The sequence below is a fragment of the Lethenteron reissneri genome, chromosome 14 (assembly GCF_015708825.2).
Source record: "Lethenteron reissneri isolate LAM-NWPU_2019-01 chromosome 14, ASM1570882v1, whole genome shotgun sequence".
NCBI lineage: Eukaryota > Metazoa > Chordata > Hyperoartia > Petromyzontiformes > Petromyzontidae > Lethenteron > Lethenteron reissneri.
Genome location: NC_083792.1, coordinates 1,749,939 through 1,818,532, shown reverse-complemented (window position 1 = coordinate 1,818,532; position 68,594 = coordinate 1,749,939). Strand labels below are relative to the sequence as shown.

General features: G+C 50.6%; 1 protein-coding gene across 1 annotated transcript; it reads right to left on the bottom strand.

Annotated features, from left to right (window-relative positions):
• Positions 1 to 10,024: 10,024 nt before the first annotated feature.
• LOC133342224 (serine/threonine-protein phosphatase 2A 56 kDa regulatory subunit gamma isoform-like) lies at positions 10,025 to 61,515 on the bottom strand. Its single transcript, XM_061551229.1, has 17 exons — positions 61,333 to 61,515; positions 48,763 to 48,828; positions 43,927 to 44,146; positions 41,253 to 41,452; positions 40,100 to 40,210; positions 36,606 to 36,698; positions 36,136 to 36,266; positions 34,331 to 34,390; positions 31,981 to 32,089; positions 23,928 to 23,981; positions 22,587 to 22,757; positions 19,438 to 19,565; positions 18,135 to 18,236; positions 17,314 to 17,386; positions 15,763 to 15,879; positions 14,453 to 14,592; positions 10,025 to 12,015 (listed from the first exon to the last, which is right to left on the bottom strand). Exons 1-17 carry the CDS (start codon positions 61,333 to 61,335, stop codon positions 11,988 to 11,990), a joined length of 1,806 nt encoding a protein of 601 aa, XP_061407213.1. The 5' UTR covers positions 61,336 to 61,515; the 3' UTR covers positions 10,025 to 11,987.
• Between the last annotated feature and the right edge of the window lie 7,079 nt (positions 61,516 to 68,594).

Sequence of the window (68,594 nt, the reverse complement as noted above, 5' to 3'; positions counted from 1 at the left end):
CAGGGACAATGCGACTCCACACCAGGGGACCAATGTGACTCCACACCAGGGACAATGCGACTCCACACCAGGGGACAATGTGACTCCACACCAGGGACAATGTGACTCCACACCAGGGACAATGCGACTCCACACCAGGGACAATGCGACTCCACACCAGGGACAATGTGACTCCACACCAGGGACAATGTGACTCCACACCAGGGACAATGCGACTCCACACCAGGGACAATGCGGCTCCACACCAGGGACAATGTGACTCCACACCAGGGACAATGTGACTCCACACCAGGGACAATGTGACTCCACACCAGGGACAATGCGACTCCACACCAGGGACAATGTGACTCCACACCAGGGACAATGCGACTCCACCCCAGGGACAATGTGACTCCACACCAGGGACAATGCGGCTCCACACCAGGGACAATGTGACTCCACACCAGGGACAATGCGACTCCACACCAGGGACAATGCGGCTCCACACCAGGGGCAATGCGACTCCACACCAGGGACAATGCGGCTCCACACCAGGGGCAATGCGACTCCACACCAGGGACAATGTGACTCCACACCAGGGACAATGCGACTCCACACCAGGGACAATGCGACTCCACACCAGGGACAATGCGACTCCACACCAGGGACAATGCGACTCCACACCAGGGACAATGCGGCTCCACACCAGGGACAATGCGACTCCACACCAGGGACAATGCGGCTCCACACCAGGGGCAATGCGACTCCACACCAGGGACAATGTGACTCCACACCAGGGACAATGTGACTCCACACCAGGGACAATGTGACTCCACACCAGGGACAATGCGACTCCACACCAGAGACAATGCAGCTCCACACCAGGACAATGCGACTCCACACCAGGACAATGCGGCTCCACACCAGGGACAATGCGACTCCACACCAGGACAATGCAGCTCCACACCAGGACAATGCGACTCCACACCAGGACAATGCAGCTCCACACCAGGACAATGCGACTCCACACCAGGACAATGCGGCTCCACACCAGGACAATGCGACCCCACACCAGGACAATGCGACTCCACACCAGGACAATGCAGCTCCACACCAGGACAATGCGGCTCCACACCAGGGACAATGCGGCTCCACACTAGGACAATGCGACTCCACACCAGAGACAATGCAGCTCCACACCAGGACAATGCGGCTCCACACCAGGGACAATGCGGCTCCACACCAGAGACAATGCAGCTCCACACCAGGACAATGCGACTCCACACCAGGACAATGCGGCTCCACACTAGGACAATGCGACTCCACACCAGAGACAATGCAGCTCCACACCAGGACAATGCGACTCCACACCAGGACAATGCGGCTCCACACTAGGACATTGCGACTCCACACCAGAGACAATGCAGCTCCACACCAGGACAATGCGGCTCCACACCAGGGACAATGCGGCTCCACACCAGGGACAATGCGACTCCACACCAGAGACAATGCAGCTCCACACCAGGGACAATGTGACTCCACACCAGAGACAATGCAGCTCCACACCAGGGACAATGTGACTCCACACCAGGGACAATGCGACTCCACACCAGGGACAATGTGACTCCACACCAGGGACAATGCGACTTCACACCAGGGACAATGCGGCTCCACACCAGGACAATGCGGCTCCACACCAGGGACAATGCAGCTCCACACCAGAGACAATGTGACTCCACACCAGGGACAATGCGACTCCACACCAGGGACAATGCGGCTCCACACTAGGACAATGCGACTCCACACCAGGGACAATGTGACTCCACACCAGGGACAATGCGACTCCACACTAGGACAATGCGACTCCACACCAGGGACAATGCGACTCCACACCAGGGACAATGCGACTCCACACTAGGACAATGTGACTCCACACCAGGGACAATGTGACTCCACACCAGGGACAATGCGGCTCCACACCAGGGACAATGCGACTCCACACTAGGACAATGCGACTCCACACTAGGACAATGCGACTCCACACCAGGGACAATGCGACTCCACACTAGGACAATGCGACTCCACACCAGAGACAATGCGGCTCCACACCAGGGACAATGCGGCTCCACACCAGGGACAATGCGACTCCACACCAGAGACAATGCAGCTCCACACCAGGACAATGCGGCTCCACACCAGGGACAATGCGGCTCCACACCAGGGACAATGCGACTCCACACCAGGGACAATGCGGCTCCACACCAGGGACAATGCGGCTCCACACCAGGGACAATGCGACTCCACACCAGGGACAATGTGACTCCACACCAGGGACAATGCGGCTCCACACCAGGGACAATGCGACTCCACACCAGGGACAATGTGACTCTACACCAGGGACAATGCGACTCCACACCAGGGACAATGCGGCTCCACACCAGGGACAATGTGACTCTACACCAGGGACAATGCGACTCCACACCAGGGACAATGTGACTCCACACCAGGGACAATGCGGCTCCACACCAGGGACAATGCGACTCCACACCAGGGACAATGTGACTCTACACCAGGGACAATGCGACTCCACACCAGGGACAATGTGACTCTACACCAGGGACAATGTGACTCCACACCAGGGACAATGTGACTCCACACCAGGGACAATGCAACTCCACACCAGGGACAATGTGACTCTACACCAGGGACAATGCGGCTCCACACCAGGGACAATGCGGCTCCACACCAGGGACAATGCAACTCCACACCAGGGACGATGTGACTCCACACCAGGGACAATGCGACTCCACACCAGGGACAATGTGACTCCACACCAGGGACAATGCGGCTCCACACCAGGGACGATGCGACTCCACACCAGGGACAATGCGACTCCACACCAGGGACAATGCGACTCTACACCAGTGACAATGTGACTCCACACCAGGGACAATGCGACTGCACACCAGGGACAATGCAACTCCACACCAGGGACAATGCGGCTCCACACCAGGGACAATGCAACTCCACACCAGGGACAATGTGACTCCACACCAGGGACAATGCGGCTCCACACCAGGGACAATGCAACTCCACACCAGGGACGATGTGACTCCACACCAGGGACAATGCGACTCCACACCAGGGACAATGCAACTCCACACCAGGGACAATGCGACTCCACACCAGGGACAATGTGACTCCACACCAGGGACAATGCAACTCCACACCAGGGACAATGCAACTCCACACCAGGGACAATGTGACTCCACACCAGGGACAATGCGGCTCCACACCAGGGACGATGTGACTCCACACCAGGGACAATGCAACTCCACACCAGGGACGATGTGACTCCACACCAGGGACAATGTGACTCCACACCAGGGACAATGCAACTCCACACCAGGGACAATGCGACTCCACACCAGGGACAATGTGACTCCACACCAGGGACAATGCGACTCCACACCAGGGACAATGCAACTCCACACCAGGAACAATGCGACTCCACACCAGGGACAATGCAACTCCACACCAGGGACAATGCGACTCCACACCAGGGACAATGCGACTCCACACCAGGGACAATGCGACTCCACACCAGGGACAATGCAACTCCACACCAGGGACAATGCGACTCCACACCAGGGACAATGTGACTCCACACCAGGGACAATGTGACTCCACACCAGGGACAATGTGACTCCACACCAGGGACGATGCAACTCCACACCAGGGACAATGCAACTCCACACCAGGGACAATGCGACTCCACACCAGGGACAATGCAACTCCACACCAGGGACAATGCGACTCCACACCAGGGACAATGCAACTCCACACCAGGGACAATGCGACTCCACACCAGGGACAATGCGGCTCGCCAACCCGCGGCTCTGGAGCCGCGTGCGAGAGGCTCCTGAAATTCGGAAACAAATTGTTTGCGTCTTCTTATGTTGGTTGCCGATCCCTGACTATGGGAGTCCAGTTCACCATGGGAGTCCAGTTCACCATGAGAGTCCAGTTCACCATGGGAGGGGTCCGCAACCTGCGGCTCTACGGACTGCTTCGTGTCCGTTATTTATTTATTCACCACCGCCGCAGTGCATTGTGGCTCTTGAAATATTGAGTTTTTTTTACCGAATTCGAAATAAAGACGTCTCCGCTTGTCGCTTCGGTTGCCGAGTCTCGTGGTCTCAGGGGTGGCCAGGATTCGTTTGGGTGCCGCGTGCCACCGGTAGTCAGGAACCCAGCTGGGGTGGTGCGAGCCACTCACATCGCCAATCCACACGATGCACGCTGCGCTTTGTAGCGACGTGAACTCCCAACCCGAGTCCTTCTGCCTCACCGCTCTCCGCGTGCACTCCTGCCGTCTCGTGATTGCGCACAGAAGCTTCCTTGCAGCGCCCTTCGTCGCAGGTCGCCAAACTGTCCCCGCCCCCCCCCCCCCCCGGGAGGTTGTTCCCTGGTCAAGAACTGCCCGAGCCGAGTCTGCCAGGCTCTGGGCGCCTCGTCCCTTCTCGTGGCTCTGTGCTCACTGCTGATGATGCTGCTGATGATGCTGCTGATGATGATGCTGATGATGTCCCAGGCTCGATCTGGCACAGGGGGGGCGGGGGTGAGAAAACTACAATAACAAGTGCCATTTGTGTTCGAATTGGTTACAAATGAACCCCTCAATATTCCAGTGCGTGTGAATCTGAGACGGCGATTGTCCTTGGCTAAACAACGGTCACAAAGCGCTCCTTCGAGAGGCGCAGGTCACCGACCCATGTGCTCGTGCGATATACCGAAGACCTCGTCCACCATTTGACAATTCGAGAATCACCTCGTGGCCGTCCCTCGGTTGGCTCCTTCCATCGACTCGGCTCGATTCTGACAATAATAATAATACAGTTTAAGTCGCCCCATCATGCGCCGGCGGCTTCTCTACGAATATCGTTGTAAGGCATTGTTAGTAAGGACTTGATAGTAAGGAGTTGTTATTAAGGAGTTGTTAGTAAGTGATGAGTTGTTAGTAAGGAGTTGTTAGTAAGTAAGGAGTTGTTAGTAAGTGATGACCTGTCCCTTGATTTTTATTCGACGCGTGTGCGGCGATGGCGCAGCCATCGATCGAGGGTCGAATTCGAACCGCGTTGTGTGATCGGGATCGCGCTCGCTGAAGGTGAATGCCTTCAGGGAAGTCGTGTTCTGTATACGCAACTGCGCACAATTCTGTGAGTCGCTTATAACCGCTTTGCCGTTACTTATTGCCAATTATGGACTCAGACTATTGTCCCATCATCTCATAGAGTCCCTGTCACACAATAACATGCTACACAGTAGCAGTAGGGGTCGCAAAATGCCGATTTATTACTAATAAACCCCAATGATCCGATCTAAAATAGGGATTTCGATCGGATCATTGGGGCGGGGGGCACGTGCCCCCCCACGTCCTCGAGCCCCGTGTCCACGCGCCCGGCAGCGGCCACCCAGCCGGGTCCGTGTGCCCCCCCCCCCCCCGCAATGAGACGACGGGGAGTTCAGACAACGACGACGACGATCACGAGTTTATTGCAAATATTAAAACTGGCGTCCCCCCCCCACCCTCCGTGCTAACTGCGGACAATCTGATCGCTTCCACAACAACACGTGGGCTGTATTAATTATGATTCAACTGTTATTCATATACCAGCCTTCAAACTTTCATTTTTACACACACGGAAACGTCTTTATTCATCATCATCATCACCACGACCGTTATTGTTATGCGCCAAAATAAGTTGACATCACGCGTGAAAAGGGGGTTTTTCTTTGCCGCCTAACAGCACCCTTGTATTATTAATATGATGCAGCGTGTTAGAACGGACGTGCATGAAACCCGCCATACACACACACACGCCGCTCCGTCTATAATATGATCACGTACACACACACACGTACGTACACACACACGTATGTAGTACACACACACAGAATCGTCTCAGCACCGAGGCTAAACGAGGGGCTGCCTTGGGGCAGGACTCGGGACCAGGGGGACGAGAGTCGCCGCAGCAGCGAGCATCGCGAGGACGCCTTCACCGCACACGGCTCCGTTGCGATTCGTGTGAAACGTCACCGCCAAATCGTCCCCACAATTGCGCTGCTGCTGCTGCTGCAACAGCAGCGAGGCCACGAGGCACAGCGGCATCGTGAACGGAATCCACGCCACCAGCGGAGGAGCCTCGCCACAGCCGAGAGGCACGGCCCTGGAAGACTGCGACACAGCCACTGCAGCAGCCGCTGCAGCAGTCGAAGCTAACTGTGCCAACAACCAAACGTGAACACATTCGCCGTTAAGCCCACTGTGGCCTTCGTGAAACATATACAACAGGCGACGTTTAGGGCAATGGCCCCTATTTCATACACAGAGACCAGAGTGATTATATCGATGCACGTTAAACTTCTTTAGCTGCGTACGTAGCCAACCGTGCGAAATCGGAGACCGAGTGGATAAGACGAGTTGGAGACGGCGCTTGCGCAACACAGCCCGTGTCACTTGGGCTGGCCTCTCTGACTCGACACGAGGCGGCGAGCCTGCCTGCCTGCCAGCCTGTGAGCCTGCCAGCCTGCGAGCCTGCCAGCCTGCCTGTGAGCCTGCCTGCCTGCCTGTGAGCCTGCCTGCCTGTCTGCCCTCCTCCGCTCGGAACGAACGGGTCACGGCACATCAACCCCATCGCGCGCACGCGTGCAATGGGATTCTCCGAGCAGGGACGGGCCACGGCGAGAGGTAGAACTGGGCGACGATGAGGTGACGAGGCGGAACGCGCGGCACCTGGGAACCCGCGGCACCTGGGAACCCGCGGCACCTGGGAACCCGCGGCACCTGGGAACCCGGTTGACATCACGGGCGGTGGCGCTGGCTCCCTGCTGCGCCACGGCCGTGATGGTCCGCGCAGAGCCACCCAGTCGCCAACGACCGTCACACCAATTAACACCCAGCAACAGAAACCAACAACATCGTTTTGACCATTGGAACCTCCTTTGCCAGTAACAAAATATGATAATTGTTTTTTACCCTTTTATCTGGCAACAAAACTGACACCTTTTTTTTGCCGTCATCTGGTCCAACCCCATGTGAGACGAGGCTCTAAGAAAAGCTGTCTCGGGCGTGGACCAATTTCAAGGACAGTGCATACATTATCAGAGTTGTGTTTTTTGTTTGCATTCCGACCGCAGGTATTGTGGTCAATGCAAACATGACTCCTTGTAAAAAAGGTGTCAGTTTTGTTGCCAGATAAAAGGGTAAAAATACAATTATTATTATTCCCATCGTTTTGCTCAATCTGACCGCTCGGGATCGTTCGCTCTCGAGAGCCGATTGGTTCACAGCGCCCACGGTGACAGTCCACCCCCTACGACACCTTTTCCCACACGCGCAAAGTAATCTACCCGTAACCATGGCAGAGGCGTTTGGGTGTGCGCAGCGGATTTCCATGCCCTACAATTAACCACAAATTGCGCATCTCTTGACGAGGGCAGTGATAGCAAGTGCCCCGTGTCTTGTGCAATCTGTCCCACCGTTGTAAATGTCACGGGAAATGACGATGTAAATGATGGCGATGGGATGATTGACGTGGTCACGAGATGAGCGAAACCAGTGAGAATCAGCCACCGTCAACGCCACCAAATTCGGGCACTTTTTTCCTCATTTAGTTCAGTAAAAAAAGACGTGTAACTACCTCAATAACAACTTTCACGCCGTCATTTGTATAGATCAGGGTGATTATTCACCGGGAAGATGTGGAAGTTGCACAGATTCAATCGGTTGAAATAAAATTATGCTCGTTTTGTTTTCCCCCTTCCTCACCTAAGCTTCGAACGCACGGAGGGCGAGGTTTATCCACACGGCAAGAGCCGCATACTCAGCAGCCGCCTCTCCCCTCTGAAGTAAAGATATGGGAGAGGTGGCTGGCTGAAGAGTTTGCAGCTCAAGTTCTATGGAATAGGAGCCACAACCTGATATATGGCTCGAGGAATTTTCTAAGCTTTCTAAACCAAACATTGTATTTTACCAGGTAAGGCCCACTGAGCGATGGAGCTCTTCTTCAGAAGCGACCTATCACAAATGAGAGCCCAACGAAGTGGCTTATCGGGGGAAATTTATAGCAGCCAAATACTCTAAACGCGTGTTTCTAAATGTGGAGGGGAAAACCGGAGGGACCCAGGGAAAGATCTACGCGACCACGGGCAGAAGATGCAAACTCCAAATAATACAGGCGTCAAGGGTCGGGATCGAACCCACGGCCTCCTGAACACCGGGCGAGGAAGTTAACATCGTCACTCTACATGCGAGTGAAATTTAGTAGGCATGTTGAGCAAGGGCTTGGAAATTACCAGCGCAGGAATGGGCGCTCATTTCAAAGAACATTTTAAAGTAGCCGACCAACAGAAGAATATCCCCTTGTTCAGCCTGACACGATGCCGGGGAGGCAAGTGCTGTTCAGCGAGCACCTCGTGAAGCTCACACCCCGCACGAGGAGCATGGCGAGGCCAGAATCACACACGGCCCGGCTGCCTTTGACCACCACCACCACCACCATCACCGGCGCTACTTCTTCTAGGCCGGATCCACCTCGTTGCAGACCCAGGCCAGGCTCGGTGACCACTTCCAGACGGCGCGCGCCGTAGACCTGGAATTGGACCCAGGTTGCCCAGACTGCGGCACGATGCGCTCGCTTTGTAACCACATGGCAACACCAAAATAGGCACCCTTTACCCACACAGCCTGTACAGCGAGTAGTGCTGTTAAGCGAGAACCTCTTAAGGACAGCGCACACCACACACATCGGCGGTGCGGCCAGGTCCAGTGCCATCCACCTTTCGTCTCTCCAATGCCGGGCTGTTCAAGCACCGCACCGGGAAAAAAAACTCACCAGGCCGAGTCGACCTAGGGGGGAGGCCCAAATCGCGTTCAAGATGCCATTTGCGGGCGGCGTTGCCCATCACGGTCGGGGATTGAACCCGGGCCCACCGTGGGCGATTCGCTGCCACATCGCTCCTCGTGCCGAAATGCATCGGCCAACTTCGACAATGCACACTCACACGAACACTCACGCACACACTCACTCACACGCACACTCACGCACACACTCACTCACACACTCACTCACGCGCACACTCACTCACTCACGCGCACACTCACTCACTCACACGCACACTCACGCACACACTCACTCACACGCACTCACGCACACTCACTCACGCGCACACTCACGCGCACACTCACGCGCACACTCACGCGCACACTCACGCGCACACTCACTCACACACTCACTCACTCACGCACACACTCACGCGCACACTCACGCGCACACTCACGCGCACACTCACGCGCACACTCACGCGCACTCACGCGCGCACACTCACGCGCGCACACTCACGCGCGCACACTCACGCGCGCACACTCACGCGCGCACACTCACGCGCGCACACTCACGCGCGCACACTCACGCGCGCACACTCACGCGCTCGCACTTACGCGGATGCGCACAGACACCAAGACTGAAGTCCACAGGCGGACGTGGGGCAGATTGATGCAGGGCTACAAAGCACCCCCCCCCCCCCGTGGTGCGGGGGGATAGCGGGGAGGGAATCGGATCAATGCGGCGATGGGAGTGTACCTGGCCGCCTGGCACCGGGGTTAGAATGTTCTCCGTACCGATCGGGAGTTCAAGTCCAGCGAAAAGCCGACTCGGCCCGTCGCGTCTTCAGACGTCAACAATTGGGCGAGCCCCACTCTGCGGGAAGACGCGAGTGGTCATCGTGTGGGGAGACTCGGCCTCCGCCGCGGCAATGCGGAATCCCCATCGCTGGCTCAGGTTCGCTCAGAGAGAGCACGGTCCACACCTGCGTTGCTCGTGTGGGAGCCATGGAGACGAAACACTTCCCACGCGACGTTCCGGGGGTGGGTGGGGGGGGACCGCCTCGTGGGTGGTGGAGGCAGTGTGGGGCCCAGGGAATGGCTCACCTAGGAGGGGACAGGTGTGCGGGCCGGCTCGGATGCAGTGGTTACAGTCAAGTAGAGAATTTAGTTCCACGTTTATTAAGTTATTACTATATTTGTTTCATTGTCCCACAAAACATTGTTTCATCGATTATATACCAATTGTGCTTTTGGTGTCGGAGGCACATGGCAAAACATTATTTTGTTTGTGTTTTTAATCCATTTTTAAGATTCCCATACGGACAGCGGCCGAACGTCTCGATGCAGAACAACACAGTCCACGACACGCCCTAGCCCGCAGCGTCTTCCAAGAGCCTATCTTACACGGCTAACATTGTTTATAATACATTATTGTTACCATATACCTTTCCTTTATACTTCACCTTGTCGAGTGCAACTGCGCTGTATTAACACGGGAACACGGGGGGGGGGGGGTGAGTGGGGGGTGAAGTTTACCGGATGACACACGACCTCGTCACAACCGTGGCCCGGCTGCGAAGATCAAACGTCGGAGCACTTCGACTCGCAGGCCGAGCACAATCGAATCCACCGTCACTTTTGTCGGAGACAAAACAAGAGCGGCACTTGGCGAGTGAGGCAGGGGGAGAAGGCAGGCCAACAGGCACCAGCACCGAGCCCAGATGCATCTTGAGGCTGCCTTCATCTGGCTTTGTAGGCCTCGTACGTTAGAGGAGCATCCTGCAGGCGCCTCGGACTTGCTCCACGAGTGCCGGGAATCAACACCAAGCCCGACGGTAATTAGGGAGCCAGAGACTCTGAGTTTAGCGACGTTAAAATTGAATGCAGCGTTCGCAGTCGAAGCCTCGTGTGCGCCGCCACTCTCGCCCCGTTTTGCCTCCGACAGAAATCACGGCCGGACCCCATTGGTCGATGTGAAACCGTAACCCGGAACCACAGGGAGAGCTCCGTCGGATCGCAACAGGTGACGCAGACGTGCAGAACACGTCACACAAGTGGCCCCCGCTGCACTTTTAAATCAACGTATTTATGCAGTCCCGATGCGTTTGGTTTTTTCAGTTTGCAAGCCGCATCAGTTTGCAAGCCGTAGGCTTTTCCTTGCATATGAACATTGGAAAATTCCATTCAGCACTTTGAAATATTTGCAGGGCAATGCCCCACCGCTTGGGTCGTGTGGCCAATTCGTGTCGTGGATTTCACTTTGTGTGCGTGTAGCCTGAGGAACGCCGCCCACGAGGGGAGAAAACCTCTCACTGCAGCAGCACAGACAGCCTGCTGCACGCCTACTTGCTGTACTGCCTACCACACAGGCAACGCCTTTTGCTGCCCCGCATGCAGCGTCTCATCACGATCATTGTCGCGAGGGCTCCAATCCCTGCGTGATCCACCAACCCCCCCCTCCGAGCGGCTGCTGTTGCCGGGTTAGAGTTATGCATCACCTTCATTTCCTCTCTGCTGATACGGAGATTGGAGATTTCTCCGATTTCAGAGCGAATTCGTGAGAGAGTTGCACGGTGACAGCAAGAGGCATTCATCGTGTAAAATTTCAAGTCCAGGCTTTGTCGACGATCGCACATTAAGTCACAGTCCACCAAAAACCGAGTTGATCAGAATCGCAGTGAACAAATGAAGGGGACGTTCTATATCAACCAGGGTGAGACCATGTCGAGAGATTCACCATCTCTGCACAAAGGGTGGTGGAAGGGGGGTCCGAGGCAGCGATTTCGCGACGCGACGACGACACCGCGGAGGGACGGCGCGCGCTAGAGCGCGTTCCCGCCGGCCGTCGTGGACTTCTCACGGTCGAGTCGAAGTGAATTTTTCACGGGAAAAATACCGCAGCTCGGAAGCCAGATCCCACTGTGAAAGCGGGGCGCGGAAGAGACCCGCATCGTCGCCCCTGCCGCCGCCGCCGCCGCCGCCGGTGTGTGCGGTGTCAAAAGCCGAATCACGCGAATCATTTCGGAGGAAAACTAAAAACCGGCTGCAGAAACCAAAGTAACCATTTGGGGCAGACGCAACGCACCAGCGGCCAGCTCTCATCTTGCAGGTGTGCGCGTGCCTAGGCAGTGTGTCCAAGGGCTGAGGCTCTGTCGATGACACAAGAAGAGAATTGCACGGTTAGTCGGCACTCTTTCAACAAAGCGGGATCAAGGAAGCGACGCAAGTGTTTGGTCGCCTCACCAGCCTGGCCTTCTCATTCAAGAAGCTTCACATGTGCGTCGGATGACCTCGGACGCAAAGCCGAGTTAGGTGTACGTGGAAGGGACGATACGTTTCCCTGTACGGTACTGTAAAAAACTTAGAAACTAAACTAATTTTATTCTAGCAGGTAAGGCCCACTGAGCTATGTAGCTTCTCAGAAGCGACCTGGCCACAATTGATAGTTAAATGAAGTGGATCATTGCGTGGAAATGTAGAGCAGCCAAAAACCTCTAAACGTATGATGTTGATTCTGAATGTGGAGGGAAAAACCTGAGGACCCGGAGAAAAATCCACGCGACGACGGGGAGAGAGAGAGACACGCAAACTCCAAACACACAGCAGGTGTCAGGGTCGGGATCGAAACCACGACCTCCTGTATACCAGGCGAGGTAGTCAACATCTCACCACCGTGGCATCCTGTTGCACAGAGTTTCCTTGCAAATGAGACCGTTGATATAGATCTATCAAGGAGCTGTCACCCAGAAAATATAATTAGCAATGAAATTAACTGAAATTAATGGTGGGCAAGACTCAACGCAAAGCGATTTTCTGCTGAAATGACGATGGAGGTGGTACGGATCTATTTACAGCCCTGTGGCAGTGGTGGGTATTCCACAATCTTAAGGCGGGGCCAAATCCATTTGTCAGAAAACCACGATTGACTTCCCACGAAAGTGGTACTATTTTATCAGCCCTCGTAGAGATGATGCACCGAGTCGATGCCAGACCAGGATATGAACTCGCAAACCTTCCAATTGCGAGCCATTCACTCATTGGCCGAGCCACTTGGCTCTCTACAGTGCCTGCTGACACACCTCCGATTAGCATCGTCGGATATGTACGGTGCAAAAGACTTTCAACATACCTAGCTACATCAACACACACGCAGAAAACAGCATTCTGCGCGAAACAGAAGATATCAAAAATCTCCTCGGGTCAACCAGGCAAGAACTCTGAGAGTCATGATGTCTTGTACGACAGAGAATGCCAATGGCAAACCATGCAAATTACCTCCTCCGTCATCAACATAGCCCTCTGCAGTGACAATAATAATTTAAACTTGTAAAGTGCCGCACAGTATTCGCTCACCCTCGAAGAGAGAAAACGAATCGCAGGCGCTAAGAGGAACCACAGCAGAGCACAACGACAGCAGCAGACAGGCAGTGGTGAACCCCGACGCGCGGCTGTGCCAATTTCAGTTCAATATTCTCATTTACAAAATTTCAGAATTGTGTCGGACAGCCCAGGGCGCAGGCCCTTGGTAACACGTACAGCCTTCGGTCAATGCACTGCTGGGCGAGGACCTCCACATGCTGTGTGGATCGTGGCGGATACTTGACCGTAGTCTTGCTAGTAAGCAAGGGGGGGGGGGGGGGTTACAAAACGAAGACCTACTTTGCTGCACTGCTGCCCTCTGCTGCCCGGCATGTTGCACGGCGAGCCCAGACAACCCGCTTCGTGCGTGTTGAGACTGTCCCTGCCAAGAACTATTGGCGCTCAACCTCGCATGGCTTCCGGCATCCGATGGGACTGGAAGCATGCCAAGTGGCTTGGCCACAAGCGCAGCCTTGACACGCGCACGTTCAAAACAACAGCCGCCCTGAGCCGGGCTGCATCTTCCTCTACAGACAACGGATCAAATGATCCCCACCTTGATCGCCCACGCCACACTCGTCACCGTTATTTGTACAGAATTCCCTCGTTAGTCGCAAACATGCCATCCACGATTGTGCCTATCAGCAAATCGCTTCGACTGCATTCAAAGAAAGTGATGAGAGAGAATGTGATGTGAGAAAGTAATCAGATTAAGTGATGATGGGGTAAGTTAATTAATAAATTATGATTCAATACTTCAATATTTATTTTATTTACTTCATATTTATAACAAACTTTTTTGTGTGATAATAATTTTGATCTATTTCATAGTTTATTTATTTCAGGTAACTCATTCACGAGCATCTCCAGAACGTATCCATCGCACGTAACGAGGGACTACTGTGGCCGTTAATTGCGCGCATGACTAAAACTGCCCACCCCTTGTTTTAATGCTCCCTTCCCTGCCCCCACGACACTACCGTGTTTTTGTACTGCTTGTTGTTGTCACGTTCTTACCCGCCCCTATTGGACATCTGTAAAAATAAATAGTTTTATAGCTCATCGGATTCCTCCAGGATAAATATCCTCATTCTGAATTCCTTGCATCCGAACCTACTTCCTCCCCCCCCCCCCCCCCCCCGTCGACCCCCAAACTCCCCACCCTCCCTCCGCCAACCCCTCCCCCTACTCTAGCGTACCCCCCCCCCCCCGCCGTGCCCCCCTCACATTGTCTCGGGCGAGGTGGAGAGGTACTCCTCAGCCCGCCGGTGCGCCTCCAGCGCCTTCATCGTGTACACGTCCTGGGGCAGCTCCGACTTGCGGCGCAGGAGAACCTTCTTCACCTCGGGCTTGGGCTGCTGCACGCACTGCGGTGGCGGTGGCGGTGGCGGCGAGAGAAGGGAGGAGGCACGCATGGGAGGAGCAACGTGTGAATTGCCGCGACGCTGCTCGAGGTGCTCTCAGTCGTCGGCGACGCCAGAAATAAAATCATCACCAACGTCGTCATCGCCGTGACGAGCGCGGCCGTCAGCGTTACATGCGTCGTTACGTTTCTGCGGTATTGCCAGCATCGTTGGTGTCACCATCAACCACGTCATACATAGAGTCATCAACACAATCATCATCAGCAGCAGCATGATTTTCACGTGCGTTACCTTACTACAGTATCAGCCAGCCACTGTTACCAGAAATGCCATAGCCATCGCCGCCATAAGCATCAATTTACTTTCCAACAGTGCTTCGATTGTCGGCATGCGCACGTGTGGGTTCACGTGTATAAACATCACCGCTACACATGCGTACACGTGGAGCCTTTGAGCTAATGGTCTGCAAGCACTCGGCACACGGACAGCAGATGAGGACAACTGCTTCAGCGAGTTTGTAAATCCACTTCAAAGGCTCTCATCGTGGCCAAATTCTTAACATCCACGGAGCAAGAACTCACACCGCCATCATCGTTAAGCATTTTATCTGTCGACTTGCAATCTGAACATTCAGGCTGCCCTGCCTGTGCTCAATCCTGCATTGTGTAAGCAGCTCACAGATCCTGTGGCAGGCAAGTTGCCTTGATTGTGACACATAGCCTACATGCCCGACCACCGCATGCCCAGGCAGCTTTTATTTTCCAATAACAACGCTTTCACGTGGCCTCACAGTGCACCTCGCCTGCCACAAGTGCTCCAGTGACTTTACTGTCACTCAGTGGTGAAGATTGGTGGTTGTTGTTGTGTGCATGTACAATCTTCTGGGAGGCAGTAGTGTAGTGGTTGTACCACACTGTGCTACGGACCCGACTACTTAAGATGAATGCTCACAGGCAACATCAATGATGAATATCTAAATCGGTTCTGGGCCTCCCCGAAGATGACTCGTAATCAAACGAGTACCTAGTGCAGGTTGTAAACTTCGGCACTGTGTGGTGCCAGCCACCCCATTCCCTTGTGCACCGTCCCTGGCCCCAACAGACTGAGGGCTAAATGGGGGATCTGTCGAACTTGTGCGTGCGTGCGAATTAGTGCATGCGAGTCTGTCCGCACCTGCATGGCCTCCGTCTCCATCGACTTCTTGAGCTGGATGATGTCCTCGGCGGAGGGCGTGTCCGTCTCCATGGAGACCACGGCGCCGTTCAGGTCCTGCTGCAGGCGCGTCTGGTACTGAACGAGCGGTCGCCGCGGCAACGAGAGGAATAGGGTGGGAGAGTTCGTCAGCGAGCGAAGAGAGTTTTAATCGTAGCAAGATTAGAGGTGGTCGGGCGGCTCAAGCGGCTAACGCTGCATCCGAGCAGATGCTGGGTTCCACCCGGGGAAGGCGCCCGCGGCTAAATCGTGTTCTCAGGTCCAGAGGAGTTGGTGGTCTCAGCCCGGTCACCAATTAACCACCGCATTCCACTTGGTCTTTAAAATGTTGTTTGGTTTGATCTTCTTGCAGTCGGATATCTTTGTGGGGGGCAAGCAAAAGTGAGGCACCAACCGGGGTGAATGAGAAGTCAACTGAAGTGACGTCAGTCGCAGTTCTGCGATGTCGTTTGCTGGGGGCTGTCCCCGACACGGTGTGAGGTCACGCCGCTGGCTACGAGAGTTTAACGTGGAAATGCCTTCGTCTTGCGACGCGATGCCAAGAGCACGAATGGAATGTTGGAACAAAGTTGGCGGGTTACCTTTGTAGCTGGAGTGGGACCTTTGCATCTAGCATGCCACCTGCCTAGTTAATGTGTTTCTAGTGTAAGCCTTGCTTTAATCCTCCCTCCCGTGCCTGATCTCCATATATATAAAAGGCCTGTTCAAAATGTTTAGCGTACTTCCTGATATGCAACAAACTTGAAATTTGCCATGTGGGTACTTTCCAGACTGTACACCATGCAAAAATTATTAAAATACACTTTAGTTTTTTTTGGGGGGGGTGGAGGAGCTCAATAATGCATATATTTTTTGCACGGCAAGTGAGCTGTGACGTCACATCTGTCACGTGACCCGCGCATGTGGAAGCGTAACGCATTGTAGTGTCGTGGTTAGCGCGCCGCGCTACGAACACGGCGACCCGAGTTCGATTCCCGCTCACGGCCACCACCGGTGACGATTATTTCAACCGGTCCTGGGCCTCCCCTAGGTCGACTCAGCCTCAAACGAGTAACTTTTGTGGTGTGTGAACATCGCCACTGGGGACACAAAGGCGGACGGGCGTGGTGGATCCAAGTCCCGGGCGAAGCCGGGTAGTACAGCTTGTGTCATAAACGTAGCTCGGCTAGCATGTTACACATGCCACTAACACAAATACTCATTTCAATTTGTAACAGGTCGTAGAGTATTTGCTCACTCTTAAAGACAGAACGACTCAGAGGAACGGGGAAGAACTGGACAAATGGGAAGGGCAGCCAGCCAGTGAGCTAGTACAAACAACTGCTCAAGCTCTGCAGTCCTCTAGATATTAAGATGTTTTTTCCCCGGGAATGTGCAAGGGAATCGGGGTACCCTGAAAGAATAGGCTCGTGTGTGGGGGAGACACCGTCCCAAACAGACGGAACAGCCCACATATTGCTGGACCGCCTTCAGCGCCGACCACCACTGCCCGGCGAGTGTGTTCGACCTCACCTGTGGGTTTGTCTTTGCCAGAGACTCAATCTTTGTCCACGCCTCATCGCGGTCTTTTAACTTTAGCTTTTCCCTGTGAAAAGACGACGGCTGAAACCACACATCTCACACACACACACGCGAAGCTGCACACAAACCCCACCTGGCGCCACGGACATTACTCAACCAGGTGACGGCAGCAATATGAGATTCGTCATCGCTGCGAGACACACGCACCAACGCTTAGGGATATCACAAGCTGGAGCGACAAATGCTGATCATCAGTTAACATCTCCCTGATAAAGCGAGCAATGCGGTGGCACTCATCTCTGAAGGAGGCCCCGAGGTAGGGCTGCAAATTTCACATTATCATGGTGGGGCACAGTCTCCGTGAAGGACGATCCCTGGTGATTTCCCCACTTGGTTGTGCTCGTTTCATCGATCCCGAAGCGATGTGCCGAGTGTCAGTCCCTTGACGAGGATTTGACCTCGCAACCTTCCGATTATGGAATTATTTAGATTATGCTGCTGCTGCGGTGGTAGCGGTGCACAAGCACAAATAACAAAAAAAAAAATCTGAACATTTGTCAATAACACTGTGGCCTTAAAATGAAAAAAAAAAATTTATGACAATTTGGGCAACAGTCCCACTTCATAGCACATGTTGTGCTGTGAAGGGCCACTACCCTATATAGTCACTGATTAGAAATATTTCCTTATCAGGCCACGGTGTTTTATTGGCGAATGTGTTGTGGAGTTGTTTGTTGATGCAGCATGCGTAGCACCGAGTCGTCGCGACTCGCACACACGAGTGGACGCACACACACACAGGAGTTGCTTACTGCTGCCTCTCTGCCTTGTATTGCTGTGTACAGTCGTCAAAAAGCTTCTGGTTCATCTCCATGAAGAGCTTCAGTGCGTTATAGATGAGCCCGTGAATGGTCCTGCAGCGCAGGGAGCATAGGTCACACAACAATTTGAGTGAGTGGGAGGGTAACGGTGCGTGTGCGGGTAAAGTGGGTGAGCGAGTGACTGGGTGGAAGACCGAGTGGGTGGAGGGGTAAATGGGCGAGTGTCAACGAGGTTAGTGGCCGAGTGTACGAGCGAGTGGGTGGTGGGTGTGCATGCAGTAGGTGGGCAAGCGAGTTGCAGAGTCAGCGGGAAAATGCGTGCATGGTTGGGTAAGGGAGTGAGTGAATGGGTGAGTGAATAAGTAGGTGAGTGTGTTGTTGGATGAGTGAGCAAGCGGGTTGCTGGGAGGTGGACGAGTGCTGTAATCAGTATGAGTGCACGATTCATACTGCCAATTGATTCGTTGGGAGGTAGAGACGCTAGGAGCGTGTTCCATTCACAGCATTTGTTCATTTGCATTACCTACAATTCACCGAGGATTACTTTCATCTTAAACGTGTAAGTTGTAGAAATTAAATTAATAACTTACTGAGCAAGGCATCTCATTAACACCCGTATATAAATTAGCATTTAATACCATTTATACTCCCTTAGAGTGGTCTCAACGAGACAGGGTCTCATCAGCGCAGTGCAGTCCCTTGAACCAATGCTATAGGGCAGCTTAAGCTGTTGCTGACAGCCTTGAACCATGGGGGGCCACCAAAAAGTAGCGTTTATCAGAGTAGGGGTTGTTGTTAACAAAATAATAAGCGATGAGGGCAAACAGATAAATTATCTTAAAAGTGAAATAAAGGCCAGGATGCGCTCATCTGATTTACGGTCTTAAGCCAGTGGTGGAATTTCCACGTTCCTATAACAGGTCCATATTCTTACAACAACCACTCAGGACTTTCAACAGAGGTGAGCCCATGTTATTGACCCGATGGGAACGATAGGCGAAGTCAGGGGTGGCAACCTGTGGCTCCGGAGCCGCATGCGGCCTCTCAAGCGCCGCTTCGTGACCATTACTTATTAAGAACCCAGTGTGGCTCTTGAGCTTTTTTTACCGAATTTGAAAAAAAATTGCTCTTCTTGTTATTTTGGTTGCTGATCCCCTGGGTTAAGTCAACCCCCCCCAAGCCAGATTGGAACTTGTGAATCGGGGGCTCCGAGAATACGAGCGCGTGGACACCCCCCCCTCCCCCCCCGCATGGGTGGTGACGGTGGCGGCAGCGGTGGCGGACTCTGCCTCACTTGTTCCAGTGGCTCTTGGAGTTGCGGTAAAGCGACGGGAACATGACGGGCAGGATCTTGGCGGCGTTGTCGCTCACGAGGCTCATGATGTACTCGTTGTTCCAGTAGTAGAGAGCGCGCTCCGCCACCTGCGACAGCCCAGCACCACACTCGGCGGCTCATTCAGTTTCTCCACGAAGAACACTTCCCAATATTTTAGATTAAACTATAAACTATTTTTTTTATTTTACCAGGTAAGGCCCACTGAGCTATATAGCCCTATTTCAGAAGCGACCTGGCTATCACAAATGAAAGCCCAACGAAGTGGCTTATCTTCTTGGTTCTTTCGGTAAAGTCACGTAGAAGGGAAGTAATAAAATAATAAAAATATAACATAATAAAACAATTCTCACGACGTTTCGGCCACAACGCAAGCAGCCGTCCTCAGGTGAAAACCAGGTCCGTCGAGGCGACAGAGTCTGAATGAAACAGCACACGGGCTTGGAGCATATATATAAGCTGGGCGCATTGACAAAGGAATTTGCATATCAACAGGAATTTAGCATATTTATGGGAAATGCAGGAATGTGATTAGTACTGCATATGCATGTGCATTATGCAGGATTAACAGCATCAAAGGGAGCTGCAGTTACTGCTGCTGCAGCAGTTGCTGCTGCTGCTGCAGTTTCTGCTGCTGCTGTAGTTGCTGCTGCTGCTGCAGTTGCTGCTGCACTTGCTGCTGCTGCTGCACTTGCTGCTGCTGCTGCACTTGCTGCTGCTGCTGCACTTGCTGCTGCTGCTGCAGTTGCTGCCTTATCCATTTTAATATAACACTATGTATTATTCTACCCACCCTAATGTGTATCATACTGCTATATGTTTACTGTACAATTACGACACCATACATTACTCTGCACACTGCACCATGCCAGTGAGTGGAACGCGGTCTGAAAGTCACCGTTAACGTGAACACAATCAGTTAAGATCCGAAATGGTTTATTACGTCCTTCCAATGATTGCTAAGCCAGAATCCATCTTCTCGGTTGAAATTGTCTCTGTGTTTGTATATGTGGATCGCCTCATGAACGAATCTCTCATGATAGCCAGATGGCTTGCAGAGAACCTCTGTCTTGGAGAAGTCAATGTCATGTGAGCCCACTGAATTGTAACAGTGATCACTGGCTTAGCAATCATTGGAAGGACGTAATAAACCATTTCGGATCTTAACTGATTGTGTTCACGTTAACGGTGACTTTCAGACCGCGTTCCACTCACTGGCATGGTGCAGTGTGCAGAGTAATGTATGGTGTCGTAATTGTACAGTAAACATATAGCAGTATGATACACATTAGGGTGGGTAGAATAATACATAGTGTTATATTAAAATGGATAAGGCAGCAACTGCAGCAGCAGCAGCAAGTGCAGCAGCAGCAGCAAGTGCAGCAGCAGCAGCAAGTGCAGCAGCAGCAGCAACTGCAGCAGCAACTGCAGCAGCAGCAACTACAGCAGCAGCAGAAACTGCAGCAGCAGCAGCAACTGCTGCAGCAGCAGTAACTGCAGCTCCCTTTGATGCTGTTAATCCTGCATAATGCACATGCATATGCAGTACTAATCACATTCCTGCATTTCCCATAAATATGCTAAATTCCTGTTGATATGCAAATTCCTTTGTCAATGCGCCCAGCTTATATATATGCTCCAAGCCCGTGTGCTGTTTCATTCAGACTCTGTCGCCTCGACGGACCTGGTTTTCACCTGAGGACGGCTGCTTGCGTTGTGGCCGAAACGTCGTGAGAATTGTTTTATTATGTTTTATTTGTATTATTTTATTACTTCCCTTCTACGTGACTTTACCGAAAGAACCAAGAAGATGAATCCCTGCAGTCACGAAAGCTTTAAATAGAAGTGGCTTATCACGTGGGAATGTATAGCAGCCAAATACTCTCAACATATGTTTCTAAATGTAGAGGGAAAAATCCACACCACCATGGGGAGAACACGCAAACTCCAAATATACAGGCGGCAGGGTCAGGATTGAAACTACAACCTCCTACATACCAGGCCATCATGGTGCCCCAACGAAAAATATTTCAAACCCGCATCGCCTGCACGTGTCCCTGTGCCACGCTACCAGGCACGAAGACAGAGACCTACCCACACACCCCCCGTACCGCCAACAACAGTCGCCTCACTCCACTAAACGGTGGTGACGTCACCACAGCGCCTGTGCCAAGCCGAGTATACTTTTGCGGCCATCACGTGGAGTGTAACAAGGCTCGCTGGTGGGTGACAAAACAGACCCAGGTGGAATGGGTTGACCGAGATGACTGGAAGATTCACATGCACACAAATGAAGCAAACATCCCCCACCATATACAGCTTCTTTTTTAGACTGTTGAGGCAAGTGATGTTCGTGACCTCCTATAAAAGGCTGGCACAGCACACGAGGAGGTTGGTGGCCAACACCACGTCTGGCAACCTTCGTCTCCCAAGTGAAGTTGACACACCACACCGGGTACTAGTTTAAAGGGCGAGTCGATGTTGTCCATGAACGGACATCGAATTTGGGTCGTTAGATTCGTAGAGCAGTGCGCTAACCACTGTGCCACTTACAAATACTCACACACAGACATACAGATTACACACGCGTCCACCCGCACACACCCATGCATACACAGACACTCACAAAAATCGCCATTCGCTACTAAGTGGCGGTCACATCACCATGGCGCTTGTACCAGGTCTGTGCGTACTTTAAGGCCACGTGAGGTGTCAAAGGCCCGCTGGCAGGAGGTCACGGGACAAACCGAGGCGATATGGGTTGAATGACTGAGATGACTGGCAGATGCACCACCGGTGCCCCCTACTGTGCCAACCTGCTGTGTTTTAGAAACCTGGCGCTCCGCTCGTTGTGAGCGTCGCTCTTCAGCCCTCCGCTGATGTTGGAGGGAGACTGCCTCCAACGGCCCAGTAAAGTTCTTCACGAGCCTCCTCCACAGAGGCCGATCTTAACACGGCTGGTACCAGTCATCGATCAACAAGTCCACACACCCACGCACACCCACGCTTGCACACGCACACCCACGCTTGCACACGCACACCCACGCATGCACACGCACACACGCCCATGTATGCACGCACACCCACACACACGCCCATAGGCCGCTCACCTGGAAGTGGGGGCTGGACACGCACTTGGCGAGCTGCCTGAAGAGCGGCTCCATGACCTTGACGAACTCGGCCGGCTCGATGACGTCGAGAATCTCCTCGAGCTCGTTAAGAAACATCACCTCCTTGGGGCTGTGGGTCTTGGGCCAGAACTTCATGAGCGCCATCACCACCTCGCAGACGCACGCGCGCACACGCACACGCAATCGCGCGGTCACGCACACGGCGAGCACACACGACTAGCGAGAGGACGGGAGAGAGTGACGGAGAGAGAAGGGGAGATACGGGAAAGGAGAAGGGATATTACAAATGGGTGAGTGGAGAGTTCGGAAGTCAGAGGTGGAGAGAAACAGAGAGGGTAGAATTCGGGAGAGGTAGACAAAAATGAAGAGAGGGAGAGGCAGGAGCAGAGAGACAGAAAGGGGTGGGGAGGCAGAAAAATCTGAGAGATGCAGATAGAGAATGACAGACCCAGAAAATGACAGACCCAGAGATGGGAGGACAGAGAGAAAAAAGGGGCGGAGGAGAGACTGAGAAACCTGAGATTTACGGACCATAACAACCTTACGGTGAACAGTGACCCTACCGTTGCCACGACTCTGAACGCTCTCGTCTCCCTGAAGACTTCCTCCCACCTGCCCTCCCCCCTCCACGAGCGGGACATCACTGGTTGAAGTCGAGAAGTAATGGAAGAAATCTGGTATGGAAATTAACTACCTAGTGTGGAAGGCTCAGGCTCATCAGCATGGCTTTGTGAAAATGTATATTGCTGCCCTAATTGCTGATGTTGCTGTAAACCTCAAATCTCTGTCTAGCACTGCTAAGTTCCCTCCTGTGTCCAAAGATCCCAGTAGGGCTCCCGTCAAATCCTCTCCTATCCCTACGAAAAGTGGAAACATGTAGGAATGCTGCTCATTGTTCCACCATTCACCCCCTCCACCTACCCTCGATATCTCCCAGCCAGTCGCCACGAATAACATCGCACCCACCGTCTCTCTCATCTACAATTCGTTTTCCCGTGACGCTCCGCTCGTCAAGCACATCCCTCGCAGAGCACCCACGCCTAACACGCACATCACCAGGAGTCGTCTATGTCTCCCTCGACTTCAGTAACGTTCCCCAGGCCCTCAAGCCTGCTGCCGCTGCTGCCGCTGCTGCTGCTGTCACTCCCACGTGGAGAGATGGGGAGAGAGAGGCGCATTCCTATGTCAGCACTCCATTGGTCTCCCTGAAGCAGTACGATCTGGTTTCTAGAATGGTCCCTCCACGTGATGATGATAAAAAATATGATGTTGAAAATTAAGATGTCACCTTAATTGTGATGGTGATGATGATGTACTCACTGGTTCTGTGAGGGTACTGTCTTTCTCCAGGAACTGCACGACACAGTACGCCAGCTGGAGGAACAGCACAAAGAAGCCGGGTCGTTAAGCCACGCAGCTTTAATCCGCACTCCCATTTAACGCAAACAGCTTGAGACAAACGTTCCACCTTGGCCATGCATGTTACAGCGATGTCCCAGATCGTGACTTCTCCAGCCCCTTTATTACACCCACCAAAGCAACTTCCCCTTGCCATGGTGACCTCACGCTTTCACATATGACCCCCAGTATATGCAGTGCATGTGAAGGGGTGCCACGGTGGTGAGATGTTAACTGTCTTGCCTGGGATATCGGAGGATGTGGGTTCGATCCCGACCCTGATACCTGCTGTATATTTGGAGTTTGCATGTTCTCTCCATGGTGGCATAGATTTTTCTCTGGGTCCTCCGTTTTTCCCCTCCACATCTAGAAGCATGCGCTTCGAGTATTTGGCTGCGATACATTTCCACATGATAAGCCACTTCGTTGAGCTACTGTTTGTATGGCCAGGTCGTGTCTCAACAAGAGCTACATAGCCAAGTGGGCCTTACCTAGTAAAATATAGTTTAGTCTTATAGTTTATACTAGAATAGAGTCGCTGTGTATGCCGCAGTTGCAGCTGTATTCCCATGCCTGCACGTGTCAAGGCTCGTAACTGCGTTGTTGTTGTGTGTGTTAAAACATCCGTTTGCCTCTGAAGTACCGGTGAGGACGCTTGACGCCGAGGTTGAGGCACACGTATATTTATTTCACAATACGACAGTGGGCATATACACACTCGAGGGGGTATCGGCCCCCTCACCCGTATAACTCGGGATACACCCCTAGCTAACTCTGTCCTAGCCCCGAATCCTCCACTAATGGGCTAGGGGAGGCTAACTGGCCCGACACTGGTAAGTCGGGCCCGGTACCCGGAGTTCCAGACCAGCTCTTACAAGAGCACCGGCTCTGGCTTTCGGGACCACGCCGCTGGCTCAGTCCTGTCCGGCCCTGAAAAGGACATCGAACCAGGGGAGTCCAGGGCTCTATCTAAGACGTCTTCAGTCTTGTTCCTTTAGCTTAAACATAACTGACTCGAGCCCTTTGAACATCCCCTTTTATACCCAACCCCTCCCTGAGGGGTGGGGCCCCGGGGGATCATAACGTTCGAACCAGCCCCCCCCAGGGTGTCTGGCTCGGACGTCGTAGAGGGCACCTCCTCGTGCACTTACGTAGCCCCAGCCCACTGTGTTTGTTTTCCATAGGCTGCCATGCATAACGGGCCCTCTCTTTAACACCCCTACATCACCCCCTCCCGCATAGCTTGCAGCCGTCCCGGCTGCCAACATACAGAAATGACAATAAAAGTGCATTTACACCTTGACCGTGCGTGTGCCTCACTATTTTTCAACAATAACAAGAACAGCAACAAGAACACAACAAAATGCAACAGCAAGAAGAGAAAACAACCCGACGCACCCCCCCTTGAATAAATACGAATTCCGTAAAAAAAACAACCTATATACAATTTGCAGGGAACCCAGCATACACACAACACCAGGTGAACCCAACGTATGTACATTTCAATGGGCAGGGAACACACCACCCACACAACACACGATGAACACAAGCTATGTACACATCTTCCGGCCTCATAACAGTCTGCGCATTTTTGCGCGCGTCCTTGCAGCGGGCCCCTCACACGGGGTAACCCCGGGTGGCGGACCGTCAGGTGGCAATTGTCCGTCCCGGAGTGAGTCCTCATCCGATGCCGCGCGACCGTCGGTATCCCCAGGAGGGGTGGTCGGGCGTGAGCCCGTCAGTCCTGATGCATCTGGAGGTGGCACGGCCGGCAAGGCATTAGGTGAGAACGACGGAGACGGACCCAATGAGACGGTCGACCCCCCACACGTTTGGCCACGCATGTGTGAAGTGGGTTTGTGTACCGCAACGAAGGGTTTTAACCTAGAGGGGTGCACGAACCATCGCCGCTTCCCCCATTTAATGCGCACGCACTGTGGTCGCAAAACTTCGACCACCTCCACAGGGCCCCGCCACGGCCGCGCCAGCTTAGAGGAGGTAGCCAGGGGCACTTGGGGACAGTGCAACCATGCCTTGTCCCCCGGCTTCCACTGTATCATGTGCGCCCGACCCAGCCTGAGGCGCTCATTCGCCTTTTGACGGAGGTCCGAGTTTAGCATTGCAGCATCCCGCGCCTCTGTTAATTTGGCCAGATTAAATTTGACGTGGTCAGCCAATTTAGTTTTCCCTTGCGGCTCGGGGATCTGCAGCTGGGCACGAACAGGCGGGTCGGGTTCGCGACCGTACATGAGGTAAAAGGGGGAAAATCCCGTAGCTGCATGGGGTGCCATCCGGTATGCCGCCAAGACCCCTTGAATATGCAGGTCCCAGTCGGTCTGTGAGTCCGAGACCTGCTGTGACATCATTGACGTAATGGTGCGATGCAGGCGCTCGACCATCCCGTCAGTTTGCGGGTGATACGGGGAGGTACGTATTTTCTTCGTGCCTAGGAGGTCACAGACTTGTTTGAGTAATTTACCGGGAAAATTTCTGCCCTGGTCGGTCAGCAGCCGCTCCGGAGCACCTTTGTCCAGGACGTATCCCTGAACAAAGGCCTCCACGATGGCTGCTGCCGACTGGTTGGCAAGGGGCCAGGCCATAGGCCAGCGTGTAAAATACTCGACACCAGTCAACAAATACCTATTGCCCCTGGGGGTGGCGGGAAATGGGCCCAAAATGTCCAGCGCGACAAGCTCATTTATTCTGGACACTTTGATCGATTGCAAGGGCGGGTTAGACTCCCGCGCCGGCGGTTTCCGTTGCGCACACCGAGGGCATGATCCCAATAGATCCCCAACATCCCTCGTCATGCCAGGCCAAAAAAAATCAAGTTGTAGCAGTGCAAGAGTCTTTTGGGTCCCCAGGTGTAATAGGCGCTCATGCGCGGCCCACACCACCTTGCCTCGCAACTCAGAAGGGACCACCAGCCGATGTCGCTGGGATTTGCCGTCCCAATGCATCAGCAGACCTTGCACCATTTCCCATGCATCCGAATCACCCTTCACCCGCCCAGCACCCCCGACGCGACGACGCCACCCGAGGAGGGAGGTATCCTCCATTTGGAGGCGCCCCCATTCAGTGACGGGCAACCCCAACAGGGAATCTCTTCCCTGTTGTTCGATCGAATTAGTAATTAATGTTTCGTCGTCGTCGGTGGCTGCCAAGACCGGAACCGATGCGTCCCCTGAAGGCCTGCAACGTCCCGACCCCAGGAGGCATGCACATTCGGGGGTGGTTGGCATGCGCGACAGAGCGTCCGCATTCGTATGGCGAACGCCCTTACGGTAGGTGGTTTCAAAATCAAAGTCCTGGAGAACCTCCAACCATCGAGACAACTGTCCCGATGGTTGTTGAACTCGCAGGGCATACTGTAGTGCCGCATGATCTGTGCGGACGGTGAAATGCCGACCGTACAGATATGGGCGATACTGTTGGATGAAATAGACAATTGCCAACAGTTCCCTACGGGTGACACAATATCTTTGCTCCGCAGGAGACAACACCCGACTACCGTACGCGACCACCCGTTCCACGCCATCAACCACCTGGGAAAGCACACCTCCAATACCCGTGTTGCTCGCATCGGTGTCGAGCAAAAAGGGCTTAGAAAAATCGGGGTAAACCAAGGGAGGGGCTTTTACCAGGGCGTCCCGAAGGGAGCAGAAAGCAACCTCCTCCTCTTGACCCCAGTGGAACCGAACCCCTTTAGATGTTAAAGCGTGCAGGGGTTTGGCAATTGTCGCAAAATCAGCGACGAACCGTCGGTAATACGACGCGAACCCAATGAAACTCCTGACCTCTCCCACCGAGGTGGGAGTCGGCCAGGAGCTGACACACTGCGTTTTGGCGGGATCGGTAGCAATACCTGAGCGTCCCACGATGTGCCCCAAATAACGCACCGAATCGCGCAACAAATGGCATTTTTGGGGTTTGAATTTCAAATTAGCAGCCCGCATCTTTAGGAAAACCGCCCGCAACCTCTGGAGATGTTCATCAAAAGTTTTACCAAAGACGATAACGTCATCCAAATAAATGAGGCACGACTCCCATTGCAATCCAGCCAAAACCAATTCCATCAAACGCTGGAAAGTTGCCGGCGCTGAGTGTAAGCCCATCGGCAACCGGTTGAATTGGAACAGGCCGTGCGGTGTACGGAAAGCAGTTTTAGGCTTTGAATCATCGTCCAGAGGAAGCTGCCAGAATCCCGAAAGTAAATCGAGTGTGGAAAAGAATCGCGCTCCCGCCAAGGCGTCCAGCGATTCATCCATCCGAGGGAGCGGGTATGCGTCGGCAACCGAAATTTTGTTAAGGCGCCGAAAATCAACGCAAAACCGCAACGATCCGTCCTGCTTTTTAACCAGGACAATCGGCGCTCCCCAAGGGCTGGTGGAAGGAGAAATGATGTCGGCGGCCAACATGTCATCAATAGCCGATTTGACATGGTCCTTTTCGGCGGGACTCAACCGAAACGGATTTTGGCGAATTGGCGCGCTGTCACCCGTGTCAATATGGTGACGCAGCAGGTGAGTACAACCCAAATCGTATTTATTCCGACTAAAAACGTCGGAAAATTCCCGCAGTAGTGTTTTAAGTTGTTGACGCTCTGAATCTGACAGGTCCGTCGATCCCGCACAAAGCGCCTCGAGCCACCCTTCATCGCTGTCCGAATGCGGTCGCGGCGCAGGGACAACGCTGACGTGATTTGCGACGGGTTCCTCACATGGCACCGGCGTTGCGTGAGCAAGCACGGTCCCCTGTGGGACCACCACCGTCTGCGAGCCCACATTGAGGACCGCGATGAAGGGTTCACCGTCCCCTCTTACTATGGTCTGGGCCGGAAGTAAATGAGGTCCACTAACCCCGGCCCTAGACGGCCCCAGCAGAACCCCTTGGGCCCCAATACCCTTAGCGAAGGGCCGCCGAAGTTTCAAAGGAATCAACATTTGCGCCCCCGGAGGGACGCGCACCGTTCTCTCTACGAATGCCGGCACCGTCGCGAACGCCGTCCGAGTCGTAACTGGCGATGGCAGAAACGCCATGCGTCTGCCCGACGGGAGCTCAATACATCCCTAGTCGATTAATATCCTAATCGGCATTTTGGCCAGGAAGTCCGTCCCCAGCAGGCACGGAACCGCCAGCGAGGAGGAAACAAAAATCGGCCCAGACAATTTAATTTCCCCAATACAAATTTGGGCACGAATTTGTCCGATGATGCCAAGTGAGCCCCCGTTAGCCGCATAGAATGGTACGTTAACAGGCATCAAAGGACGGCTCCGGACAGGGAGAATATTGTAAATTAACTCCGAAATAATGGTCGCCGATGCTCCCGTATCGACCAGGATGCGCACTTCAACCCCGTCGATGTGCCCCACAACGGCCGACGACCCCGACGATGCGGCTACCACACGATCGGCCAGCACGGACCACTGGCCGGGTTCGATATGAGTACCCGGAGTGGTGCGTGATGGTGCGATGGTGCGCGATATCGGCCCCCCTCTCGTTGCGGTGTTTGAGTGCGTGACGGGCGTGTGTGTGGGCCAAACGTGTGGGGTGCCGCGACTCGCCGGGTTATGATGGTGGAGCTTGTGATGAGGCCCGTCGTCCCGTTGAGGTGTCGTCCCGCGCTGACGAGGAGAGCGGCACCCCGAGGCGACGTGGCCCCGGACGCCGCAGTTAAAACACCGCGGGAGCGCCGTCGGAGGTGACGGATGGTCGGAACGGCCCGACCCGTCCCGGCCCGACCGTGCTCCCGTCGCCTGTTGCCGTCGGTGGTCGACGGCGTAGAGCTCCTCCGTCGGAAGGGTGGCTGCAGCCACCGCACGCCCCGCCGATGCCCTGCTGGCTTTTCGCCGGAGCGACAGGAGGTTGGCGTGGAGGAGCCTTGCCGCCTGGAGCGATGTCATCTCCGCGTCCTCCTGCGCGACCACAGCGATGTCAAGGTCGTCTGCCAGGAGGAGGATTTTCTCCGTGACCATAGCGTCCACGCCGTCGTCGTCCATACGAGGGAAGGCCGACTTAGCCATCGCCAGGAGGCTCGTCCGGTATGCTAGGGGCGACTCCTTCTCACCCCACTTGCGGTCGTAAAATTGCTGTCGGCATTCAGCCGATGGTCCATAGACCCCGCCCAGCAGCTGTAGTGCCATCGGTAACGTAGACCGCTTCTTTCTCGGCGCCGATGTGAGGGCGGCGAGCGCGTCGCCGTCGAGGAGCGCCGGCAGCGCGCAGAGAGCCTCCTCATCGGACCATTTCGCCATCTCCTGATGGGCGAGGAAACGTCGGCGAAAACCTGCCCAGTCTCCCTCCGCACCGATGAACTCCTTCAGCGGGGGCAGTCTCTGATGAAGCGCAGCGGTTGTTGTAGACTCCCGCAGGCTGATGTCACCACCACTCGGCTGTGCGTCGGTGCGAACGGCTGATGGGATCGCCTGTCGCGGTTGTGATGACGCACCCTCCGGCGGTGATGACGCTGCAGCTTCAGCGACGGCGATGTCGGAGCGGATGTCCAGGCTGGCCACGCCCTGAACAGCTGTAGCGTCGATGGCGGGAGTTTCAAATTCGGACTGCTCCGAAATGGCGGGAAGGCGCCCTGGTCGTTGGCTCGCCTCGCCCCGTGTTGGATCACCGGCCCCTAATCGCGTGATGGTCTCCAGCGTGGCGGCAGCAGCATACAGCAGCTCCGCCAGCCTCCCGTGAGCCAGCCGTAACGCGTCTGGCTGCGGCCCCTCTTCATTTCGATGCCCCGGTAAGGAGGCGTCAGGCCCCGGCTGCACCATGTCTTGTGGAGCCGTCTCGGGCTCGACGATCTCGGCAGTGTCTTCCTCCTGCGGTACTTTGGCCCGCGCTGTTTTCCGCGTGTCCATGTTCGAATTACTTCTGACACCAGTTGAAGTACCGGTGAGGACGCTTGACGCCGAGGTTGAGGCACACGTATATTTATTTCACAATACGACAGTGGGCATATACACACTCGAGGGGGTATCGGCCCCCTCACCCGTATAACTCGGGATACACCCCTAGCTAACTCTGTCCTAGCCCCGAATCCTCCACTAATGGGCTAGGGGAGGCTAACTGGCCCGACACTGGTAAGTCGGGCCCGGTACCCGGAGTTCCAGACCAGCTCTTACAAGAGCACCGGCTCTGGCTTTCGGGACCACGCCGCTGGCTCAGTCCTGTCCGGCCCTGAAAAGGACATCGAACCAGGGGAGTCCAGGGCTCTATCTAAGACGTCTTCAGTCTTGTTCCTTTAGCTTAAACATAACTGACTCGAGCCCTTTGAACATCCCCTTTTATACCCAACCCCTCCCTGAGGGGTGGGGCCCCGGGGGATCATAACGTTCGAACCAGCCCCCCCCAGGGTGTCTGGCTCGGACGTCGTAGAGGGCACCTCCTCGTGCACTTACGTAGCCCCGCCCACTGTGTTTGTTTTCCATAGGCTGCCATGCATAACGGGCCCTCTCTTTAACACCCCTACACCTCTGTGGAAAACATTGGGGTTTTTGGATCACACAGATTGTTGGTGGGGGGGGGGGGGGTGAAGATAATCAGAGGGTGACGAATGCAGAGCTGGAGGCGATGCTCGCTCACCCGGGAGAGACTGCAGCTGAGAAATGTTCACCTCGGGGGTGACAAAACAATGATCCCCCGTATAGCCTTAACATCCTGTTGGGGTAAGTGCTGTTATGAAGGCTGGCACGGCACACGAGGAGGTGGGTGGCCAGGGCCACGCCCACCCACTTTGTCCCCCCAGTGGCGATGCTTCCATATTGCACAAAGTACTCATTTGAGGCTGAGTCGACCTCGGAGAGGCCCAGGACCGGTTCAGATATTCGTCACTGGTGTTGGCCACGAGTGGGAATCGAACTCGGGTTGCCGGGTACGTAGTGCAGCGCGTTAACCGCTGCACTACCGCTGCACTACCGCTGCACTACCACTGCACTACCACGCACACACACGGAGGAAGACGGTCGTCGCTCACCTGGGGGTGATAGACGCTCAGGGACTTCACCTTGTGCAGGGGCAGCAGCACCTTGAGCAGGAACACCTTGTGCTCCTCCTTGAGCGGCAGCGCAAAGCCGTTGATGATGCTGCTCACACACAAGACATAACGGGTGACGAGCGCCACTTGTTACCTTTGTCAACTGAATAAACTTTGGTTCAAGCCTCACGTACTGTCGGATATATTGAATGAAAATAATGTAATTTACGATTGTGAAAGAAAGTGGCAAATGTATGATATTGGGTGTAGGGTGGGGGGGCTGTAAAGGCCCATTGAGCTATAGAGCTCATTTACAGAAGCGACCTGGCCACAAATGATAGCTCAACAAAGTTGCATATCGTGTGGAAATGTATAGCAGCCAAAGCCTCTAAACGCGTGGTGATGTTGATTTGAAATGCGGAGGGAAAAACTGGAGGACCTGGAGAAAGATTGACGTCACCACGGGGAGAGAGACACGCAAACTCCAAATATACAAGCGTCATGGTCGAGGCTGAACCCATGACCTCCTGTATACCAGGCGAGGCATTACATATCTTGCCACTGGGCTGAGTGTGCTCAATGTCATCAGACCTCAGAAACCACATGGGGTTTGAGCGTGGCTAGTACTTGGATAGGACACTGTCTGGAAATACCAGGTGTTGTAGGGTTGGGCCGAGTGGTGGCCAGGATACAGCCAAGGGATTGATTGAGTCTGTGTGGAGCTTCCAGTGTTGCCTCCTCACTTGGATATATAAATGCGTTATTATTATAATTATTATAATTTAAACACATTAAGTGTTCTTGCTCTGCGGGGTCTGTACGGGACGTCTGGCAAAAACATTACCAAGCTGCAGCGTCTACAACATTCTCTGGCACGTGTTGTGACAGGTACTGCAAGTTACGACCGTGTCGTCCGCTCAGTGCTCGCCGAGCTGCATTGGCTACCGGTTGCCGAATGAACACATTTGAATGTCGCACTCATTACACACAAAGTGCTTGCCACAAATTAACCACAACACCTTGCCGATCTCGCCAAGGAGCATAAACAATCACGTGAATCCCAGTCATCCCCGCAGCGGGTTTTGGCTGGCCATCCAACAAAGACTGTCACCGCATCGCACGCTTTCAGATGCACTTCTGCGGCCGTCTGGAACAATCTTCCTTCCAATAGTAGAAAGCCAATGGAGCTATGCACTCTTAAATCCAGATTTTAAACTAATTTTTTTAATAATTGTTTTGTGTGTTTAGTCTGTTGTCCTTCCCCGCACCTCCGATTTCCGATTAACACAGTTGGCTACGTACGGTGCGAAAAAAGTCAACATGCATACAGTACATACACGGGAATTATCAGCGTTCTTTACATGCCTCTGGATTCCCCCGTTGCTTCTACGGCTAACTGTTCAGGTCTTGTTGGCTTGAATTCTGTTTTTGTATTGTTTGTTGGCTACTCGCGCCGGAGACGAGGACTCCGATGCCACACTTACAAATGCGGTTACAGATCTTGCGAGTGCAGCTGCCGGAGGGAGGGCTTAAAGCACCAGCCCTACGCCGTGCTTTTAACACAGCGTCACGGCATCGGTCTTTCCACCTGGGTCTGTCCCCAGTGCAACGAGTGCTTACGTTTGAGTGTCTTATCTCGCATGCTTTGAGGTTACAGTCTTCAATTACAAATTATATGTGTACTGTTTATATTACGATCCACATGGTGCACGTCACACTGTTTGTACAGCGTCTTAAAATGCAGTCACACAAATACAGGCAGACCTCGCTTCGCATTATTAGATGCGTTCCTGGGGAAGTGAACGCTAAACGAGTCGGCGCTAAAAGAGGTTATTATACCATTGCAGCGTTAATTCTTTCATACGAGCAACATATAAGGGCTTCATTGGGGTATCGGGAACAGAGCAAATACTAATAGAGATGCTAAATATTATTTCATAAAAAAATAATCCTTATTTGAAGCTTTAGTGACTGCAGGAATCCATACTCTTTGGTTCTTTCGGGAAAGTCACGTAGGTAGAAAAATAAAATAAAAAATAATAAATCACGACGTTTCGATCGCAACACAAGCAGTCGTCCTCAGGCAGAAAAAAACTAAAAAAATATGATCACTATTATTAAGCGCATTCTGTACTCTACAGCATCGCGCTAAGCATGGCTTGCCTGTATAATTTAATCCAAATTGTATTGTATTAACAAAATTAAGTGACCTGTGCTGTGGTAATACAATTAATTTGCTTCCTTCTAAATAAACATCGATTTACCGAGCATCGTCAATTGCGCGTATTGCCTCCGTGGAGTTGGGCAAAGTGTGCATCTGTGAAGGAGAAGTGGCTGGCTTTGGCTTTACCTGCCCAGGATTTCCAGAAGCTCTGCGATGCCGTTGTGATGCTCCGTCTCATAGATGAACCTAAGCGGCGACCACCACCGCAGCAGCAGCAACACATGGGCAAGGAAGAGGGAGGACAGAGGAAGAATAAGAAACCAATTCTCCATAGGATAATGCAACTCAATGTGCACCTCCTGTTAGAATGTGTTTGGCCTCAGTCGTGCTGTCGTCTGGACGGGTACCAAACCAAGTTAGCACTTTTGTACAGTTTTTAGTGTCAGTTTCATGACGTTCGGTGAAGAAAAAACAAAATATTAACAATGTAGGCTTTCGCATCAGGGTCAGGATCAAACCGACAACCTCCTGTATACCAGGCGAGGTAGTTAACATCCCACCACCGTGGTCCATCGCCCAACATAGCAAACAAATGAAATTGTGACACGTGCAAGCTCAATTATTGTTTTACTCACTCACGGGTGAGTTAACGAACAATCGTCATAGCCAATCTGTTTGTAGAGACATCGCTGGATGGCACCATGCTGTGGGTGCAGTGCCGGCCATAGGGGGGCACGGTGTTTGTGGAGTGACATCGCTGGATGGCACCATGCTGTGGGTGCAGTGCCGGCCATAGGGGGGCACGGTGTTTGTGGAGTGACATCGCTGGATGGCACCATGCTGTGGGTGCAGTGACGGCCCTAGAGGGGCACGGTGTTTGTGGAGTGACATCGCTGGATGTCACCATGCTGTGGGTGCAGTGCCGGCCATAGGGGGGCACGGTGTGTGTGGAGTGACATCGCTGGATGGCACCATGCTGTGGGTGCAGTGCCGTCCCTAGAGGACACGGCGAGTGTGTGTCTGTCCGAAGAGAGAGGTCGGGTAAGGCCATGGTACTCTGGTTGACCTGGGAAGGCACGTGACCGGTTTGAATGACAGGGGGGCCCCCAGAGGGGGCTAGGAGGGTCACGTGATTGGAACCCACGTTCTTCCCGATGGTTCTGGAAGGGAGGCATGGCCAAGGGTGGAGGCGGCCACGCCGCAGAGAATATAAGCCGAGTCCCGAGAGGGATCGGGGTTGTCCGTCCCGGGGAAGAAATCTTTTGTCTACGATCTCCGTTCTACGAGTCTTCCAGCACGTGGACCCAGGCAGCATGTTGTTGGTCCATAGCAAATAGTTATTCAAGTAACCAGTGTGGCTAGCCAGGGTGTTCACCACGCTAGGTCGTTGTGTTAAGGGTGAAGTCACCCTGTTGTGTTGGAACTAAATAAATGCTCTGCCTCCAAGTCGAAGAGTGCGACTCAGTTGAACCTACTACATTTGTATCCAATTGATAAAATTCGGTGGTGAAAATTTCCCTTCAACCTACCTCTTTGGTTGTAAGGCAATGCCTACCACGAATGATGGCGATGGTAAAGTACGCTGGAGCGTGTTTGTTTAGACAGAGTCTGGTCAAGGCGATGGCATGGTGGAGTTCCTGGTGTGTGGGCGCCATGGTGGCAAGATGTTAACTACCTTGCCTGGTATGCAGGAGGTTGTGGGTTCAATCCGGACCCTGACACCTGTATATTTGCAGTTTGCATGTCTCTCTCCCTGTGTTCGCGTGGATTTTTCTCCAGGTCCTTCGGTTTTTCCCTCCACATTAAGGATCATGCTGTTTATAGCATTTGGCTGCTACACATTTCCACGTGATACGCCACTTTGTTTAGCTATGGTTTGTGATCGCTAGGTCGCTTCTGAAAAAGAGCTATATAGCTCAGTGGGCCTGGTAAAATAAAAATAAAATTGTTTAGTTTTAGTTTAATAGTGTGGGTGCGGTGCTGACGCCCACCTGTAGAAGATGTTGTTGATCTGCTTGCGGATGTACGCCCGCAGCCCCAGAAACTTCCCGTAGATGCGGTGCAGCGTGGTCTTCAGGAAGTCCCTCTCGCGTGGGTCCTCGCTGTCAAAGAGGTCCAGCAGCTGCGCCCAGGCACGCGCTGTTAGCCATCGCCACTCACACTCAACCCCTACCCCTCATACCTTGACCACAACTAGAGCCAGAACCAAATACTCAAGGCAGCCTGCCTCCCGGTCACAACCTTATATTTAACATTTGTACTCCCGAAATGAGGTGAATATGTGTTTAATTTCTAAGAGTTATAACACAAGGTAGGCCGGGATGAGACCACAGTCGATCTTGCAGACTTTGAGGGCAATCTTGTTTGTGAGAAGGGAATGGATTTAAAGTACACGATGCACATCACTCGAAATGCACACCTACACACCCTACACGCACGCACTGTTGTGATAGTGGCTCACCTGCATGACAAACTTCTGATCGATGTATTTTTTCGCGACGTTTGGCTGGAAGTCCGGCGACTCCAAAAACCTCAGGAAGAACTCGTAAACCAACTGTGGGGGGTGGTGGGGGATAGTGGGGTTGGGAGGGCAGACAAAGACAAAGATCCTTCATAAAGCCTAGACAGACTGTTTCGGCAAGTGCTGTTAGCAAGCACCTATGAAGGCCGGCACGGCACACCAGGGGGTGAGTGGCCAGGACCACAAGCGACCACCTTTGTTCCCCTAATAGCACCAGGTACTCATTTGCGGCCGAGTCGACCTAGGGGAGGCCCACAACCGGTTCAGATATTCTTCACCGGTGTTGGCCGTGAGCGGGAATCAAACTAGGTCCAGCGAGATTCGTAGCGCAGTGCGCTGAGGAGGGCAGAGCCAGTGCAGTCACACACATAGGTTGGAGACCAGCTCACGAAACCGACTGCGACACAAAACCATCTCTATCCCTGTTTTGAGAATACTAACCCAGATGGGAGGTGCTGTGACAGAGCACAAAAGACTCCACATCATCGAAAAAGTTTGGAATCAAATACTGTGCGGGTCGTGAACCGGATTACGGCTGCTGGTTCAGGGCCGCCACAAAAGATAAACAACCCACGCCCCCTCACCGTTTACCCACGGAGACACTTTGTAATCTATCAAACTCTCTCCTGGTTCAGCATCCTCATCAGCCGGCGCAATACTTTTCCCAACACACCAGAGACTTGACGTTTGTTTTACCCTATTCCCCTTACACCAGTGGTTCTCAACCGGGGTTATGCGGACCCCTGGGGGTACACGTGGCAATATCCCAGTGGTAACGTGAGGTGAATTATAAACGTGTGAAATCATATCATGAGTCATTGATGAATAATCATGTATGAATCTGCCAAGATAAAATTACTACTATGGCATTTTAATCCATATCGTAATCTAGAACGATGTAAAAAACCTTTCTAAACTCATTGATCTTAAACGATGCGATTTCCCAGGGTACCCAGCGAGCGGGACTAAATTGCGTCGTGCTTACAGAGCGTCTGTTGACTGTGTTTATTCGCTTGCAGTTACGAGCGAGTTTGGATACCTCACAAAATGGACCGTTTTGTCATAATTAGGAATCATCAGTAGATATAGTCACCAACGCTCACCGCTGAAACAAGTCCGTCTCTGGGAACCATCACAATACTGCTTTGCATTCACGTAGTTCAGGTCCCAAAAAGAAACCGAGGGTCCAGTCTCAAGTTTGTTCGTTGCAATCAGTACATATCCCCAAAAATGGATACAAGTTAAATCCAGTACGGTCATCTGTCGGCCACAAAAACCTCTCCCCGACTCTTGTTTAATTGGCGAGAGATGTATAGGTGCATTCACGTAGTTCAGGTCCCAAAAAGAAACCGAGGGTCCAGTCTCAAGTTTGTTCGTTGCAATCAGTACATATCCCCAAAAATGGATACAAGTTAAATCCAGTACGGTCATCTGTCGGCCACAAAAACCTCTCCCCGACTCTTGTTTAATTGGCGAGAGATGTATAGGCGCTAATTAATCGGCTGGAAACATGCATTTAGCAAATGCTTTTTACACGAGACAATCACACAGTTAAGAGCTGTAAATGTCTAATCGAGGACTATAGGACTTGGGCAATTGTTAGCAGCTGCGGTTCAACCGCATGGCTGCTGCCTTCATCTGTGGTTGCTCAGCCCTTGTGAGATGCAATTTGCACGAATTGCAATGCTTTATAAAAAAAATATTAAAGATTATTATTACATGCAAAGTTGAAAGGTTGTGGTTGGGAAAATGTCATTATGGAGAAATGACACTCCCAACTAAATGTGTTGTTATCCATGAGTCAGTGATGTTGGGCAGACATTGCAGTTTTTACTTTTTCCCCAAGTCATTGATTGGTACCACGGTGGCAAGATGTTAACTACCTTGCCTGATATACAGGAGATCGTGGGTTTGATTCCAATCCCGACCCTAATGCCGGCATATTTGAGTTTGCATGTTCTCCCCGTAGATGCGTAGATGTTTCTCCGGGTCCTCCGGTTTTTCCTCCACATTTAGAAACATAAATTTGGAGTATTTAGCTGCTATACATTTTCACGTGATCAGCCACTGAGTTGGGCTATCATTTGTGACCAGGTGACTTCTAAAAAAGAGAGCTATATAGTTCAGTGGGCCTTACCTGGTCAAATAAAAAATAGTTCATAGTTTTTAGTTTGATTGTGGACAGCTGTGACACCGTGTCAGCTGAGTTAGGTGGTTGCAGCTAGGTTTCACTTTACTCACTATCACAGTCCTATTTACCTACAGTTTTTAATTGAAGATGCAGATGCTGATGGAACCGATGACACTGGGGGTTTGAGCAGCGGGGTTTTAAACCTATGATAAAAAAATAAAGCGGATTTGGCGGAGAACCGTGGATTGATGACAGAGTGGTGGCTGACCTCTAAAATATCTCACGAATAAATGTTCAGGAGAGCGACATTTCTCCTCAACACATGAGCGTACGTAACTGTGACCATTGTCTCATGATGCGAGCTGAAAAAGGGGGTGGGGGCATTGCTCATTTCCATAGATCAGTAAAGGCCGTGGATCCACCAAAATAATTTTTGAATTCATCTTCTTGGTTCTTTCGGTAAAGTCACGTAGAATGGAAATAATAAAAAAATAAAACATAATAAAAGAATTCTCACGACGTTTCGGCCACAACGCAAGCAGCCGTCCTCAGGTGGAGAGCAGGTCTGTCGAGTAAACAGAGTCTGAATGAGTAGACTGTCTACTCGACAGACCTGCCTCTCCACCTGAGGACGGCTGCTTGCGTTGTGGCCGAAACGTCGTGAGAATTATTTTATTATGTTTTATTTTTATTATTTTCATTCTATGTGACTTTACCAAAAGAACCAAGAAGATTAATCCCTGCAGTCACGAAAGCTTTAAAATCGAAATTTTTTAATTGTTTATGGAAACTGTCACCAGCAACACATGAAACATGAGCGACTGGCAACTTGGCAGCCAGCGTGATGCTGTGACAGACTTCGAGCCAATAATAGACGCGTGTTTGCTTAGCAATGACGGTTCTCGTTCCACAGACTTTCAATTAATCCGTTAACGAAATAATCTGCTAAGGGGGTCCCCCATCTTTCCCACCAGACCACACCGGAATGCCGCAAAAACACTATCACATCCAAATCCCACTCAAAATTAACCTCCATTTTTTTCAAACGAAGAGAGCGTGATATCAGTCCGTCATGTCCCTTCAGTCTTCGACCAGATTTATTCAGATTTTAAGCAAATTAGATTTTGACAAATAGGAAACCCTGTGTAAAAAGCATTTGCCGGCAACGACTGCCAGAGCAGTTCTAGCTTTCTTTAATGGGCAGGAGACCAAACAGATGAGAAAGGAAGATGATGGCGCTGCAACGCGAGAGCGGGGAGGAAAGGGATGCGGAGTCCGGTGGCCGTGATGCGTCTCGCGTCACCTGGAGGTGCGGCCAGGCGGCCTCCAGCGTGGGCTCATCCTCCTCGGGGTCAAACTCAGCCCCCGTCGGGTTGGAGGACGGTGGCAGCGTGCGGAACATGTTCACCGAGAACTGGGGGTGCAGAGATCACAGGCACACCGATGCACGAACCGCGACACCATCAACACAGACTATACAAACATCATTCATTCAAGAAGAACCTGAATGTGATCAGCGCAGAAGTCAACTAAACTTTCTATATCCAGGTAAGGCCCAATGAGCTGTACAGCTCTTTCTCATAAGTGACCTGGCCGTAATGATAGCTCAACGAAGTGGCTTATCATGTGGAAATGTATGGCAGACAAATCATCTAAATGCATGTTTATAAATGTGGAGGGAAAACCCGGAGGACCTGGAGAAAAATCCAAGCGACCACGGGGAGACCATGCAAACTCCAAATATACAGGCGTCAGGGTTGGGATCCAACCCACGACATCCTACATACCAGGCAAGGTAGTTAACATCTCAACCCTGACCCAAGATGCTACGATCAAATATCACTCCTCTGCACATGCCATAAGCTGACAGAGAGGCTTCTCGTAGCGAGGTAGACAATTTTAAAATTTATTATTTCTGACGTTGCACATTCAATCGTCCGGAGACACGTGCAAAAAATATATATTTGCTGACCCAGAGCTGCTCATGCCTCTCAAAACCGAGCCTGCACTACTATACTATCTTCACACACCAACATCTCTAAACTTCTATCATTGGACAAGGACCCCTTCTGTCGGTGATGCAAAGCCTGGTCTGTTGAACCATTCCCCAGCAAGATCCTTATCCTTAACATGACAAAGCAGCTATCTGGCCTCTCTCTCCCACAGAGACTTTGGCCGATAATCAGCCACACAACTGCACACGGCAGATTCAGTTACCTCCTACATTTGCGAATAATGGATTCACAAATTTACGACTTTAGTGAAATCCAGACTGTCACCCACGTTATGAACAACTGCCCACTGCAGGTCTCCGAAGGAAATTCACCTGACATTCCTTTGAAGCCATACAACTGCTTTCGAACATCATTGGGTAAAACTAGCCAGTGGCTCTTTCTTGCACCATACAAAAAGCATGATAATCAATGAATGAGCGAGCGAGTGAGCGAGCCACGTACCACGTGCACCACCTCCGGGTAGATGGGCTCGGTGATGACGCCGCGGCTGTGTGTGATGTACTCCACCATCTCGTTCAGCGCCGCCCTCTTCACCTCCTTCCACTTGAGGTCGCTGAGCGGGTCCGACACGAAGTCGAACAGCACGCAGCACTGCTGCAGCTTCTGCACAAACAGCTCCTCCCGCTCGGCCGCTGACGCATCTAACCAGGGCACGAAACACACGAGCGGGCAGCAGCGGCCCCCACCGGTTCAGTCAACGGACAAGTACTATGAGCGAGCACCTACCCTTAAGCCAGACAGACTGGAGGAGTGCCGCGATGGTGAGATGTTAACTCCCTCGCTTGGTACGCAGGAGGTCGGGGGTTCGATCCCGAACCTGATGCCTGCTCTATATTTGGTGTTTGCGTGTCTCTCTCCCTGTGATTGCGTGGATTATTTCTCCGGGCCCTCTGGTTTCCCCCTCCACATTTAGAAATGTCTTTAAGAATATATAGTTGCTATAAATGTGCACGTGATAAGCCACTTTGCTGAGCTATCATTTGTGGCCAGGTTGCTTCTGAAGAAAGAGCTATATAGCTCAGTGGGCTTCACCTGGTAAAATAAAAGAGTTTAGTTTCATAGTTTTTAATTGAAAATAGTAGGTGCAAGTGCTGTTAGCGAACAGCTACCCTTCAGACAGACACTGTATGGGCAAGTGCTGTCAACGAGTATCTATCAAGGCTGGGTTTTGCTTGTCACGACATCTTTACATTTTGGGCGCATAAATGGCTATTGCGGTTGTTGTTTTGTGGCAATTTAAATGTCACCCGGCCATGAGAAGTGATTATTTACTGTAAAGCTCGTACACTAACGAGGTTCAGTGGTCGAATGCGGTGGTTTGTGGTATAGTGGTTAAGGGGAGTAGGACTGCAATTGTGTAAATCTGCTAAAAGTGAGCAAGACCGGCATCTGGCCCACTTGTATTGTAAAAATGGGACCCAGGGCACCCTTAAAGACGCATTCCCAATACAAACCGGATTAATCTCACAGATATTTGCCGAGACTGGGTGCTCCAGGGTCTCCAACACACATATTAAGCTTTGATCATGAGAAAAGGGACTCAAATCATGGTCACATGCACAGCTGCATCGCTCCAGCGACATCACTGCATTGGCTCTGCATTACAGTGCAGGGGAGTGGCATCAAATAGAATGTCACCCCGAGTGCACAAATACAGGATAAGCTCCGTCTTATGGGTTGGGTCTTCCTCTACACCTCACCAAGCCTGACTGAAGCCCACTTGGCGTGAAGAGAATCAGAATAGAGCCCTGAATGTTGAGATTAAGGCGGCAGTGAATCAGACTTTTGAGGCCTTGCAAACTGGCTCAATGGCCACGAGGTCACATGCACTGAACATATGTGCATACATGTGTGTAGATGTGTTAAGGTTTATGCAACATGGTTAGATGGGTATGTTTCGAATCCCCTATTTAAGCAATACGATACCAAGATAAGGGATAGGGTTCAAATTACACGACACTGATTTATTCATTATAAACGCACTGTACAGTGAGAATCTATAGACAACATGGAAGATAAAAAAATGTGAATTTAGTCTCATGTGACTGGTGTTTAACAGAAAAGTGAAGCCCGTGATACTGTGCGGATCAGAGCTAGACCTTAACAAAAGAGTATCACGTTAGCGAAGAGCCAATCAGTAAGAGGGTCAGTTAGCAGATGGGTACGCGAGTGGGAGAACAATCTTGGACGTGCAGGTCCGTCCATAGAGACCACAAGCAAAGTCACCGTCTCCGCTCTGTGCAGCCTCCAAATTTAATGTTCAAGTTTTTTTTTGACAATAGCATGAATAAAGTGATTCCCTGCATGAACCGCGTAAGAAATTGTGTTGATGGGACGTGGGCCTACAGCTGTGACCCAACGGTGACATTGGCGGGCGGAATCAATCAATATATCTATTTTACATGCCAACATCTATTGCCCTCAATATAGTAGGCATCAGTGCACAGAACAGCAGAACGGGACAGTGGTGAAGAGATGTTAACTACCTCGCTTGGCATACAGGAGGACGTGGGTTCAATCTCGACCCTGAGGCCTGCTGCTGCTGTATACTTGGAGTTTGCGTGTCTCTCTCCGGATCTTCCGGCTTGTTCTTGCCCATTTAGATCCAAACGCGTTTTAGAGTATTTGGCTGCTATACATTTTCAAATAAGCCACTTCGTTGAGCTATCATTTGTGGCCAGGTCGCTTCTGAAAAATATCTATATGGCTCAGTGGGCTTAACATAGTAATATAAAAAAAATTAGTTTGAAATGTCATGACCTCTGCGGCTAACACCAATTGGGTAACAAAAATTGGAACCGCGTGCAAAATAAAGTGCAACCGTGCGCAACGAACAGTAAAGGAGAGTAGTAAAGAAAATAAACAATGAGTAAAGAAACAATTCGTTTTTATTTTAGATTTCAATCTAAACTAAAAACCATTTTTTTCTTTTACCAGGTTAAGGCCGACCGAGCTGTGTAGCTTGGTTTTCAGAAGTGACCCGGCCATCACAAACAATAGCTGGACGAAAGCGGCCTACATCACGTGGAAATGTATAGCAGGAGGAAAACACTCTCAAAACACAATGGAATCGGCAGCGGCCAGGCAGCGGCCAGGCCCACGGCCGCGTGTTCACCTTTGAGCGCCGGCAGCTTCTGCAGCTCGCGGTCCTTGCTGACGTTGAAGTGCGACGAGCTCTGCCGCTTCTCCTTCTTGACGATGTGCGGGGGCCCCGCATACTTCACCTTGTTCAGCGGCGTCTGCGGCGGCGGAGGAGGTGGCGCCGCTGTCTGGCTACTGTTGGGCTTCTTGCCGCTCCCTCCAGCTGCAGCGGCAGCCGCTGATGCTGCCGTTGCCTGAGTGGCGGCACGCGCAAAGACAAAGATTCTCACCCCCCCGTACAGCCTTAACAGACCGTATGTTGAACTCCTTTCGCACCATACGTAGAAAACCGTGCTAATCAGGTGCGGGGGAAGGACCACAAACTAACACAAACCAGTTCTAAAGAAATTAGTTGCTCCACATCATACAAACATTTTTGTTAGCAAGCACATATGAAGGTCGGCACGTCACACGAGGGGGTGGGTGGCCAACACCACACCCGGCCACCTTTGTCTCCCTAGTGGCGATGTTTACACACCGCACGAGGTACTCATTTGAGGCGGAGTCGACCTCGGAGAGGCCAATAACTGGTTAAGATAATTAATCGTCACTGGTGTTGGCCGTGAGCGGGAATCGAACTCGGGTCACCAGGTTCTCTTGCGCAGTGCACCAACCGCGACACTCTGCACTTTTAAATAGGAATTTAAATTTCATTTCTTTAAGAACAGTTTTTTTTTGTTTAGTTTGTTGTCCTTTCCCCGCACTTCCATGGCTGGCTACGTACGGTGTGAAAGACGTTCAACATACGTATATACATACAAGAGCCACTCATCTCTGATGGCAACCCGGAGCCATCATCATCACCATCATTGTCTATCCGTTGCTGTAAATGAAGGCCGCACAACGCCAACCATGTGTAACGATCCAGTGATGTCACATCCACCTGGCCCCGTCTATTCGGTGGTCACTCTCAGGAAGGTCCTCTCCGTTGGCCGCTCTGCTTTATAATCGCAACGTTCTCTCGTCTGTCACAACGGTCAGAAAGTTTGATAGGCGTCGCTAACCGCACGGTGAACGGCACGTGTTTGCAACGATACCGCCATCACCGGCCGTGCGTGCGTGTGTACAGCGCGGGTCCTTCTCGTGGTTATATGGAGGCTGGCGAGGTGTAAACTAAAAACAAGGCCAAGAATTTCCAAAGGCAGCCACCCCGAGCCCCTGGCACAGGGCGAAGACTTCACTCGCTGCCTTGCTGGATCACGCGTTGCGTTTGAAGCCGCTGAAGCGACTGTTTGATCACAACCCAAACACAAAGTCACATTGTCGCTTAAAAATAAATATATACGAGGTGATGTTTTGGGCAATGGTCCTTCTTCGTAGCACCTAAACATTTGCTTCAGTTATGTGCGATGAGAAGGGCCACTGCCAGAAATATTGCGGATTATATTCTTTCTTTCAAGGCCAGAGTCAATGACGAATGTTTGGAGTCTGTTAATTGTGTCAAAGCAGCAGCATCACGAACTAATGTGCTTACGTTGAAGGTTGCAGGTTGTCTAATCCCAAACAGAACCCTCTCTCATCCCATACAGAACCCTCATCTCATCCCATACAGAACCCTCATCTCATCCCATACAGAACCCTCATCTGATCCCATACAGAACCCTCTCTCATCCCATACAGAACTCTCATCTCATCCCATACAGAACCCTCATCTCATCCCATACAGAACCCTCATCTCATCCCATACAGAACCCTCCTCTCATCCTATACAGAACCCTCCTCTCATCCCATACAGAACCCTGCTCTCATCCCATACAGAAACCTCGTCTCATCCCATACAGAGCCCTCTCTCATCCCATACAGAACCCTCATCTCATCCCATACAGAACCCTCATCTCATCCCATACAGAACCCTCATCTCATCCCATACAGAACCCTCCTCTCATCCCATAAAGAACCCTCATCTCATCCCATACAGAACCCTCTCTCATCCCATACAGAACCCTCATCTCATCCCATAAAGAACCCTCATCTCATCCCATACAGAACCCTCATCTCATCCCATAAAGAACCCTCATCTCATCCTATACAGAACCCTCCTCTCATCCCATACATAACCCTTATCCCATACAGAACCCTGGTCTCATCCCATACAGAACCCTCCTCTCATCCCATACAGAACCCTTATCCCATACAGAACCCTGGTCTCATCCCATACAGAACCCTCATCTCATCCTATACAGAACCCTCATCTCATCCCATACAGAACCCTCCTCTCATCCCATAAATAATCCTCATCTCATCCCATACAGAACCCTCTCTCATCCCATACAGAACCCTTATCCCATACAGAACCCTGGTCTCATCCCATACAGAACCCTCCTCTCATCCCATACAGAACCCTTGTCCCATACAGAACCCTGGTCTCATCCCATACAGAACCATCCTCTCATCCCATACAGAACCCTTGTCCCATACAGAACCCTGGTCTCATCCCATACAGAACCCTCCTCTCATCCCATACAGAACCCTTATCCCATACAGAACCCTGGTCTCATCCCATACAGAACCCTCCTCTCATCCCATACAGAACCCTGCTCTCATCCCATACAGAACCCTCGTCTCATCCCATACAGAGCCCTCTCTCATCCCATACAGAACCCTCATCTCATCCCATAAAGAACCCTCATCTCATCCCATAAAGAACCCTCATCTCATCCCATACAGAACCCTCATCTCATCCCATACAGAACCCTCCTCTCATCCCATAAAGAACCCTCATCTCATCCCATACAGAACCCTCCTCTCATCCCATACAGAACCCTCTCTCATCCCATACAGAACCCTCCTCTCATCCCATACAGAACCCTGCTCTCATCCCATACAGAACCCTCATCTCATCCCATACAGAACCCTCATCTCATCCCATACAGAACCCTGCTCTCATCCCATACAGAACCCTCGTCTCATCCCATACAGAGCCCTCTCTCATCCCATAAAGAACCCTCATCTCATCCCATACAGAACCCTCATCTCATCCCATACAGAACCCTCCTCTCATCCCATAAAGAACCCTCATCTCATCCCATACAGAACCCTCTCTCATCCCATACAGAACCCTCATCTCATCCCATAAAGAACTCTCATCTCATCCTATACAGAACCCTCCTCTCATCCCATACAGAACCCTGGTCTCATCCCATACAGAACCCTCCTCTCATCCCATACAGAACCCTTATCCCATACAGAACCCTGGTCTCATCCCATACAGAACCCTCATCTCATCCCATACAGAACCCTCATCTCATCCCATACAGAACCCTCATCTCATCCCATAAAGAACCCTCATCTCATCCCATACAGAACCCTCATCTCATCCCATAAAGAACCCTCATCTCATCCTATACAGAACCCTCCTCTCATCCCATACAGAACCCTTATCCCATACATGAACCCTGGTCTCATCCCATACAGAACCCTCCTCTCATCCCATACAGAACCCTTGTCCCATACAGAACCCTGGTCTCATCCCATACAGAACCCTCCTCTCATCCCATACAGAACCCTTATCCCATACAGAACCCTGGTCTCATCCCATACAGAACCCTCTCTCATCCTATACAGAACCCTCATCTCATCCCATACAGAACCCTCATCTCATCCTATACAGAACCCTCATCTCATCCCATACAGAACCCTCATCTCATCCCATACAGAACCCTCATCTCATCCCATACAGAACCCTCATCTCATCCCATACAGAACCCTCATCTCATCCCATACAGAAACCTCATCTCATCCAATAGAGCCGATCTACCTCGTGTCATTTCATATAGAAGCCTCACATCAGCAAAAGAAACTCATGACTGCTCATGAACCAAGTACTATTTTTTCAAGGCACCAGTGTGATCTCCAACCCTAACAGAGTCAATGCCTCTCCCCTCTACTCTGAAAAAGGGAAAAAGTTTATACCATCAGCTTACTATAAATGTGTTAATTGTTTTTAATTTATATTTGTTATCCATAAAGACCCTTAATCTCATACAATAGAAAGCCTTGTTGACATTGAACAGTGAAACCTTGACTCATCCAATACAGGTCCCTTGTCTCACAGCAGAACATTTGACCAAACTAATACAGAAGCTACCTCATCCCCATTACCAAATGCTGCTCTAATTTTTGAACGAAACATTATTTTGTGATGCTGCTTTGGCATTGGTACACAAGCACACTTAATAACTAACTCACATTTGCCAAAAACGCTGTCAACACGTCGAGTCCTCGTCCATTAAGCGGCCCTCATCTCATACGACACAAAATCCTCAAGTCACATAGGAAGGGATAATTTGTTTTGACCCAATGCAACCATCTTCTCACGCGATGGCAAACCCCCTCGCCTCTAACCCAATAAAGAACCGTTGTCTCATCACAGTGCCTCAGTCTTGTCTCGCAGATTGCCCGCCACTTGAAGCGATCGTTCAAATTAAACTCGGCATTCATTAATTCGAGTGAGGGGTGTGTAACGAGGTACAACGCCCCCGTGTCAATCCACTGCTGGATGAGGCCTCGCCACGACATGTTGATCGTGCAGCTTCTTTGCCCGCACTTGGCCACGCCAGTCGGTAATTATGTGTCGGTGAAGACTGGAAGCACACGACGGGGGAATAGAAGTACAGCACAACGGTGTATTTCACTGTGTCGCCGCTATCTGCTGCCTCCACAACGTAACCACGCTAGGCCCACAGGTGACAGCGCCCGGTTGTGCATTGCGATCACCCATCCAAGCACTTATCCTAGGCTCAAACCCTTGCTTAGCTTGCGAGACTGGGCGGAATGCCGGTGACCGGGTCTCGGGCTCGGGGGGACTCACCTCATCTGTGTTCTCGGGAGCTTCTTTCGCTGACTTTTTCCCATCCTTAGAGGCTTTCGCAGGCTCCTGCCACAGACAGGGAGAGAGATGGAGAGAAAGAACAAAAGAGAAAACAGATAATAGAGATGGTATTAGAGAGAAATCACTGTTGTGAAAGATGTATGAAAATAATAGTATGCAAATTTTTATATGGATAGGATTCAGGGTAGTGCAGTGGCAACACTCCTGCCTCACAGCAAGAAGAGACTGGGTTGAATGCCCAGCTCAGGTGCCTTTCTCTTTGGAGTGTGTGTGAGTCTTCGCCGGTTGGAAACATTTAGACTGGCCTGCCTACGATCCATCCTGGGTTTAACCAGGCTGGATTGTGTGAGGAGCTCACAAATCCTTGAAAGATCTGGGCAAAGTCCCATCGGTGAGCTCCTCCGGCAGGCAAGGCTGCGTTGGCTGGGTCATGTAGCCCTGCATGCCCAGCCACCACATGCCTAAACAGCTTTTGTTCGGCCAGATCGAGGGGGCTAAACGGGCGCGGCACGGGCTAGAGAAGAGATGGAGTGATGTGGTACAGGAGGACGTGGAGCTGAGTGGACTTGCCGATGACTGGTACCAGCGGTGTCAAGATCGGCCTCTGTGGAGGAGGCTCGTGAAGGACGCTACTGGGCAGTTGGAGGCAGTCGCCCTCCAACAACAACGGAGGGCGGAGAAGCGATGCTCACAACAACGAGCGGAGTGCCGGGTGGCTAAAGCACAGCAAGTTGGTACAGTAGGGGGCACAGGTGGTGCATCAGCCAGTCATCTCGATCATCTCGGTCAGTCGACCCATAGCACCTGGGTCTGCACCGTGACTTCCTGCCAGCGGGCATTCGACACTTCACGTGGCCTCAAGGTGCACATGGCCTGGCACAAGCATCGTGGTGACGTCACCGCCACTTAGTGGCGAATGGCGGTTGTTGTTGTGTGTGAGTGTGTGAGTGTGTGTGAGTGTGTGTGAGTGTGTGAGTGTGTGTGTGAGTGTGTGAGTGTGTGTCTGAGTGTTTGTGTGAGTGTGTGAGTGAGTGTGAGTGTGTGAGTGAGTGTGTGAGTGTGTGTGAGTGTGTGTGAGTGTGTGTGAGTGAGTGTGTGTGAAAGTGTGTGTGTAAGTGAGTGTGAGAGTGAGTGTGTGAGTGTGTGTGAGAGTGAGTGTGTGAGTGAGTGTGTGTCTGAGTGTGTGTCTGAGTGTTTGTGTGAGTATGTGTCTGAGTGTTTGTGTGAGTGTGTGTGTGAGTGTGTGAGTGAGTGTGTGTGAGTGAGTGTGTGAGTGAGTGTGTGAGTGAGTGTGTGAGTGAGTGTGTGAGAGTGAGTGTGTGAGAGTGTGTGTGTGAGTGAGTGAGTGTGAGAGTGAGTGTGTGTGAGTGTGTGTGAGTGTGTGTGAGTGAGTGTGTGAGTGAGTGTGTGAGAGTGTGTGTGAGTGTGTGAGTGAGTGTGTGAGAGTGTGTGTGAGAGTGTGTGAGTGAGTGTGTGAGTGAGTGTGAGAGTGAGTGTGTGTGTGTGAGTGAGTGTGTGTGTTCTCCCCCTGTTCTGCATGGATTTCTTCCCAGTGCTCCAGTTTCCTCCCATCGCAAAAAAATGGTATTGGCCAAAACATTTCAATGCCAAAACACTACCTGCAAATTACTCAATTGGGATTACACAAAGCAATGTTGCTCCCAGCTGTGAAAAGACTTGGCAGGACACTAAACTATCTAAAGTATTTTTTATTTTACCAGGTGAAGCCCACTGAGCTATATAGCTCTTTTCAGAAGCGACCTGGCCACAAATGATAGCCCAATTAAGTGGCTTATGTGGAAATTTATAGCAGCCAAATACCCTGAATGTATGTTGTTTCTAAATGTGGAGGGAAAACCTGAGCACCTGGAGAAAAATCCACGGGACCATGGGGAGAGACGCATGCAAACTCCAAATATACAGGCATCAGGGTCGGGATTGAATCCATTGCCTCCTGCATACCAGGCGAGGTAGTTAACATCTCGCGGGGGCTGTTAATTTAGGATTTCCTGGGTAAAGAGGTGTAGTAATGATGAATTAAAAGTTCATTAAATTGAGGCAAGACTATTGAAATGTGTGGTAATGCATTACATTGAGAGTGTTCATTCACCCCATAGTGATCCTTGCATGTGGTAATATGCTCAGGAGCTAAACACATCGAGGTCTGCTAGCCGTGATAGCATGGCAGGGGATTTAATTTACAATAAAACAATCACTGTTATGCTAAGATAATGAGAAAAACACACAATATTGTTCGGCAATGCAAGAGCTGCGAAAAACGAGATACAGTAATACCCCGGTTTATGTCGGGGATGTGTTCCTGAAAGTTGCGGCGACGAATATCGAAACGACGTCAATCAAAGCAAACATCGTCTGCACGCTGCCGAGAGCTAAACAAAGACAGCGGCGGGTACGGTGAAGCCATGCCATGTGTTCATCATAGACGTGCTCACGTTACATTGAATTACAAACAATTACACACCAGTGTACAGCAGTAAACTTTAACACACATTATACAGGATACGATAAGATTCAATATCCTATAAAAATACCAAAATACCGTACTTCAATAATATATTGCACTCTACAGTACATTTGTTAATGTGGAATGCAAAGTAGTTCGTCTACAGGGTAGGTAGAGGCCAAGGCTGAGAGGCGACAGATACGAGATGGGACAGATGATGATACTTCTCAAGACGCAAATCGAGGAGCGGCGTCAATAACAAAGCGACGTGTTTACAAAGCGGTGCCAAAGGGGGAGACGTAAATCGGGGTATAACTGTACACAAAACATGTCTGTCTGTTGTATGATTTATAAATGGGGCATGTGTCGTACTACCGAGCTATTGAAATTGGTAGAACGGAAGCATCATTCGCAGGTCAAAGGGAAAACTTTTTGGAATTTCAACATCAGTCGCTGAATAACCAACAATATCCAATTTCAACATCAGTCGCTGCATAACCAACAATATACAATTTCTCCTCCCCATATTTGGGGGGGGAGGGACGACGACGACATGTTTTAACTTTTGTTTCTGAACCTATGCATATAGAAGATTGTCTCTGGAGGTTTTGAAAGGTGCTAAATCCAAGTAATATCTCCACTAAGAATGTGAATGTGTGTTTTTTAGAGTGACACGTACAGTCCAACCACCAGTCACAAGTGCAATGTGACGTCAATAATTAATTGTAAGTGCACTATTGGATGGATGTATCACGAGCGTAAGAATCAATTTGAACAGAAGAATCGCTACATCGGCAGTCGTAGCCACACAGCCATTTGTGACCACACAAGAAGCATTACGTGCAAATCTGGCTTCAATTAAATTCAGCCAAATCCATATTTTGGTGTTCAATTTCATATATCGGATAACAAGTGCAAACCATATAAAACCTAGAGGATGATGGGTTTAGTAAACCCCTCGGTGGGATTTGAACTCACATGTTGCTGATTGCAAGACGTATAATAATGCATTCCTGTAACACGAACACACAGTGTTTGCTCACTCTCGAAGAGCGAGAACTATGAAGGCGCAAGGAACCACAAACGAGCGGGAACGACAACCAGGAAGTGAGCCGGCACGAAATCGCCCCCCCCCCCCGAACCTCTGTGACCCTCTATATATCAAGGTGTTGCTATTAGCAGTCAATTAACCCTTTCCCATTCCGATGACGTACATGTATGTCATCAGTATCTCTTTAGATTCTGTTCCGACGATGTACGTGTACGACATCAGGATGCAATCGGAACAGAACTGTAAGATAAAATAAGTTTATCGGCATGGAGGCTCCCACAAGGCCATGCAGGAGGATGTGTGGCACAGTTTGGCACCAGCTATCGTAGAGTGCAGTCGTGTTGCTACGGTTCTCTGCAGTGAGTGCAATATGTTTAACGGCGCTATTCCTCGGTAAATAAAATTAATGCCAAACTGCTGGCGCTGTCCGAGATTGAGCGGTGATCAGGACCTGCCCCGTAATTTGAGGTTGTCTCGGAACGGGAAAAGGTTAATGAAACCAGAGCAGCTTGAGAAAACCCAAGCGTGCGAGGGGGCAACACTCTATCCCATGCAGACGAAACAGGTGGGGTCCATGTTTTGTGTACCGCCTTCTCCTAGCAAGAAAGGGTAAGGTACCGATGCCCGTGGGAAGGAGTTCCACAAGCAGAGTGAGCCACCAACCCTGGCCTCCACAGTGCTGATGTAGAGGCAAGCGTCACGACCATCTGGCTCATTGTGAAGAGTCGCGCACTCTAACGACATTACTAACTCATCCTATGCATTAAAACATTTAAAATTAAAATGTTCACTTCACCAACACTTTATTGGATGACATGTGACCACCCACTCTTTACAGAGAATAAAGGAGGCAAGTGTTAGTTGCGGGTGAGGAGGCCGAACTAATCGACTCTTGCAGAAGTTCCGTGATGTCTTTCCCTGGCGTGACCATGTGAGGCTCTGCTGACCAACGAGTTACAGAAGGCATGCTTCTTCACCTCACACCACGCCTGCCACGAATGCACAACTGGGGAGCTGTTCTGTGCGTTCAAAAACCCAACGTGTCTTGATGCTCACAAGCGCACGCGGAAATGTTCATCTCTGTCGGCAGCTTTAAGCCAGTGGTGGAAATTCTACATTCCTGTAGTGGGGGATGACAACGTGTGACTTCCCACTAAGCTGTAATATGAGCAATTCTGGATGAGGGGTTCAATGGACTCCCCAGGTAAGGCCCACTGAGCTATGGAGCTCTTTTTCAGAAGTGACTTGGCCACACATTTATGGCAGCCAATACTCTAAACTCATGTTTACAAATGTGGAGGGAAAAACTGAAGGGCATGGAGAAAAATTCACTGCGACCACGGGGAGAACATGCAAACTCCAAATATACAAGCGTCAGGGTCGAGATTGAACCCACGACCTCCTGCGTACAAGGTGAGGGAGTTAACATCTCGCCACCGCGGCGCCAAATAATTACGCTTGGGGATTCGCACACACGTAAACACAGATACACGTTTGTAGTTCACAGAGTACACTCGAAATAACACATTGATGCACATTTGCATTGTGTGGTATATATCACCAGTCATTGTCTCGCGAGTTCCATGAAGGGCTCCCGAGGCTGCCACATTGCTTGTCGTTCCTCACAACAACCCATCTTGCTGATGCACATCAGCTGATGTCGTCACTGCAATTCTATGGAATTCTTACACTCAAAAGTGTTAGGAGCAAGAACGAACATCGGCAGCGGGCGAGGAAATGCACCGGTCACCAACTTTGTTACATTCGTTCAGCCAATGAGAACGCCGTACACGGAGCCAATCAGCAACCGACCACCCACCCCGCAATTCAATCGCCACAATTCATGGTCACGATTACAAACTAAAAAATAGATTTTTCTTTTCAGTGTTACTACAGCACAATTAGGCAGGTGAGAATTCAAGAGACCAGGATAGTCCCAGGCTCTACCTGAAAGAAACCTCGCCACAAAAATGTAGCTGGAGGCCATCACTCAGACCATCAGGGAAGTCCTGGAGCTCTTCTCTGAGATTGATGCGGGTTGGGAGCGCAGCAGCAGCAGCTGCTCCCACAACCTCATCTCCTACCGCTGCCTGGTATGAAGGCTACAGTAGAATGTACTCCTGAGTAGAGTACATAATATTTATTGATGCCATAACAAATTATACTTTTTTATTAATTACATGTTTACCATCTGCATTTTTAGCGCTATTACAGAAACCCAAAAGCCCTCGTATATTGCTCATACAAAATAATTAACGCTGTCGGGAACGCATCCCCATATATGCAATGGTATAAGGACCCCTTTTAGTGCCGATTCGATTAGCATTCACTTCTCCAGGAACGCATCTTGAGTGCTAAGCGAGGGCTGCCTATATGATATTTAGAATGTTTGCCCTCCGATTCACGTGTTCACCTTCACGTCTCTCGGGATAATCCCTATTATGCATCTCTGCTCCACTACATTGCACTTTCAGCCTCTGTTCTATGTTCTTTGTTCTTATCCACATTTCTGATCCATGTCACATATTAAAAACCACGTTGCTTTCAAAACCTATGCACATGAACTTCATGCATTGTTTGTACGCATATTCATATACACCTGTGCACATGCGGTATATGGTAAATAGAAGATTTCATAGTACAGAATGAAGTAAAAGCAGAAAGTAGACCAAATGTATCAATAGATACACCATCTTCTAAAAACTCACATTAATCAATAACGCTGCCGTAAAAATATAATAGGCGATGTTTCAGGTAATGACCCTTCTCCCTGGATGTGCTATGAAACGTCATATTTTAGGCTGTATATTTTTCATTTTAAGACCGTGTTATTGACGAATGTTTTATACCTCACTAATTGTGCCCCACTGCGAACGCAGCAGCAGCATCACCAAATCATGCATTCGATTCCCGCACGAGGTCGAAGCGCACTGCAACGCCACAAATACGTCAACCACCTAAGACACCTCTAATCCGCACGTTGACATTAACCGTTTTGCCGATGACACCACCCCAATGGCCTCTGGGAACTCCATGGATGAGTTACAACAGCGTGTCATACAAGACTTTGATAATCTTTAACTTCAACTCAATGTCCTAAAATAATTGGTCCACAATGTTAAACAGACCAAAGTTATGATATTCTCTGGCTGCCCCACATTTGCCCCACCACCTGTGGATATCGTCGTGACTCTGGACTCGAAGCTGCCTTTCAAGACCCATATTGCCCACATGGCCAATCAGAGCAAAAACAAAATTGGAATCCTACACAGAAACAAACGCTGTACTCCACCTCGACTCCGTCTGAACATATTAAAGCCCATATTTGATTATTGTGACACTATCTACCTTAAAAGGTATCATTCCATGATACCACTTTTCTCTCAATGTTGCCATTGATGTCCCCTATAAAACTCATCATTGCAACCTGTACATCAACTCAAATCCACTGCCCCCCCCCCCCGGATATCTGGAGAGACCATCACTGGGCTGTCCGCATCCTAAAGTTCCACTTAAACTCTTAAATAAACCCACCAATTACCTTAAGGGCCACTTTTAAAAGAGGTGCCTTCCATTTGTTAAAACTTTGTTTGGTTAGAAAAATCAGCATTGCTGCTCCGCGTTTCTGGAATATCCTTGCCGCTCATCTACAGCTTGGTTCCCCCTCCTTTAACCCCCCCTCTTTATGTTCCTATTAGGCCAAAACAGAGGGCTCACTTTTACCTCTGCCTCAAGTTTATCTGGCGCATCTTGCTCCCACATGCTCGCACCGTCTCTGTGGATTCACGAGTTTTTTTCAGCATTAGCCTAAAGCATAAAGCTTGTTTCCACCTGTTTCTAACCTTTGCTGGTGCCTCTTGCTGTCATTATATTTGCACGGTTTTTGTTTTGATTCACGTGTGTTCTCTTTACGACTGTCAAACACAGGCGATCCTCGCTTAATATCGGTCCGTTCAATGTTGTTTCGCTACAAAGTTTACGGTTAATTACTACCCACGTAAACGTTTAACGTCGTGTGTTATCCCTCTGTCAGCGGCTGATCGGCACAGACGTTGCAAGGCAATGCTCCCTCCCTGCACAGTGTATCTCTATGCAGGCATACAGTACAGCAAGCCCTCGCTTAACGCCAAATTACTTTCTTGAGCTGCGCGGCTGAGCGATATGATACAATACCAACATAAGTGCTAAAAGACCAAGAAGTGATTCTTTTCTTCAAGCGTCAATAAATGTAGGAAGGTGATCACACTACAAATCAAATAAGAATAGTTCTGGCGTTTTTCAGCAGGAGATAGAGCTGTGGACATTGCCACTGTGCTTGGTCTGCCACGAGTGTCAGGATTACCAGAAGCAATGCACAGTCCGGAATACCTTTAAGTGCTGCTGGAGTGAACCGCTCAAGAGTGAACTGCTCAAGAAGCATGCAGAAATATGGAGCGCCTGTTATCAGTGTGGATTGAAGATCAAAATCAGTGCCACATTCCTTTCAGTTTACAGGTGATCCAGGCAAAGGCACAGCATATTTTTGAGGACTTACAAGGCTGAGGGGTGGTGAATCAAACCAAGAGGTGACGTTCACAGCCATTCGAGGGTGGTTTGAGAGGTTTAAGCACCGCAGCAACCTGCACAACATTTTAACGATGGGCGAGGCGGCGAGCACAGACACTTCAACACCTCACTCCACCTCAAGCGAGCTCCACAACCGTCACCAGTGAGCGTTAACCAAACTGTGTCCTGGGCCAGCATCAGGGTCGTCGCCCAGTATTCTTAAGCACGACGGAAAACTTCTCAGGAACCTAACCTCCCCTATTTACATTTGTTTCTCATGAGGAAATAAGATTAGCTTCAACTCGGATTTTCCAGGAGCGAGCACGACCCGCATCTCTCCTCGTTTGTTAGTTGTGCAATATTCATTAAGGACCCTGTTCTCGTACTCTGCGATATTGATACGTTAGTTTGTATTGTTGACGTGCACACGGCACCACAGACTTCGCTTGTAAAACATCTGGGCTGCTGCCTAAATGGGACCATCCGTATAACAATCCAATGAGCATAAACTCAATGCATAGCTAGGTAAAAGGTACAGATATGAGAGGATGCTTGGTATACTTGATCAAGAAATGTGGAAAGCTAACATCTACTAGAGTTCCCAACAAGCAGGAGGGACATTAAGGTAATGAACACTTCTAATAAAGATGGACATGGAGGTGCCCAAAGACTTCAGAAATGGAAGACTCGATTCTCACAGACTGTCAGAGATGTCTCGATCGACAGCAAGTTCAATACAAGAAGGCTGGTGAGATGCGAGAGATTAATATTGCCAGATAAGAACAAGGCAACATCAAAGTTATGGTTGAGGATGTACAGCAATGTGATTTACACTGGTTCTAAGCAATGGATTCAAATACCTAGAAAAGTTAAATGGTTAAGTCGATGTCACCACTTTGAATAAATGGACAAAAAAAATATTTATCATAAACACATGCTACCTTAAAAGGATGTGTATATATCTCATTAGGTGACATTTCAGGCAATGGCCCGTCGTTTTTATAGCAGATACATGACCACGAGAACGAACATTGTAATAGACGGTTCAAGTGAAGGTGAGAAAATGTGAGTTGAAAACGGGATAGAAATGTCAAAAAACAGAACACACACAACTCTGTAAAACGATTACCAACGAGGAAAGACTAAACAACACGCAATGGGTGCGTGAGCAGCAAAACGGAAGTCGATGATTGATAAATGATAAGAAACTCTCCCCTTGGAGAGCTAAATGAACCCATATCACGTGATGGCAACGGTCATAAACCTCATGCAGGAAATGTATGCAGAGATCTTTACAACAAAAACAATGCATATACAGTACACCAGGAAGCAAACGCGCTTTCTGTTGATGTTCCAGATTGTCCCACCTGCAGAGGTAACCAATGTCCTTCACAGGATGACAACACGGAAAGCTGCCAGATGGAACATCACCAAAGGAGAGGGACCAGCGTACAAGGGGGAGTCCCATTCTCCCAGGGTTTTGCACAGAAATCAAACGCCTCAATTGTGGAACGGCACCCTCCGGAATCATTCTATTTGCCTCATCACACGTACTGCTTAGAAACCGTTCACTTTTACACTGTGCAGTAAACACTAGGCACTGCAATTGTAGTGCAGTTAACACTTGGCAGGGCCATAAGAGGTTTTTGGGTTACATCGCGTGAATATAAATGTGTCGTTAAACCCGCCACCACTCGACACAGCCAATTAGTAAGGCTTGTCACGTAAACAAAACGTTCCATTTCGTAACTAGTTCAGCACTAACCGGTTGATTGTTGGAGAGTAAACCCACAATCAGGCGACGGTCAGAGTTTGGCAGGTATCAATTTAACACACCGAAAATCCGAAACTCCCATTCGTCAATAACACTGTGGTCTGAAAAGGAAGACTGTGTGCTCGATGATGTTATGGGCAATGGCCCTTCTGCACAACACACACACACAGAGGCCGGGGAAAGGGTTAATCAGAGTTGGAGACTGCACCATGGAGCCTGACTAAAATGCATTTTCACTTTTTTTATGCTGCTGAACAGTGTTAAATTGCATAACACAAGAGTTGCAACCAGAGGTCCCAACATCTTTTCCACCGAGGGCCAGTTTGACGTCCATGCCTAAAGCTACAGGCTGTAAAGAGAACCCACATTACGTACTGTCACTTGATATATATTATGACAGATGAATGCATAATAGCTAGGTTAGCTAATAGGGGAGATCAGTCATAATAGCAGATATATTCACAAAAGGCACAGGTATAAGATGAGACAAGCATTCAGAATGGAGATTAAATGAGAGCTGGTTATAAATGTGAAATATGTATTTATTATCTACATGGGGTGAAAAATAAACAAGATACACGGTAGATGGATGTACGTGTGTGTATATATACTGCAGGACTCACTGAAGCCGTGCTGAAAGTTCACCACTCCCATTCTACCCCCACCTGACCTCACCCCCAGCCATTGCACTTCACTTGCCTGTAAAGGGAATATGCCCAACACGAAGATGTAATTAAGACGTGCGTGTTAAGTGATTCGCTTCATTTTAAATTCGCAGAGGGGCCCTCTTTCTAATTCTAATTGTGACACCAATTATTTAAAACAAGAAATTAACCTTCAGACCGGATGTATCCCACGGCCTCTCGTTCCCACAGCCCTGGCCCATCAGCCATGAATCACTCTCTAGCTGGATGGAGGCCTCCCTAACCCAACAACCACCTTTCACGATCCTGTGATTTAATAACCCAACAATTCACTGTCCTTTGTCAATCTGCCGCTGAAGGCCTCTCCACTGCGTGACGGTCACTGGGGTTGTTTGACTAATATACTCCACGCTGGGTGGTAGCGGGTTGGTGAAAGGGGTGGGTGAACCCACGGCCGATTCACATATCGTTCGCCCACTGATGTTAGCCGTGGCCAGGAACTGAACTCAAAGCGGTGTACTTTTAACTCAGCTTTTACTAGCACCCCCCATTCACCGCATTCAAAACACACACAAGCGCTTAGAGTAATTGTCTATATAACATTCATGAGGCTTCCACGAGTAGATAACTGGTATTAAGTTTCGCCAAGCTCTGACGTTAAGGGTCACATCATTGTTCTGTAAAACATTCCACGCATACACAAGGGACACGAGCACTCACTAGAGTGCTTTACTAAGGACCGTCTAAGTAGTCAATCACTGGCGCCCACGATAAAACTACCGAAGCCATCTCGTCGTGGGATAACAGACCTCGGCTGTGGCATTTTGTTTTCAATCGAACGAAACACACTGCTGCCATCACTCGCAATGTAACGCCGTGAGCCAGACTCGATCACACACACAACACCGACGATTCTCGTAAAGCGATCACCACGATGACCTGAGACTGAAGCCATCAGCTGTGTTTGGGGGGGCTGTAATTAGCGACCAGAAATGGTGTTGAACAGAGGCACAACTTTGCTGAATAGCAGTTTTTTTCCCTCTCTCTCTCAGAATTAAATGTTTCATAACAGCTAACAAAAATAATTGATAACAACATCGCTCGGTCTGCCAACCCAGCCGCAGAGACAGACACGGGGTGAGCTGCAGCACAGCCACTGGTCCACGTGTGCACACATCACATTCACACAACAATACCGTGCGCACTACACGTGCATTAACACACAGTCAGTCGGACACATCAACGCAGTAGTGTACTAAACATACATTAACACACTTTCACTGTGTAGTGCCATCCACATTAACGCAGTACTGTGTACTAAACGAACATTAACACAATTTCACTGTGTAGTGCCATCCACATTAACACAGTATTGTGTTAATGTGGATGTATAAAACCATCATTTAATGATGTATATACATCCTGTAATACCTTCACACTTTCCTTCTCGTGTACGAACACACACACTTAAACAATGTTTTCATTAGTGCCAAGCAACCATATATGGTGCACAATAGCGACATTAATTGCAATGTACGAGACACGCACACTGCTTCGTGTTGTTGATGTGCAATAACAAATGTTTATAAAAACCGTGCAATTAACCCCCCCTCCCAGTATTCAGCTATGATTAGTAGGCGTGTAAAGATCCCCGAGGTAAAGTTGTTGTTTTTCAACGCACAACATAAAGAAAATACAGCAGCTCAGTACTGTACACAGCACACAGTACTGAACGCGGTGCATCGTGACACATTAGAACACATTTCTACCACGACACATCCCACGGAATGAATAAGACCGCGCGATCAGCAAGCGAGCCCCACGGTGTTTGCGCGGGGCCCCGCCGCCGCGTGTACAGTGCGGGACAATAGCGCGGCCTGCGAGCCGCCTCGAGCCTTCGTGCCACCATCAGCGAGATTAGCGGACGACCACGACGACGACAACCACGACGACAACAACAACAGCAGCAGCAGCGGCGGCGGCGATGTGAGAGGGGCGCACTCGAGGCGCAGACTGCAGCAACACAAAGGCCGCAACAATGGCCATGGCCACGGCAGCCACTCGCCCGCACCATGGCGTGGACGCCTCCTCGCTCCCCTCCTGCTGCTGCTGCTCCTCGCTCCCCACCGCAGGGGCCGCCGCGGCCTCCAAGGAGCCACCCCCCTCCTCCCTCCTCCCCCGCGGCCGCCGGGCTCTTGATCCGCGGCGGTCAGAGCCCGGACCTCGCCATGTGTTTACAAAGCGGCGGCGGCGGCAGCAGCGACGGCAATGAGAAGAGGGCAGTGACTGAGTGGTGGTGGGGGTAGTGGGGGTGGGTGGTGGGGGAGGGGGTAGTGGGGTAGTGGGGGGGGGTAGTGGGAAGGGGGGTGGGTAGTGGGGGGGTGTAGGGGGATAGTGGGGGGTGGGGTAGTGGGGGGGTAGTGGGGGGGTGTGGTGGTGGGGGGGTGATGGTGGGGGGGTAGTGGGGGGTGGGGTGGGGTAGTGGGGGGGGGGTAGTGGGGGGGGGTGTGGTGGTGGGGGGGGCACCGCTCCACAATTCGCAGAGCGCACGAGGCCGAGCGTCGCCAGCGCCGAGCTCCCATTGGCCCGAGCCGCGCACGCGCCCCGCGCGGGTCGCGATCCCATTGGCGGAGCGCGCGCGCTGAGCCAATGGGAGCGCGCGCACTGAGCCAATGGGGAGAGCGCGCGCTGAGCCAATGGGAGCGCGCGCACTGAGCCAATGGGGAGAGCGCGCGCTGAGCCAATGGGAGCGCGCGCACTGAGCCAATGGGGAGAGCGCGCGCTGAGCCAATGGGGAGCGCGCGCGGCCGCCCGTGCGCGCTGGGGATGCAGCGGCGGCTGCGGCCTGGCCGGGCAGGCCCCGCGCGGGACAAGCCCCGGGGCCCCGGGGAGCAGCCGCGGTCGCTCCCCCCGCCCCAACACCACCCACCGCCAACCCCGCGGGATTGGCGGTGAGAGGACCCCCCTCCCCTCCCCTCGAGAGACGGCGACAGAGCGGCCGTGGCGGGCGGGCGGCGTTGTCGGCGCGACTCGCCACCTGCTTCCTCCTTCTTGCCCCTGTTGGGCATCTTCCGCGGGCGGCTTCGACTCTGCACGGCGCTCGCAGGCCCCGCACCCCTCGCTGGCGATATACACACACACTACATACACTACTACTACACTACTACAACATGTTACATAGTACACACATACTACATACCAGAGGTGTGGACTCGAGTCATGTGACTTGGACTCGAGTCAGACTCGAGTCATGAATTTGATGACTTCAGACTCGACTTGGACTTGCATAACAATGACTTTGTCCCACCTCTGCTACATACACTACTATACTACTACTACACGATATACACACACACTACATACACTACTACTACACTACTACAACATGTTACATAGTACACACATACTACATACACTACTATACTACTACTACACGATATACACACACACACTACATACACTACTACTACACGATGTACACACACACTACATACCCTACTACTACTACACGATATACACACACTACATACACTACTACTACTACACTACTACAACATGTTACATAGTACACACATACTACATACACTACTATACTACTACTACACGATATACACACTACACTACATACACTACTACTACACGATATACACACACACTACATTACTACTACACGATATACACACTACACTACATACACTACTATACTACTACACTACTATAACATGTTACATAGTACACACACTACACTACTTTTTTGTTTAATTGTTTGTAACGGCAGAGATTAGGGATTATTCAAGTACAACCATGACTACAATCGTATAAACAAAAATCTATTTTATAGCAATATATTGGGGGGGGGGGGGGGGACACAATAATCAAATATGCTCAAAATGTAACACAATACACTATAGACATTGCAAAAATAAAAGAAATAAAAGTCCATCCTATGTGCTAGTGAATTTTATTTATATTTTAGGCAGGAAATTCGTTTTCAACACGACAATATACACTCGCTACATACGCGTTTGTGTACACAATTTCATTTACAAACTACCGCATAGGGGGTACATTACACACTGCACACGATATAGATGCTGAAGTAATCTACATGGACTTCTCTATGCCTTTCACACCCTACTCTCGACAAACAACTATCCACAATCTCTACACAGGACTTCTCTACACTACAGCGGGCCACCACTCGCCACTTAAAGTGGCGCTTGTGCCAGGCTAGGTGCACGCACTTTGAGGCCACGTCCCACTTCTGGCAGGTCACGGCACAGACCCAGGTGCCATGGGTTGACTGATTGAGATGATGAGTGTACGATACAGCCTAAGGGGCTGTCCATAAATGACGTCACGCGATTTTGGACGATTTTTGACCCCCCCCCCCCTCGTCACACGGCGTCACAAAAAGTCAGACCCCCCTCAAATATGACGTCACAAAGCTTTGTCCCCCCCCTGAACCATGTTTCGATTTTGAAAAAAAACATGCTTCAAATCGCTTTAAACAATTGTCATTGTAGTGCGTATTTAATGTGCCGCTGCACTCTGATGTTGTAGGAGAAAACATTTATTAAAAAGTCTATTTAAGTAGAACGTGTTGTCTATATTTATTTAAAGCTGCGCATTTTGATGTGACGTCACATTTCTCAAACCCCCCCCCTCGTTACACATCGTCACAAATGTCTGACCCCCCCTCCCCCGAGGTGCGTGACGTCATTTATGGACGGCCCCTAAACTGCACCAAACTTGCAACGCTTTACTCGCCCGTCACTCCGCTCGTTGTTGTGAGCGTCGCTCTGCCCCCCGCTGTTGCTGGAGGGCGACTGCCGCCAACTTGTCCAGAGGGCGATTTTGACACCGCTGGTCGCAGTCCTCGGCAAGTCCAATCAGCTGCACACCCTCGTGACCCGCACCGGCCCCCGAAGCCCCCTCTCTCCGGCTGGGCACACGCGACGTGACCCGCACCGGCCCCCGAAGCCCCCTCTCTCCGGCTGGGCACACGCGACGTGACCCGCACCGGCCCCGGAAGCCCCCTCTCTCCGGCTGGGCACACGCGACGTGACCCGCACCGGCCCCGGAAGCCCCCTCTCTCCGGCTGGGCACACGCGACGTGACCCGCACCGGCCCCGGAAGCCCCCTCTCTCCGGCTGGGCACACGCGACGTGACCCGCACCGGCCCCAGAAGCCCCCTCTATCCGGCTGGGCACACGACGTGACCCGGCCAGCGCAGACATCGCCAGCCGGATGAGTTCACCGATGATGGGATTCTGATTCTGTCCGTATAGTTTGAACAGAAATCAGTGAGATCGTCACACCTTTATCAGTGCCGACCTTATTACAGACCAATTCAGACCATATTGGCCACTTCGTGCGCTTTTAAATCTCAACGTTCATCGTACAAAGTCCCATCACAAGGGAGGAACACAGACAACACATGTTGCCCTTATTGAAACGGCTGTACACCGTCGTATGGACCTGAAAACTAAAATGTCCTGTACAAAAATTCGGGTAAACCGTATGGGTTGACATCAATGGATCGTGGTTATATTCAGGATTGATCGTAGACGTGCCAGTCGGATTCAATCTGGCGTAGGTGTTCCTGCAAATCGGTCGTGGTTCCATGTTACGAAAGCCAAAATTGAGGCCGAAGCTGTCTGAAAAGACCCACAGCTTCATGTGGAGCGATAGGAACGGGTCGCCGCCACGAAGCGTAGCGCAGCCGGTGAAGCGATTCCAATCGCAGCACGGCCAACTCATCAGCTCTCGCCGCAGCCAAATTGAACACTGCCCCGGAAAGTGTTCCCCACATCGCCCGCACAGTCCAGAGCGGGATTCCTCCCAGCACTGTCCGCCTGTTTGGCCCTCCGAGGGAGGAACGCCTGGCGGCCTGGGTGTGGGCAATGATCGCCGTCGTGTAACGAGTTGAAGACGCGTGCCCTGAAATAGCAACATACGCTGAGACTTTGCTTCTGTGCCGCATTGGGCATTCGAAGTTGGTCGAAGTTCTGTGCCTGTGGATGGAGACGAGAGCTGCCGTGATCCCGTATATGACTTTTTATGTATGTATGTTGAACTTCTTTCGCACCGTACACAGCCAACCATGTTAATCGCAAATATATTGACATCCAATGGCGATAAACGTCTTCGAGGCAGTTTAACACGTCGGCTTTCGCGACCTGACTATCTCGCCTGATGACGCGAGTTGTAATTAATGGCGAAACGTCGTACTGAGATTGTTATGGATTTACTCTCCAACACACCGGTGTGCTCTACTAGTAACGGATTGGCATATTATATTTACGTAACAAACCTTACTAATTGGCTGTGCTGGGTGGTTGCGGGTTTTACGACACGTGTATATTTACTCGATCTAACCCCAAAAAAAACCTGTATTATTTTTCAAGGCAGTTTCTCACCAACATGTCGTGTTTTTTTAATGGAAAATGTTATTTGTAACCAACATTGATCGCTGCAATATCAAGACGTGGCGAGTGAGATCTGAACCATTCCTTTGGTCCCTCCTCCAAGCTGCAATGACCAGCAGAGTGAGGCATGACCCAACAAAAAAAAACCCTCCACGATCGACACGGAATGGGGAGGCCTCCATCTCGTAGTGGACTGACAACTGTAAATCATTATAATGCATGCATTATGTATGGACACGCATATCCGGAGTTTGCGGAGTTATTTCTATTATGTTAAGCCGACTGCATTGTTCGTCCCATTGACCAAACCACGCGTTTAGCCACGAGGTGGCAGCAGAGCCTCGTAGAAGCGGCGAGACGCGGCTCGTGGTTGGTATTGTCCGCCCCACTGTCAATATCCACGGTTGAATGAAGGCCCCTCCCATCGCCATGCCATTCACGTGCTTGTTTGGTCAGATTTCACCACCCTCGTCAGTGTGCTGGTGGAGGGATGTGGAAGGAGCCAGAACAGGTTAAGATTTAATTTGGCACTGATGTCAGCTGTCCTACACACACACACCGAAACCTCCTCCACATTCTGCCCTTTCGTCTGAGCCAGTTTTTGCAATAGTATTCAAACAGCGTCGTTCCAATGAGCTTGATATTTGTGATCAGCGTGCCGATGGACTGGACAAATGAGAGTTCACGATGAGAAATGTTCAGACTTCTGTACGTGGCTTTCCTGCCACGTTCTACTTTAAACTTCCAAGTATCGTCCTACTCTGAACTTCCTTTCCCCCGCACCCCTGGTTAGCAAAGTTGGCGACGTATAGTGCGAAGCAAGTTCAACATACATACATCATACCGGACAAATGTGAAACAGAGCCTCATAGCTCATCGGATTTCTCCAGGATAAAGGTTCTGATCTTACCATATAATTCCATGACATTTATATCATATTTCACAAGCACCTGAATTCAATGACAAGAGGCATCTGTTGTACTGTCTTCGTGAAAGGCCATCGAGCCGGCTCTGCTGAAGTCCTGGGTTGGGATCTCAGATTATACCAGGCTGTCAAGTTTAGTGAGCTTGATGGTCACAGCCCGTTCACTAATTCGGATGAACAAAGATCTGTTCGCTATAATTAAAACACACTACATTCCTCAGTCGTTGACCTTTGTACATGAATTTCGTGCAATCAATTTTTAGACGCGACCTAATAATTGACAGCCCTTTGTTAATCTACGGCTGGTTGAAGTCCTCACCATTAAGCCATTTTTTGTAAATATTAATCATACTTCACCTCATTGGTCAGCGCGGATTCATGCCATTAATATTAGCTGTGGCTGGGAATCAAATGTAGGTCAATAGGTTCACAGTGTGGTTGGTAATCGCCGCACCACTGCTCCCCCGATGCTACAGATAGATATCACTAGGCAAGAACCAATTGAGACCAGGTGCATCTTCCATAATGGAGGTTTTTTTTACAAGACTCTACGTGCAAGCAGGGAACATACTGTGCTGATGAGTCCTATTGAGAACAAAACTAGTTCGCAATTTGTCTATAATTGCATCACTAATGCTGTCAGTCACGTTTGCTCACAGTTGTAATGGTGACCCAAGACGCGGGGACCACAGTGTAGTTCTTCAGCAGCTGTCTGTTTGCATAATGCACAAAGACCGTGTGATTTGTCACGCATAATTTACGTGTTGTTTGAAACGTAGTGTTTCAGTTTGAGTGTTTTTTGTTGGTGTGCGTTTAAATGTTTTTTTTAGGGTCGTCTTTCCCGCTTACCAATAATTCCGGATTATACTCCGGTCTGGCTTCGTGAGGTTTTACCGCACCGTACAGATATACTTATGTAGCCTTACATAGAGATCCATAGTTTTTCATAGAGACATATTGACTTACACAGAGACTCAGACTTTGTGCCTATAGACCCATACTTTTGAATAGGGGGACCTGTATGACTATAAGAGAGACTAGGTTTCTGCGAACTACTGGACATCTGAGAAAAAGCGCTTTACAGCTCATCAGATTCTTCCGGTATATACACATATTCAAATTCTGATTCTGAATGAGTTAAGCAAATAGATATTTCAATAAAAAAATTGAAAATGTTTACATAAAAATACACGGCCATTAAATATCACACGGTTAAAACATGCAATGTAATTGGAAACGCAACATTTGTTCCTGCAATGTTTATTTATCAAGGCAAATCCATTCACAGTTGCCAAACAGTGACTTTAAACTGAAACATGATGCAATGATATTCCACACGTGACTGAGTGACGCACGTGAAAAAAAGATTTGTCACATCTGGACTGTCACGGAATTTAAAAAGCACATCTCGTGTTACAACGAAGTCACCCGGGGTTGTAAAGATGTTATTATCCAACTTAGAAACACATTTAGACCAGTGCAGCCTCCTTATTGACAAGGTGGGAAAGCCACGGATGGCAGAGTTCAATTCAAGGATAAAGTTAATTGTATTAAAACAAAACAGTAGAATTAGAAAACTGAGTCTAAACTCTTCACAGTTATCATGAGGAAAATTAGAATAGGGTTTCCCCTTTCTGGCAATAAAACAGGTGTTAAGATGTTCAAACACCAAATAGATACCTTCTGCAAGGTCTCAAGTCTGCATTGACCACATGTACTCGTGGCAAAACATGCAAACGTGTCGTTGCTAATTAGAAATGCATTGTCTTTGATTGGCCTACACCAGGGACGGCCTTCTTTATGGCCTTGGGTCACTAGTGTCAGGCCAGAGAACGCCAAAATGCGAGTATCAGAGCACTTATAGCTCCCAAGGATAGCTGTGACCAGAGGAAGTCTACGGGGTCGCGTGGAGCAACACTCTGTCCTGTACCGATGCAAGTTGAGTCACAATTGCTGTACTGCCTTCTCCTAGAAAGG

Coding starts and splice junctions, on each gene's coding strand:
- LOC133342224 (XM_061551229.1), bottom strand. Junction 32,090..34,330: donor CTTCTGGAAATCCTGGGCAG/GTAAAGCCAAAG, acceptor GTGTGTGAGCAG/CATCATCAACGGCTTTGCGC. Junction 17,387..18,134: donor TACAAGGCAGAGAGGCAGCA/GTAAGCAACTCC, acceptor GTCTTTTCACAG/GGAAAAGCTAAAGTTAAAAG.